The sequence below is a fragment of the Prunus mume genome, linkage group LG1 (assembly GCF_029339155.1).
Source record: "Prunus mume cultivar Tortuosa linkage group LG1, ASM2933915v1, whole genome shotgun sequence".
In the NCBI taxonomy this organism is placed as follows: domain Eukaryota; kingdom Viridiplantae; phylum Streptophyta; class Magnoliopsida; order Rosales; family Rosaceae; genus Prunus; species Prunus mume.
In genome coordinates, this window is record NC_142698.1 from 9927141 (window position 1) to 9988088 (window position 60948).

The 60948-nt window shown below is 38.0% G+C and overlaps 6 protein-coding genes and 2 pseudogenes across 9 annotated transcripts in view; 6 read left to right on the forward strand and 2 right to left on the reverse strand.

Annotated features, from left to right (window-relative positions):
* The window catches only part of LOC148920979 (disease resistance protein RPM1-like), a 3671-nt gene extending 1967 nt beyond the window's left edge, over positions 1–1704 (forward strand). Inside the window, exons 1-3 of one of the 2 annotated variants that reach the window (XM_089054552.1) lie at positions 1–1075; positions 1227–1277; positions 1597–1704. The exon at positions 1–1075 is cut by the window's left edge and continues 1672 nt beyond it. In XM_089054552.1, the coding sequence (XP_088910678.1) occupies positions 1–1075; positions 1227–1254 (1103 nt within the window). In that variant the 3' untranslated portion in view covers positions 1255–1277; positions 1597–1704. The other variant, XM_089054555.1, reaches the window with a different exon arrangement.
* Positions 1705–3032: 1328 nt separating this feature from the next.
* LOC148920980 (disease resistance protein RPM1 pseudogene) lies at positions 3033–7310 on the forward strand (annotated as a pseudogene).
* Positions 7311–17648: 10338 nt separating this feature from the next.
* On the forward strand, positions 17649–18559 carry LOC148920981 (disease resistance protein RPM1 pseudogene; annotated as a pseudogene).
* An 8318-nt stretch (positions 18560–26877) lies between these two features.
* LOC103335852 (disease resistance protein RPM1-like) lies at positions 26878–30771 on the forward strand. The gene is made up of 2 exons (XM_089041831.1): positions 26878–30280; positions 30498–30771. Exons 1-2 carry the CDS (start codon positions 27555–27557, stop codon positions 30514–30516), a joined length of 2745 nt encoding a protein of 914 aa, XP_088897957.1. The 5' UTR covers positions 26878–27554; the 3' UTR covers positions 30517–30771.
* A 501-nt stretch (positions 30772–31272) lies between these two features.
* On the forward strand, positions 31273–35949 carry LOC103334902 (guanosine nucleotide diphosphate dissociation inhibitor At5g09550-like). The gene is made up of 13 exons (XM_008237893.3): positions 31273–31431; positions 32027–32089; positions 32322–32405; positions 32886–32993; positions 33106–33278; positions 33403–33514; positions 33773–33853; positions 33935–33997; positions 34304–34402; positions 34502–34626; positions 34748–34958; positions 35401–35475; positions 35639–35949. The coding sequence occupies exons 1-13, from the start codon at positions 31345–31347 to the stop codon at positions 35687–35689; spliced, it is 1332 nt and encodes a 443-aa protein (XP_008236115.1). The 5' UTR covers positions 31273–31344; the 3' UTR covers positions 35690–35949.
* Positions 35950–36664: 715 nt separating this feature from the next.
* PAS2 (Protein-tyrosine phosphatase-like, PTPLA) lies at positions 36665–39477 on the reverse strand. Its single transcript, XM_008237903.3, has 9 exons — positions 39201–39477; positions 39016–39127; positions 38863–38881; positions 38628–38716; positions 38455–38508; positions 37407–37477; positions 37230–37311; positions 36935–37031; positions 36665–36848 (listed from the first exon to the last, which is right to left on the reverse strand). The coding sequence occupies exons 1-9, from the start codon at positions 39269–39271 to the stop codon at positions 36778–36780; spliced, it is 666 nt and encodes a 221-aa protein (XP_008236125.2). The 5' UTR covers positions 39272–39477; the 3' UTR covers positions 36665–36777.
* Positions 39478–44613: 5136 nt separating this feature from the next.
* Positions 44614–49073, forward strand: LOC103334923 (O-fucosyltransferase family protein). 2 transcript variants are annotated; one of them, XM_008237913.2, is made up of 10 exons: positions 44614–45030; positions 45530–45625; positions 45722–45803; positions 45948–46018; positions 46184–46272; positions 46381–46584; positions 47116–47386; positions 47818–48045; positions 48183–48380; positions 48494–49073. In XM_008237913.2, the coding sequence occupies exons 1-10, from the start codon at positions 44890–44892 to the stop codon at positions 48701–48703; spliced, it is 1590 nt and encodes a 529-aa protein (XP_008236135.1). In that variant the 5' UTR covers positions 44614–44889; the 3' UTR covers positions 48704–49073. The 2 variants fall into 2 exon arrangements, with proteins under 2 accessions (XP_008236135.1, XP_008236140.1); XM_008237918.2 differs by having other exon boundaries at positions 45563–45625.
* A 2148-nt stretch (positions 49074–51221) lies between these two features.
* Positions 51222–60522, reverse strand: MSL2 (MSCS-like 2). 2 transcript variants are annotated; one of them, XM_089051241.1, is made up of 14 exons: positions 60211–60522; positions 59177–59402; positions 59031–59090; positions 58484–58641; positions 57642–57765; positions 57415–57512; positions 56508–56621; positions 56141–56201; positions 55633–55782; positions 55428–55538; positions 55031–55198; positions 54733–54846; positions 54410–54466; positions 51222–52518 (listed from the first exon to the last, which is right to left on the reverse strand). In XM_089051241.1, the coding sequence occupies exons 2-14, from the start codon at positions 59252–59254 to the stop codon at positions 51538–51540; spliced, it is 2274 nt and encodes a 757-aa protein (XP_088907367.1). In that variant the 5' UTR covers positions 59255–59402; positions 60211–60522; the 3' UTR covers positions 51222–51537. The 2 variants fall into 2 exon arrangements, with proteins under 2 accessions (XP_088907367.1, XP_088907369.1); XM_089051243.1 differs by lacking the exon at positions 59031–59090 and having other exon boundaries at positions 60211–60352.
* Between the last annotated feature and the right edge of the window lie 426 nt (positions 60523–60948).

The window sequence follows — 60948 nt, forward strand, 5'->3', positions numbered from 1 at the left end:
GTATGTCACGAGTTCGTTCTTGTCTTGTCTTTGTCACTGGCGCATCCTCATTCTCTTTCTCAAAGACATTTCGTTTTGACCTTACATTGTTGAGGGTTCTAGATTTGGAGGATGCCCCAATTGATAATATGCCAGAACTAACGTACTTATTCAATTTAAAATATCTAAATTTGAGAGGAACTCCAATTAAGGAGCTTCCAGAATCCATAGCACAGCTCTGCAACCTTCAGACCTTGGACATCTTTTTGACAAATATAGAGGCACTTCCAAGAAGGATTTCGAAGTTGCTAAACTTGCGGCATCTACTTATGGGCCGTATCATCTTCAAGGATGGGTCCGGTAAGGTAACTGGGGTAAGAATACCATCAAATATTAGCAAGATGAATAAATTGCAAACTTTGGGGAGTTTTGAATCAGAAGGAAACAATATTAGACTAATTGGAAGAATGACCCAGCTTAGGAGCCTTTGCATTTCAAATGTGAAAGAAAGAGACGAGAAGGACCTATGTGCCTCAATTCAAGAGATGAAGGTCCTTTCCCAGTTGTTTTTATGGGTAGCAGATGGAGAGGAATTTATTCGAGTTGACGCATTGTCTTCACCGCCTCCCTACCTTGAAAGACTTGATTTGACAGGAAAACTGGAAAAGATACCACATTGGTTTTGTTCGCTCCACTCTCTCACAATTATGTTTCTGTATCAGTCTAGACTCGAAGATGATTTACTACCTCAAATTGAAGCATTGCCCGCTCTACAATATCTTTGCCTCGATAATGCCTTTGTTAGGAAAGAGTTATGTTTCAGTAGAGGCTTTGTGCAGCTTAGGCATTTGCAGTTGCGGAATTTGTCATTCTTAAATAAGATAACTATAGAAAAAGAGGTGATGCCAAATCTCCAGTGCTTGGAGTTTGATAGTTGCTTGAGATTAGAGACATTGCCAAAGGGTATTGAGCACCTTACTAAACTACAAAGATACACATTTGAGAATGTTTCAAAAAAATTTACAGAGTCCATACGAGAAGGAGGTGTGGATCATCCAAAGATGCTGCTCCTCGAGGAGAGATGTAGCAGATATACGTAAGTTTTTTTTTTCTTTAATCCTTGAATTGACTTGTGCTCATTCACATCTCTGTTAATGGCCGTAAAGCCATATAAATCATTTTTAAGTTAGATTGTATGCATTGAAGTTTTGTTTGTTAATTACAATGTTGCTTTTGTCTGCTTATAGATTTTGCCGAAACAAGTCCAACTATTGAAGACTTCACCTAGTTTTGGGGTGGTAAGAACTTGTTCTTCTTGTTAATCTCAGATAGACGGATCAGTAACAAACTATCAGTGGTCTAACATTAATATTGGTCCCTCCAACTTAATAACATGCATATTCAAAGACTGATCTTGATCGGCTTTACATAAATTTCACTTGATATTTTTTGTGTGAACTGTTTTAATTTGCATGTAATAATATTCGAGTTCTCATCTGTCGCTTTCATTAATGGGCAGCTGTATGTCGATGATTACTTTCTTAGCACTGGACCATGGGTTCTTTTATGTTCGGTGTGTTTGTACTTTCTTTTATGTTAGTTGCGTTTGTACTTCAGGTTCGCTAAATAATACAGAATGTTTCCATCATCTCTTGAAGAAGAAATTCTGCACCATCCCTTCATGAGAAAACTTCCGCGCAACGAGAATGTCATTGTAGCAATATCTTAAGCCAACTACACACTGTCATATGAGAAAACCAAAATACATTACAATATGTGTTTATTTTAAGCCGATCACACACTGTCATATGAGAATACTGTCACAATGTCATCTTCGATGTAGGCTGCCACCATTGTCCAAGTCGGTGGACTTGGCTCTCTTCTCATAGCCACTAGTTTACAATGTAATAGTATTATTACATATCTAACCGGCCAATGCACGCCTTTTGACTCCATAACAGCTTCCACTAACACCTAAGTGCCCATCATAGCAGCTCCAATCGGCGCCTTTTTACACATTATAAAGTATAATTATCCTTAAGTAAGCGCATATTGTGGACAACCACTCAATTAGATCTGCACTTCCAAGAGCCCAAAGTTTCTGTTCTTTTTCTTTTGAAATAAGTCGAATACCTTCAAGAAAGGGAAGAAAAAAAAAACAATGTTGCGTCATGTGCATGCCCATCTTGCACGTATAGAAATATATACCACTGTCATCGTGTTTTTTATGTTTTATGTTTTTAATACGCACGAAAAAGAAAGTTCGCATTAAAATATTTTAGTGTTTATTGTTAAAATGTGGGCCTTGTATTGTTAGTTTAGTTGAATTAAATTACTATATTTTAGTGAAAAAACATGTGCAGAAAAATTAATTATTATAAAATAAATAAAAAAACACATTAGATGGGAGAGGGACCGGGATGGTATTGTCCTCGCCTCCATCTCCTGTATGAAATTTTGGGGAATCCCCGTCCCTATCCCCATCGAGAGAGTATATCCCAAATTAGGCCCGGATCCCCAATTATATATTTAAAAAATATAAAAACTAACCATATTTCCCTTCACTTTCACCTTAAACTATCATTCAACTTAATTAAATTCAATTGAACTATAAAATTTCACTCAACTACTCAAATTCATTTCAATTCAATTTCACAAAAATAATAAAATCATATAATTTTATTTTAAAAAATTGGGTAAAAATTAAAGAAACTAATACAAGATATTGTTTTCATCCACTATTCATCATCAAGATGAATATCCTCACTCAATGGAAAACGAAAAAAACTTGCGCAAGAAAAGGATATGTGGCTGTACATTATACATACAGCTACCAAATCACAGCGGCCATGCTAGATTAATTTAACATTATTTAATTAGTTATTTATACATTAAAACTTTTTAATTGTTATATTATATTATACTAGCCCCTTGGCACATGCTCATGCATGTGCCAATTGGTTTTATTTTATATTTTATATTTTTTTTTAGAATTAAGAAAAGATAATATAGGTAGTTATGTTCCATAAAAGTAGGACCCATTATCTGATTTTGTTTTAATTTTTAATTTTTTTAATATGAAAAAAGTAAATTTACCATATTATCCTCATATTTTGATTTTTAAATTTTGTGTTACATCCGGTTGATTTCTCCCCAGAATCAATTCTAGATGTGTTGTTTTGATTAAGCTAGCATATACCAAAATAAGGCCATTATGGCGTCAGTTTCAGCAGACCTCTCCATTGGCAAATTTGTAGCAATTCTCGAGAGTGAAGCAGCCTCCATAGCCGGTGTTGGTGGTCAAGTTGATAAGATTAAGCGGGAGCTGGAATTCATGAAGGCCTTGTTAGCGGATGCTGATGAGGGCAACAAAGCACACACACAAGTAGAGGAAGTGTGGATCAGAAGCGTTCGAGACTTGGCCAATGATGTTGAAAACATCATTGATGAATTCATGTATCACGTGTACGAGCAGCAAATTGGCGGTCGATTTGCCCGGTGGATCCACAAAACCATTCAGTTTCCGAAGCACCTTTGGTATAAGCGTAAAATAGCCAACAAGATACAGAAAATCGTGATGGCAATTAGAGGCTTTACAGAGCGAAATCAGAGATATGGTGGTGGTGCAGCTGTAGAAGGAAAAAGTACTTCTTCTGAGGATATTCGCAGATGGGTGCAGAATCAAGCGGAGTCTTCTCTTTATCATGAGGAGGATGAACTCGTCGGGATTGAAGGTGATAAGAACTTGTTGATGGGATAGCTAATGAACAAAGAGCAACGCCAAACTGTTGTGTCTGTGGTCAAGATGGGAGGATCGGGGAAGACAACTCTAGTTGCAAGGACCTTCAAAGATGAAATTCTAAAGAGACATTTCGAATGCTATGCGTGGATTACTGTTTCCCAGTCTTATGTGATTGAAGACTTACTTAGAAGATTGATCAAAGAATTCCACAAAGAAAAGAAGGAAGAAGTCCCTGCAGACATGAATGCCATGAGTTATAACGAATTGCTGGAGATTTTGGTGAACTGCTTGGAGACGAAAAGGTACCTAGTTGTATTGGATGACGTGTGGGATGTCCACCTTTGGGAGAAACTAAGGTTTTCATTTCCAGATAAACAACTTGGAAGTCAAGTCATGCTTACAACTCGAAGAGAAGACATAGCATCCTCTTCTTTTGGAGTTGAAAGCCACGTTCACAAGATTCAACCGCTAGAAATGGGTGATGCGTGGGAGCTCTTCAGCATGAAAGCATTCTCAAGTTATCAGAACAAATCTTGCTCACCTGAACTTCTGCCTTTAGCTCGGGAACTTGTGGAAAAGTGTGAAGGCCTACCACTCGCGATCGTAGCCTTAAGTGGTAAGTCACAGAGTGGAGCACAGTCTACAACAGCTTAAGTTGGCATCTAACAAACAATTCTTTGTTAGAACCTATAAAGATGCGCATCTTGTTGTTTAGTTTTAATGATTTGCCATACCGACTGAAGCAATGCTTTCTATATTGTTCCCTTTTCCCTGAAGATCACGTGCTCGTAAATAGAAGGCTCATTAAATTGTGGATCGCAGAAGGATTTGTTGAACATGTCGAAGGGCTCACACTCACACCAGAAGAAGTTGCAAATAGCCATCTTATGGAACTCATTTTTCGTAACATGCTACAGGAAAGGCCTCGACGATCCCTCCCAGCATGCAAGATGCATGATCTTTTGCGGGAGATTGCTCTGTCTATAGCAAAAAAAGAAAAGTTTTGCACTGTACATGATGGGAGTGAAACAGTAAAAGAAACTGGGGCACTCCGTTTGTCAATTCAAACAACTAAGGGAGAAATTGGATCATGCACAGGTATATCACGGCTTCGTTCGTTTCTCATCTTTGCCACTGGAGTATCCTCATTCTCTTTCTCAAATAAATTACCTTTTGACCTTTACCTTAAATTGTTGAAGGTTCTAGATTTGGAGGATGTCCCACTTGATAATCTGCCAGACAATCTAACGTCCTTATTCAATTTAAAATATTTAAATTTGAATGGAACTCCAATTAAAGAGCTTCCAGAATCCATAGGACGGCTCCGCAACCTTCAGACCTTGAACATCATGGTGACAAAAATAGAGGCACTTCCAAGAGGGATTTCCAAGTTGCTAAACTTGCGCCATTTATATGTGGGGGGGTTCATTTCCAGAAAGGTAATTGGGCTAAGAATACCATCAAGTATTAGTAAGATGAAGAAATTGCAAACTTCGGCATATATTGAATCGAAAGGAAACATTATTAGACTTATTGGCAGTATGACCCAGCTTACGACCCTTGGCATTGCAAATGTGAAAGAAAGAAATTCTGCACCATCCCTTCATGAGAAAACTTCCACACAACGGGAATGTCATTGTGGCAGTATCTTAAGCCAATTACACACTGTCATACGAGAAAACCAAAATACATTACAATATGTGTTTACTTTAAGCCGATCACACATTGTCATGTGAGAATACCGACACAATGTCATCTTCGATGTAGGCTGCCACCATTGTCCAAGTCGGTGGACTTTGCTCTCTTCTCATAGTCACTAGTTTACAATGTAATAGCATTATTACCTTATTACAAGATTTTTATTAGGATTTTTCTAGAATGCCTACAACAATTGTGTCTTAAAACTTGACTTTATCAAAGTTGGTGAACATTTCTTGAGGTTTCTACGTTTTTTTCTAGATTTTTCTAAATTCGTCAAGACAAGTGTACATTAAATTTAACACTCATCCTTAATGCATACTTGGAGCTATATTGCTAGATATTCTGATCTTGTTGATGCCATATTCTTTGCTCCAGCTGATAATTGAGCTGCAGTTTCTTTGTCTTCCAGTCATTGTCGCTGTTGTTGATATGCCAATTTGTGTCGTCTTTTTCTGATGGTGTTGGACATGCATAGTACATGCTCATACTTATCATTTTCTTCTATGCAGTTAGCTTGATAGTTTTTCTTGAATCGGCAATCTTTTTCTATATGCCCAAATCTTTTGCAGTACCAGCATTTTGGTATGCCTCGGTACCAACAATCTTTCTCTTGGTGGCTTGTCTTTTTGCATACTCAACACGGAGGATAGTCTTTCCTCTCCACAATTTCTCTTTTATTTTCCCAATTATTGTTGGGTTCATTTTCTACTTCTCTAGAATTTTCTTCAATTCTTTTTTCATCATCTTTAGACTTCTGATACCGTAAATTTAGTTTCGACTGGAAGGCACTTTCTACTGGACTTTCATTTCACCTACTCAGTTTTTTTTCATATGCTTCCAAAGAGCCCATTAATTCTCACTAACAAACTAGTTATATCTTTTGTCTGTTCAATGACAGTTACTAGTGGATCATACTTACCATTGAGACTGATAAGTATTTTTTCTACAATTCTTGAATCATAAACTTTTTCTCCATAGGCAACCAATTGATTGACTATTTCTTTTACTCTAGCATAGTGCTCTTGTGTGGTCTCAGAATCTTTCATTTTAATGTTTTCAAAATCTCTTCTTAAAGTTTTTTGTTTAGTTGCACGCATCTTGACTTTTCCTTGAAACTCCTCCTTCAAAGTATCCCATACTTCCTTTGATGTTGTGGCTCCCATGGTCCTTGAAAAAAGTGTCATCCAAAGCTTGTTGCAGCTCAAATAGAGTCTTTGCATCCTTATGCTGATCTTTCTTTAGCTGCCTCAGCTGCTGCACAGTTGGATTTTCTGGATTATTGAAGTCACTATCAACTATGTCCCATAAATCTTGAGACATAAAATAGGTCTTCATTTTCATACTCTAGAAGTCATAGTTTTCTCTGGTAAAGATTGGAAATCGGATAGAAGTTTGGCTAGCGATAGACATGATGGAGGGCCCTTACACCCAAGGTGACCGAACTTAGCTCTGATACCACTTGTTGGTTTATGAGAAGAACAATAAAGTGATTTTTTACAAATTTATAAATAAACTCAATCCTAGACATGAATTTATAAAAAAAAAAACCCAACACTGTTTAAAACATTGAAACACACCCAAAATCAACCCAAAAATCAACAATTGTATATTTTTTGGGTGTGTTTATAAATGGGTTTTGAGTGTGTTTAATAAATGAGTTTTAGGTATGTTTCTAAAGTGTTTTTCATGTTGAGTTTTTTTATAATTTCAGCCTCTATTTTGGGTGTATTAGTGAAACTCCCTTTTATTTATTCAACAATAAATTACTACAAGGCTTTATAGAGGACTAGTGACAGGAATCGCCCCGAATTCCTCGAAACCCGAGATGAATCCTGTGGAAATTCCCGACATCACCCCAATATCGGGCCCACGTCTGCAACTATATCCTCCTTTTCCAAAAAAAGGATTAAAGGCACGAGACTTTAGAAATTTGGCAGTCTCCCATGTAATTTGAACATTTCCCAAAATTTCAACCTGCATAAAACACATATAATATCCCAACAGGCAGCATGCACAATATAACAACATGCAGTTCACATAAACGGCTTTCGGCCTTCAAATAATTAAATTAATGCATTAAACAATGCATAATATAAACTAAAACTTATTTATGAACGCCTACTGTAATCAACATAGAATAACTTCCCAAACAACCAACATACGAGGTTTTAACCTCTTAACACAATCACATCCACAAATTAACAACATTCACTCAGGTCAACGAAATAATAAAGATTTATTCAATCAAGCCTCGTTTCCATCCAAGTTTCAGGACCAACGACAAGGTCCGCACCACACTCAAATAAAACACATAATAGCCCGCGGCTGCACTTAGGCACTACCCTAGGCTGCCTAAGTACCCTTACTAAGGGATCAAGCCACACGTAGTTCTTTCACAAATGTCTTGCTTTCCCAATATAATATCCTAATCATTTATTCATCTCCCTATTAATCACATAATATCCCCATATGCCAGAAAATCCAACGCCACGTATAGGGTCTGTCAACACGCTGGAAAATCCGACGCCACGTGCAACCTCACAATCACATCACAAAATCTCCCCATACGCCAGAAGATTCAACGCCACGTATAGGGTCTATCAACACACCAGAAAATCCTACGCCACGTGCGACCTCAACATAATATCACAAAATCCCCCCATAAGCCGGAAAATCCAACGCCACGTATGGGGTCTGTCCTCACGTTGAAAAATCCTACGCCACGTGGGACCTCACAATCACATCACATAATCTCCCCATACGCGGAAAATCTAGCGCCACGTATGGGGTCTGTCAACACGCCGGAAAATCCTATGCAACGTGCGACCTCAACATAATATCACATCACATAATCTCCCAATACGCCGGAAAATTCAACACCATGTATGGGGTCTATCAACATGCTGAAAATCGTAACCCACGTGAGACCTCACAATCACATCACATAGTGGTACTTACACAGTGCCATCAAAAAGCATTATAATATATACATATATATATATATATTAATTTCCAATATAGCATAACCCTCAACCACAATATAGCATCCGATAATCCCCCAATTTAAAACAATAAATTAATATCCTAATCCACATAATCAACATAACTCAACAACACTCAAGACTTATCACTAGGGTCATTCTAATCCTCCTAGGAAGGTAAAACTACCTCGGAAGACTCACGGTCAACCTAGGGTCAAACTACCCAAACTTGGTCAAATGGGCCCACGGGGCCCACTTCTGTTTTACTATCCGAAAGTTCCTATGGGTTCCACAAGCTTTAGGATACACGTCCTGCAAGTTTGGTCCGGATCGGACGGTCGGATCGCTCACGATCACACGATCGAGACGGTTCTTTGTAAACCTTGCTCTAGGACGCCGTTTTACGATCCGTCGAATTCTACACGATCCTAAGAATGTCTAGATTAACATATAATAAATTCAAGACCATCCAATGGTTCAAACCTATCAAACCTAGATAACGCACAATAGGCAGAATCCGTTCGGGGTTCAAATGGTATCCAAATCGAAATCCGAGCACACCTATGCACTTGTGAGGACCAGGAGGTTACATAGGGATACAATGCCCTTTTTCTCCAGTGCCCATGCGCCGGCAGTGCGTGAGTGTCCAAAGTGATAACGCTTCGCTATAAAATATCAAAATCACGGCTCAAGACTCCTACACTAGGTACAATATCCTATTTGGAACCACTTTTATTATTAGACCTACCCCAAAAAGTGACCGGAAGTGGTTGGAATCGCGATCTCAAAATCGGCCGAAATCCAATTCGAAAATCAAGCTGCCTACACTCAAAATTGATGCAATCCTAACCAACCATTAGCTAGATCATGAAAAATAGGTAGAAATCCATACCTTACACGTCAAATTTGGTGGAGAAATGAGAGAGAACAAGTGGTTTGAAAATTCAGGAAAAACCACCGGATTTTCTGCAATTTCAGCTTCGCGGCTCTGGCGGTCGGGCTTGGCTAGGGTTGGAAGCGGAAGACCAGCCGGTCATTTTGGGACCAGCGCCACCTCGAATGGTGGCTGGAGGAAGCGATGGCAACAGAAAAACCGCTGCTGCTGTTTTGACAATGAGGAGGCATGATCGAGAGAGAGAGAGAGAGAGAGAGAGAGATGAGGGTTTTTTTATTTTTATCAAACCTTTTTTGTAATATTTACGATTGTGTCACTGGTGATGTTTTGCTCGTAACTTCTTCGTTACAGCTCCGATTCAAGCCCACTACGTGTCTACGTACTCATCTCGCCGTGCTCTACGCAACGGTACAGTCGAAGTTCCCAAATTCCTTCCCGATCAAAAAGTCAACTTTAAACCTAATAAAATATTCTATGGCAAAATATATTTTATCATGTTTAATTAAAAATTAAACATTTATTTAGGACCGAGTCATTACAACTAGGCTTATTGGCCTTCTACAACTAGAAAATGTTTACTAGGCTTATTGGCCTTCTTCCTATTTTCTGGCTTATTGGCCTCTTCTCTCTTAGCTCACTTATACAAGAGGGCTCCACATCTATTTATAGATATAGGGTGCCACCATTGTCCAAGTAGGTGGACTTGGCTTTCTTCTCATAGCCACTAGTTTACAATATAATAGTATTATTACCTTATTACAAAGATTTTATTATGACTTTTCTAAAATGCCTACAATAATTATGTCTTAAAGCTTGACTTCGTCAAAGTTGGTGACAGGACCCACCCCGAATTCCTCGAAACCCGAGACAAATCCGGTGGAATTCCGACATCACCCGATGTCGAGTCCACTTTTGAAACTATATCCTCTTTTTTCAAAAAGGAATAAATGCATGAGACTTTCTGCCGAAATTTCGGCAAAGTCTCCCCTATAAATTGAACATTTTCCAAAAGTTCCAACCTGCATAAAACACATTTAATATTACCAACCGGCAGAATGCACAAGGTAATTTCATGCAATTCACAAAATCGGCCTCCATCCTTCAAATAATCTGAAACCAAACTACCAACATGCTAGGTTTTAACCTCCTAACACAATCACAAATAGTTCTAAACTCTCCTCCGTTTCAAACAAGTTTCAGGACCAACGCCAATGTCAAAACCAAACTCAATAAAACAACATGAGTAAAGTTTAGCTCGCGGCTGCATCTAGGTACTACTTTAAGCTGCCTATGTACTCTTACTAAGGGATCAAGCAACACATAGTTCTTTCAACAATCATCCCAGTCCCAGTCATACAATCAATTTCAAACATCTTTCTTTAATTCATCTCTCTAATAATTACATAATCTCCCCATACGCCGGAACATCCAACGCCACGTATGGGGTGCAACACGGCGGGAAATCCTACGCCACGTGCGACCTAACCATCATATAGTACATAATCTCCCCATATGTCGAAACATCCAACGCCACGTATAGGGTCTGTCAACACACCAGAAAATTCAACGCCACGTGTGACCTATCATCTCATAGTACATAATCTCCCCATACGCCGGAACATCCAACGCCACGTATGAGGTCCATCCTCATGCAGGAAAATCCTACGCCATGTGGGACCTAACAATCACATAATCTCCCATACACCAGAACATCCAACACCACGTATGAGGTATGTCCACACGCCGGAAAATCCTACGCCACGTGTGACCTATCATCTCATATCACATACTCTCTACATAAGCCGGAAAATCAAACGCCACGTATGGGGTTTGTCTCAATGCAAGAAAATCCTACGCCACGTGAGACCTAACAATCCCAAGATGGTACTTACACAGTGAAACCAAACATCTTATATCTTTAATATATATATATATTAATTTCCCCCAATAAATAATAATATTTATTTTAGATTTCCCCTAGTTTAAAACAATAAACTAATATCCTAAACCCACATAATCAACATAACTCAACAACGCTCAAGACCTATCACTAGGGTCATTATAATCCTCCTATGAAGGTAAAACTACCTCGAAAGACTCAATGTCAACCAAGGGTCATACTACCCAAACTTGGTCAAACAGCCCCACAGGGCCCACGACCTCCGTTCTCCGATCCGAAAGTTCCTATAGGTTCTACAAGGTTTAGGATACACGTCCTACAAGTTTGGTCCAGATCGGACGGTCGGATCCCTCACGATCGGACGGTTACTGTAAAACATAAACTTTAAGTTATTAAATCATAACATCCGAGGCTCCGATCCACGATCCTAGGAATGTCTAGATCAACATATATTAAATTCGAGTCAATCCAACAGTCCGAACATATCAAACCCGGATAATGCCCAATATGCGATATCCGTTCTACGACCAAATGATATCCAAATTTATATCCGAGCATACCGTAGTGCTCGGGACGACATGATGAGTATTTTAGGGGCCTAAGACCAGCCAAACAGTGGTCCACGCGCCGCCACACTCATGGCAGCGCTTGGGCGTCCAAAGCTATTCAGGCAATCAGAAAATCTCCAAACCGCCGGGCAAAACTTATACCTACATGATCGGCACCTAGAGTGGAGCAACTTTTGTTCTTGGACTTACCCCAAAAAGTTAATGGAAGTGGTCGGAATCGGAGTCCGAAATCGGCCAAAACTTCCATCGCTTATTTAACCACCAAAACGCAGAAATTGATTCTAAATAACCCAACCACCAGCTGGATCACATTGAGAGGATGGAAAAGCATACCTGGATCGCAAGATTTGGTCGCCGGAAGCGTCCGAACGAGCTTCGAAAAATCTCTCAAAATCGCTCGATTTCTGCAATTTCCGGCAAGCACCGGTGGTTCCAGTGGTGAGGTTGGTCGAATGGCAAGAGGGAGGTGTCCCGGTTCTTTTGGGACCGATACCACCCAAAACGGTTGCCGAATGCGATGGTGGTGGCCCAAAAAGCCACCGGATGAATAGTAACAGCCATGAGGGGCTGTTGAGCGCACCAGAGAGAGAGAGAGAGTGAGTTTTCTGTTTTTTGTAAAAAGTCCCATTTCGAAATAATTACGATTGTGCCACTGAGTTTCTTTTGATCGTAACTTCTTTGTTACAAATCCGATCTGAGCCCACTACGTGTCTACGGACTCATCTCAGTACGACCTACGTAACCATACCACTCGTTGTCCCAAAATCCTTCCGGATAGGAAAATGATCAAATTATCCCTACCCCAAGGGTAAATTCGTAATTTCAATTAAATAATTTAAATGGGTAATTAAATTTGGGGTCGGGGTGTTACAGTTGGTGGACATTTCTTGAGGTCTAGATTTTTCTAAATTCTTCAAGACAAGTGTGCATTAAATTTAACAAGTGGCATTGCCTCAGGGTTTTGAATACCTTACTAAACTTGAAGTATACGGATTTGAGCATAATTGAGCATAATTGCCCTACTTTGTTTGACTTATTGTTGCTCAACCTTCTCTCTTTCATTCCATGTATTAAAATCTTCTCTCATACCAATCATTTATCAGTAAACGCTTAACTAAATTTTGTGTTACTAAAATGTTTTTCAGAATATGCATATGATTGTGTGAAGGGGTTAAAAGGTATTTGGGTTAGTATTTAGGACAAGAGTTTAGAGTTAGAATTGGAGGGTTTTAAAATAGAAACAAAGATATTTGATTAGAATGGAGGAGAAATTATAGAATGGTATTGTACTACCACGTCAACTAATAATACTTCCCTTCGAAATATGTCATGTGTTATTTTTAAAAAACAAATAATAATTTTTTTTAGAGCTGGATTTAAAATTCCTTTTTTATTTAGAATAATATTTTTTTTATTTAAAAAATTAAAGAACTCAAAGACGCCGCTGGAAACCACCTCCCACAACCCAATCCCCATCTTTGTACTGCCACCTAACCCAATCGCCCCCCCTTTAGGGACTGAACATGTTTCTATCGTATGCGGGTAATTCTTTTTGGGTTTGTTGATCATCATTGGTACAGAAACCACAAAGGGGATAATCAGTTTTTGTGAAGATCCTCCAGTCAATTTCTTTCCTTCTTCTCTCTGATATCCTCCAATCAATGTCTCAACATCACTGCTCAATCTTTCTATATGGGTTAAAGTTTCTAGTGATTTTTTATGCGGGTTCTTGTTTCAGATTAACCAAAACCCTTGGGTGGTTGGTTGGGTAGCAGTACAAGGTAGAGGATTGGGTTGTCGTCGTGAGAGCTGCTTTCCAACGTTTTGGTATGTATAGAATGTTGCCTAGTTCCCGTGTTGTCCCAGCAACTTGGGATATCTGCACCATTCTTAGCCACGTATGTTTGTGGCTTGCAATCTTCATTTGTGTCTGTCATTTGTATTCTACCAAGTTAATTATTTTGCTACTTGGGACATCACCACCATTCTCCTGATCAGTACTGCCCTTATTTGGGCAAAGTAAGTGATAACAAAAACAGGTTCTATTTATGGAACGACCAAGTAGATGAACCCACACCATATATGGATAAATGAAGGTTAAGATAGTGGGTTGTGGGGTGTGAGGTTGATGATTTTTTATTTTTATTTTTGCTAGGTGTGTATTTAGGGATAGTTTAGGAAGAAAGTGAGATTTTCTTAGAAATTGTGAATATTTGAATTAGAAGTTGGGGTGAACTTAGAATACGGGGTGAACAAAGAAAAGTGTGGAGTTTAAATAGAAAAACTCTTACAATATATTGCTTTTGTCATTTTATATATTTTGCAGAAACAAGTCAAATTTGGGGTAGGATTGACCTGTTAACCACATGCGTAGCCCACAACTGATCTCAGTCGGCTTCTTGTTTGCCTTTTAAAAAAAATCAAATAATACCCAAGTTGATGTTCATAAGTTGCAGTTGATATATATTTTTTGTGTGTTTAATTTGCATGTAATGATATTTGAGTTTGCATCTGTCGCTTCAGTAATTGGCAGCTGCTCTGTATGTTAATTGTTAATTGTTAATTGTGGTTGTACTTTCAAATTGGCTAAATAATATAGAATTATTAACTTCTTTCCATCATCAGAAAAGGAATGTCACTCACTGTAGCGGTACCGTATTCCAAACTAATTAATAAACTGGTAACTGGTTTAGTTTGTGGGCTCCGAGGATATTGATCTTATAATATTCAAGAGTTAGGCAAGTGAAGCATTCATAATTTGATATGAAATACAGATCCTATCCAACTAATGATTTGGTTTATGTTGATGCTAAAAAATGGTTAAGTACTTTTGGGCATAACTTAGTGATGTTTTGACCTTCGACACTTTCTGGACTCTGGTAGAGCTAATGATCTGCAAGATAGAAAATGCTCGGTAAGCCCTTAAGCACTGACGTGGTATCGGCCGAAAGTTCTCCGATGCTTAAGTAAGAATAAATACATAATATACAGTACTTTGGACAAAGTAATGGCTGAATTACCGAAAGTCTCAGTTACCCCCTTTTTGGGACTTGTGCCCATTTTTATAAGTCTTGGGAGGTGTGCATTTTGAGTGAAACTTTGATGTGGGACTGTGGATAGTGCCTATGGTGGCTCCATGTGTCCCAGCAAGAAATGATGGGTAAGAGGTTTTGTGTTGCGTTTGGCAGTAAAGGGTGCCAAACACTCCCTTACTGATTGCGTCTTATTTTCCACGTGTGACCTTCTTATTGATCAATCATATTCGACAGCATATGTGAGTCCAGACAAAATCTTCTGTCCTTGCTGCAATGATGGTCACGTGCTTCAGCTTCAACCTACTTGATGAAGTAGTCTACGGCTACCACTACGTATTTGACCTGCCCATTTCCTTGTGACATTGGGCCAATGAGATAAAGTCCCCACTAGGTAAAAGGCCATAGGCTTACAATCGGTGTTAATGGCTCGACAGGTACAGGGGTGTGTTGCTGAATCTTTGGCATTTGTCGCATATTTTTACCTGAGTAATTGCATTACGATGCATGGTTGGCCAGAAATAGCCCTACCAATGCCTTGTGAGCCAGTGAACGGGAACCATAGTGATCACCGCAGACACCCCTGTGGATCTCGAAGGATGTAGTCTCCCTGATCGGGAGTGATACACTTAATATATGGGGTAGTGTAATCGCGTTTGTAGAGGATGTCATTGATGATTGTGTACCTTGTCAATCGGTATTGTATCTTCCGTTCTTGTGCTTTGTCGCTTGGCAGGATGTCATTTGTCAGGTAAGAGAAGATGGGGGACATCCATGTGTCAGCGTATCGTATGGCACACATCACGAAATCTGTCGTGCTCGGTTGAGTCAGGATTTTCGCAGGAATTTACCACCCAATTTTATCATCTTGGTATTTGCCGAATCTTGTAGGCAGAGAATTTTTGAAGTTGCTGATGAGCTACCGATAAGTAGGCTAACATGGACGAATCTTTGGCAGCAAAGTCGGTCGTCACTTGGTTCACAATGAGTTAGGAGTCACTGTGTATGCTGATCTGTTTAGCTCCCTTATTGTTGGCTAGCCCAAGGCCAGCTAATAGGGCCTCATATTCGACCTCATTATTGGAAGTTCCGAAGTTCAAACGGAGGGCATATTCAATATTGACCCCATCAGGTGTGGTTAAGATAAGACTGGCACCGCATCCTTGTTGATTGGCCAACCCGTCGACATGTTAGACCCAGATTGGGATTGCAGGATTGAAGCATCTCTCATTCGGTAGGACTTGTCTAGTTGACACTTTGTGGCATCGGAGCCTATTGGTGCTACCGAAGCTATCAATTCATATATGAAATTTGCAACGGCCTGACCTTTCTCCCCCGGCCTAGGTTTGAACTAGACATCAAACTCCCTTAATTCAATTGCCCATTTGACCAATCGACCAAATGTTTTAGGCTTCTAAAACACATGTCGTAGTAGTCGATTAGTCAAGATGATGATGGTATGAGCTTGAAAATAGGGACGAAGATTTCGTGCTGAAATGATAAGAGTTAAGGCCAGCTATTCGAGGGGAGGGTATCGAAGCTCAATGCTCTAGAATGCTCGGTTGATGTAAAAGATCGGTAGTTCCGTATCAATATTGAGCTTACGACAGTGCGCAATACGGAAAGATAAAGAAAGAGGACTTTCCTGGGAAGGGGTTTGGATAGCAACGGTGCCTTGCTCATATAGTCCTTTGGTTCTTGGAATACCAGGTCACATTCGGCCGTCCAAGTTATGTGCTTCTTGTTTCCTTTCAAAGCTTTGAAGAATGATGCACACTTGTCGGTAGCTTGCAACATGCCCTGTGAGGCTCTGAATGTCCTTTTTGTGTCTTCGGCCTTTCCATATCTATCAGAACTTTAATTTTTTCAAGGTTTGCTTCAATTCCTCGTTAGATGATCATAAAACCAAGGAATTTCCTGGAAGATACACCGAAGGCGCATTTTGTTGGGTTTAGTCTCATTCGGTGTTCCTTCAAAATGCCAAAAATCAAGGATAAGTTGTGGAGGTGTTGATCGGCAGTCTGACTTTTTACCCACATGTCATCAACATAGACTTCCATGGTATTGCCGATGTGCTTGGCGAAGATTCAGATTAACGATCGTTGGTAAGTTACCCCTGTATTCTTCAGGCTGAACTGCATAACGCTGTAGCAGTATATGCCTTTGTCCGTTAGGCATCCATAAAGCTGAGTAGCTCATGATTGGCCATGGCGTCAATGAGCTGATCGATTTGTGGCAACGGGAAACTGTTCATCGGGCAAGCCTTGTTGAGATCTGTATAGTCTTGGCACATTCGCCATTCACCTTTTGCCTTCTGAACCATTACAGAGTTTGCCAACCATACCGAATAGGTAGCCTCTCGGATAAAGCCGATGGCACGAAGCTTGTCAACTTCGTTCTTCAAGGCTTCATACCATTTGGCGTCATACGATCGTCACTTCTAGCGTATGGGCTTATAAGCGAGGGCACAAGAAGGCGGCACAAGAATTGGATAAACTTAGATAGGAGGGCTGTCATTAGCATATACAATGCCGATCTTCACACATCTGTCAGGATGGTTCTCGTGTAAGACCATCGTCTCCAGATTCTTAACTAGTTGGGCATGTGGCATAAGTGTCTTGTCCTTAGGATCATTTGGCGGCTCGGTGCTGTTCAGCACTCTTACCACAAAAAGTGCTATCGTGGGGGTGTTTGGGAGCCACTGACTTGAGTGCAGTTGCATAGCAGGTTCGTGCATTGAGCTGATCTCCCTTAATTACCCACGTACCGTAGTAGGTCGGAAATTTCATAAGCAACATATGGGAGAGAGATGCACCTTGATTCCTGTGAGTGCCATCTGGCCGATAATAATGTCATATGATGTTGGGCAATCGACAAGATTGATCAAAGAATTCCACAAAGCAAGGAAGGAAGAGGACCCTACAAACATGAATTCCATAAGTCGTCATGAATTGCTAGAGATTTTGGTGAACTACTTGGAGACTAAAATGTACCTAGTTGTATTGGATGATGTGTGGGATATCCATCTCTGGAAGAATATAAGGTTTTCATTTCCAGATACACAACTTGGAAGTCAAATCTTGATTACAACTAGAACAGAAGACATAGCATCCTCTTCTTTTCGAGTTGAAGGCCATGTTCACAAGATTCGATCGTTGGAAAGGAGTGATGCTTGGGTGCTCTTTAGCATGAAAGCATTCTCAAGTTACCCTAACAAATCTTGTTCACCAGAAATTCTGCCATTAGCTCAAGAACTTGTGGAAAAGTGTGGAGGCCTACCTCTAGCAATCGTAGCCTTGAGTGGTCTTATGTCTTCTAAAAAGTCACTTACAGAATGGAGTACAGTCTACAACAGCTTAAATTGGCATTTAGCAAACAATCCTTTGCTAGAACCTATGAAAAGCATCTTGTTGTTTAGTTTTAATGATTTGCCATACCGACTGAAGCAATGCTTTCTATATTGTTCCCTTTTCCCCGAAGATACAGTGATCTTAAATATAAGTGGATCGCTGAAGGATTTGTTGAACATGTCAAAGGGGTAACACCAGAAGAAGTTGCAAACAACTATGTTATGGAACTCATTTTTGGTAACGTGCTACAGGAAAGGTATCAAGAATACCACCGCACATATAAGATGCATGATGTTATGCTGGAGATTGCTTTGTCGATAGCATAAAAAGAAAGGTTTTGTTCCGTACATGAAGGGAACGGTGTAGGGCTGTCAGGGCCGCCCCAACCATCAAAAGCAAGAACCCACTAAGGTTTGCGATTCAAAACGTTTTCCTCTTTTGATTTGTATTTCCAATTTACAATTTGGGGTTTAGAACGAGGTGATGGCCAAGATAAAAAGAACAAGTTCGATAACAAAACAAAAGATAAAAAGAACGAGTTGATTAGGGCAGAACACTTAGAAGAGTTGGAGCGAACTCTCGCAAACTCTCTCCTTTTTATTTATTTAAAATAAGCGTCAACTATAAGGGGGTTTCCTTGATGGTTATTAAGAAGTGTCAGGTATGGAGGCCTTTAATTGACGTTTTTTTTTATATCAAATGTCACGAAACACTGGTATATAATTGACGTTTATTAAAAAGTGTCAAGGTTTAGTAGAATAGTTGATGGTTTTTGAACAAGCGTCAACTATGAAGTGTCAACTAGGCCCTATTTTCTTGTAGTAATCCTACGTGTCATTGCGTTATTGGCCGGGATAGAACAAAGTGTTATCCCCGTTGCATAAGAGTTTCTCTTGTAGGAGAGGGCCAGGAATTTATTAGAATAGACCTATTGTCTTCACCGCCCCCCTACCTTGATAGACTTGAGTTGACCGGCAAACTGGAAAAGGTACCACTTTGGTTTTGTTCACTACAGTGTCTAACACAGGGGCGGAGCTAGAATTGTAAAGTTAGGGGGGCCGAAATAGAAAATATAAGTATATAAAACACTTAAATATTCAATACTTACATGTTTAGAGCTAAATATTTCTAATTAAGTCATATCTAATTTGTTTTAGATGACATTTTAACTTCAATTCTAAGTTGTTTATTACAAATTCTATATATTATATATAATATAATAGAAGAGTGGTAAAAATATGGGGGGGCCAGGGCCACTCCAGGTCTAGGAGTGGCTCCGCCTTACATATTTACATCTGGGTGGATCTAGACTTGGGGAAGATTCACTGCCTCATATTGAAGCATTGCCCTCTCTACGTTCACTTTGCGTTGATAATTCCTATGTTATAGGAAAGAGTTATGTTTCAGTAGAGGCTTTGTGAAGCTTAGGTATTTGGAGGTGTTGAATTTCTCATTCTTAAATAAGATAACTATAAAGAAAGGGGTGATGTATCTCTACTTCTTAAACATCAATAAGTGCTTAATGTTAGAGACATTGCTAGAGGGTATTGAGCACCTTACTAAACTACAAAGATACAAATTGGAGAATGTTTCAAAGCAATTTACAGAGTCCATACTAGAAGGAGGTGTGGATTATCCAAGAATGCTGCTTGCCAACGAGAGATATAACAAATATAAGCAAGTCTTTCTTATCCTTGCAATGACTTTACTAAACTTAATGATTTGGATTGTACTTGTATTCCATAAATTTTTCTCATTCACATCTCTGTTAATGGCTGTAAAGCATCATTCACATCTCATTCAATAATTGCTTTTGTCCTTCTATACTTCTTGCAGAAAAAAGTTCAACGTTTGAAGATTTACCCAGTTTGGGGTTGGAAGAAGCTGTGCTTATTGTCTCCCAACTTAATCGCTGACTGATCTTTTAGTTACAAATCAAATAATAAACAAAAGTTGATGTTCATTAATTTCACTGGATATTTTTTGAGTGTTTTAATTTGCATGAAATAATATTGGAGTTCATCTGTCGCATCAGCCATTCGCAGCTGTATGTGGACGATTACTTTCTAAGATTTGAACCATGGGTTGTTTTATGATAGGTGCGCTTGCACTTTCTTTTATTTTAACTGTGTTTGTATTTTCAGGTTGGTTATGTTGGAATTATGAAGCTTTGATTCCACTTGTTGGATTGTTAAGTGTGAAAGGTTTTAAGAAATATAGTATAGGACAATATAGTTGAAAGAAAGGAAATTTATTAGACTTATTGATTTTTTTTTTAAGGGAATTTTATTAAAATTGAGGAGACTAATACATGACTTGGTGTACATAGAACTACATGCCAATTTTGACCTTCTAGTGGTTTGCCTAAGATGCCATTGTAGGGAGAGATTGTCTCGTTGATCATGAAATTCTGTGTGCTAATTACCGGTGGAGAATAGACATGTAAGTCCATTGTGCCCATGGTAATCGAAGTTGATCCATTGAAGTCGGTCAATGATCTGGCGGACTTGTCTCCATGCCCATATGATAGACAACCAAAAGTTGTAGTATGTTTGGTTGCATTGCCTTTGTCTACATGGATATGGTCAATCATTGCTTGTGCAATTTGAATGTTGATGATAAGGGCAGCATTGTGTGACAGATCAAGCCCGAGTATGTCCTTCTTCTAAAAGCCGATTACAAGATCATCTTCTTCTGTTGGGCAGCTGGTTTTAAGTATCTCTTATGTTATTAATTTGGAGTTAACAATTTGTTTTGCAGTTCAGTTTTGTTTTGAACAGTGGATAATGAGCTCAAGAATAATTTTTTACCACAAAAAAAAAAAAAAAAATGCTCAAGAGTAATTTAGTGACTTGTCAAAACCAAAAAGCAAAAAGTGAAATAATTCTTCGCAAACATGAGCTTGAGCGTTCACAATTCGACTGGATGACTTTCCAACTTGCCTGAGCTAAGCATCGATTCTAAGACTCCCAACAACAATCGACTTGTCTTTTATTTATAAGTGCTGCTATTTCCACCCCTTAAAAAAAATATTAAAACCCATTAAAAAAATAAAAGAAAGAAAGGAGCTTGATGAGGAGGACGATAAGAGAGGCTCTGGATTCTTCAACGAGAAGAGAAGTTCCTTTATGAAGTTGAAAGCATTGCTCAATATGTAACTGAGAGCTTGTGAATATGGTATTTTATATAGGATGTTGAGGGATTAAGTGGGTAATTGATGAATTTCGGGCTCTGGGCAGCTATTGCCGAGCTCCATGGATATATTGGTGTACTACTTTTGGATTTTTTTAGGACCATAGCGAGAACAATTTCCAACGATTTATGGGTTAGTTGTGTTGTAGCTATTAAGTAATTTATTTCTTTGGTAAAATATATAGTTTCATCTCTCAGCTCTTTTGATTCCTATTCAATTGGGTATATTTGTATCAGGCGGAATTTGGCTTTTTTTTTTTTTTTTTTTTTTTGGGCCAGAATCAAGTTTCATTAATAGAAAGACAATGCCATTTACATGATGGTGGAACTCATAAAAATGAGTCGAAACAAATGCAACAGTAAAAGCGCACTAGAAATAAAACTCAAACAGGCATAAAGTTTACAACTGACATAAAAAGTCAGAGTCCAAAACTAACATAAAGCCAAAGTCAACCAAAAGCAGAAACACCACCAAAAGCCATAGTACCGCTGTCGCTGCCTCCATAAAGACCGATATATTGCCCCTAGGACTAATGATGAGTGAAAGAACTGCAAACACACCAAAACACACAAAACAAATACAAAAATTACAAATCTGAAAATCCCCGCAATACATAAACCAACCATCAAAGGCTCAATTACTCCTTCAAAAACGAAGAACAAACCTGGGAAACACTTCCCAAAGGAAAAGAAACTAGGCATTGTGTAATAACCCAAACCCAAAATTAATATTTAATTATTAATTTATTTGAGAAAAAGACTAAAATACCCATAGAATATTTTATTAGTTTAAAAGTTAACTTTTTGACCGGAAAGGAATTTGAGGATTTTAGTTATACCGTTGCGTAGAGCGCGACGAAACGAGTTCGTAGACATGTAGTGGACTCAAATCGGAATTGTAACGAAGGAGTTACGATCAAAAGAAGTTCAGTGGCATAACCGTAAATATTTCGAAGTTCAGATTTTATAAACCCAGTTTTCTTCTCCTCCTCGGGTGCGACCAGCCGACTTTAGGAGCTGTTTTCTCTCAGCTCCGACCTTCGATTCAGGCAAGACCAGTGCCAAATGAACCACCAAACTCCTCTCTTCCAACCCCAGCCCTTCACCGCCTCTATTCGCTGCCATAGTCGCTGGAAACAGCCACGAAACAGGCGGTGCTGGACAGTTTTTGGACAAAACTTCCAAGCTTTCGTTCTCCGTCGTCCGGCCACCAAATCGGACGAGTGAGGTATGGATTTCTAGCTATTTTTCATGTTCTAGCTGCTGGTTGGGTAGGATTTCAGAAATTTCCAGCGTAGATAGCTCGATTTACGAGCTAGGTTTCAGCAGGTTTTCGGGTCACTGTTTCGGCCACTTTCGGTCAGTTTTTGCGGTAGGTCCAAGAACAAAAGTGGTTCCAAATAAGGTGTTTTACCTAGGATAGGAGTCTTGAGCCGAGATATTGAGATTTTCCGGTGAAGCGTTATCGCTTTAGGCACCACGCGCTGCCGGCGCGTGGGCGGCGTGTGAGCAGTAGGGTGGAGCCTACAGTCAGTCCTAGAATGATCTCCTAGTCCTCACGAGCGCGTAAGATTTCGCGGATCTTAATTCGGATATCGTTTGAACCCCGAATGGGTCTCGCCTACTGTGCGATTTCCGGGTTCAATACGTTTGAACCGTTAGATCATAGTTAATTCCAAGTATGTTAATCTAGACTTTCCCAGGATCGTATAGTAGTTGATGGATCGTAAAACGGAGTCCCGGATACTCGAATGGTAAGCCCTAGAGCAGTTTCATGTGATTCGATTATAGGTCGAGAGAAGAAAGAATTACGTGTGGCTTGATCCCTTAGTAAGTGCGTAGGCAGCCTCGATTATCAGGCGCAGCCACAAGTTAGGGCTCGGGGTTTATATTCTGTTTTGAGGCATTTTGGTCGATTATGACCCATAGTTACAGTGTCGATTTTAAGCGAGTTCGACCGGATCTCAAAGTGAAATTCGGGTCGGATTGTTTCAATTAGTATCAGAGCGATAGGTTAACTTCACTGTAGACACAGTACTACATGTGCATCCTTATTTTGAGAATTGTTGGACAGTTGCTTGGTTATTTTATTTCATTGGCGTGGATGAGTAAACAGACACCTAGAAAGATTTGAAAAATTTGTTGAGGTTTTCATATAAAAATCATGTTATACATGTTATACATGTTATTGTATATACACACCTATGTCGAGAACTGAGGTTTAGCAAGATGAGTATTTAATTATCTGTTTCTTTATCACCTATTTATATTTGTTCATATAATTCATTGTGTTGTCAGAGTATAAAGTAGTTGATGCATATATTCAGGAGTTGAAAAGGAAGAAATTTAATTTTTGGTTTTCATCAGATTTTGGTATATATAAATATATGTATATATGAATATATTTTAAGTTCAGTTGAAAACCAATTTATTGAAAGTTATGTAAATAGCAGATTATGGTTTTCAAACCCACCGTGAGGGTACCCCCAAGTTGCCTTGAGACAGTTATTTTGCCCCACGAGTTCGGGGACGCCTGAACCGTGTGGTACCGATGTCTGATCGTTATTTTGCCCCACGAGTTCGGGGACGCTGACCGTGTAGTGCCGATTGCGGCTTGGATTGAGAGGTGTCTCGAGACTCGCGATTGCGGATCAGTGACTACGGTCCCAATCCTGCCGATTTGCGGCTCGGGTTGACTTTGTGTCACCGAGACCTGCCAGGGGAATTGTGAATATCGAGGAATGTGACGATCAAATATGGGGGTACACCTAGGTGGAGAGGATTTCAGTTTGAGATACTTTTAAACTAAATTAAGGATTTTATACAGTTATCATTATTTTCTTTTAGCATCACAAGTACTATATGGAAATATGTATATATATATATATATACACATGGTTACTTACGAATTTTTAATGAGTCCAATACAAGAGCTTGTCTATTTTGTTTTAATTAAGTTTGCTTTAATTTACCTTATTTTATTTTATTTAAGTTGCTGATATTCATCGTTTTATTATTAAATATGGTATTAAGCAGCTCAAGTATTTCTAGCATATTTTGCCCCACGAGTCTTAGAATTATCCAGACCGTGGGAGCGAGGATTTCAGGTCATGACGTGTCACCTTTGGTGTCACGAGGAATTGATGGTTATAGTTTTACGAGCATGATTACTTGATATAAATGTTTTTAGTTCTTCGTTTAAATTATGTTGTCGAGTGGGATATCCTTTATGGATACAGGAAAAGGAAATTCTAGCTAAATAGCAGATTAATGGCAACAGAGTTTTAAATTTATTAGATCTGTTCAGAGTTTGTTTATTTCATTTTATTTTAATCCAGTCTGCTTTTAGTTATTTTATTTCAGTTTATTTAAATTGTCGACCTGAAATTCTTATTATTGAACATGATAGTAAACAGTTCCAGTATTTCCAACATATTTTGCCCCACGAGTTTTACAATTATTGACCGTGTAGGGAGCGAGAATTGCGGATCATGTTGACCAAATGTCTCCTGAGTCCAGCTAGGATTACAGAACATGATGAGTTTTACATTCAGTGTTTTTCAGCATAATTACTATTTGATAAGTCGTGCATAAGTAAGAATGCATGAGTCAGGATGTTTGAGATTGTCAGAGTATCATTGCTAATCTAAAAGTTGACATGAATTTCATTAGTAGATCGAATTATTTGAATTGTTGTGGCCTGATGCCAAAATATTATGATGTTTGATTACTTGGATATGATTTAATGCATGCTGGCAGATGAGTTATATAAATATACATACTTGTTTTACAGATAAAATGTTTTTGGGAAATGTTGGTTCTACGGGGAGATCTTGCGAATTTTCGGTAGAAGTCACACTTGAATTTCAGATAATTTCAGTTAAAAAGGGCAAATTAGTCTTTTATGACCAGCATTAGCCAGTGTTAGACACTCAGAGGAAGAAGGGATTTTTAGTTAAATATCAGAGTAATAGCAGCAAAGTTCTAGATTTAACAAAATTCAGTTATTACTAGAGATTTCAGAGAGTTTTTATATACTTTCTTAAGCCACTCAGGTATTCAAATATAAATGTGTGGCCCTCGGATTTTATTGATTGCCTTATAGATACAGTTATTGGGATGCAAGTGGTGAGTGCAGATACTAGAAGAGCAGGACTTGAGAACCCAAATAGCATCGTATGTCCAGTACCCTCACCCCTCCAGGTGAAGGGTAAGTAAAATTTCGAGGACGAAATTTTTGTAAGGGGGATAGATTGTAATAACCCAAACCCAAAATTAATATTTAATTATTAATTTATTTGAAAAAAAAGACTAAAATACTCCTAGAATATTTTATTAGTTTAAAAGTTAACTTTTTGATCGGAAAGGAATTTGGGGATTTTAGTTACACCGTTACGTAGAGCGCGACGAAACGAGTTCGTAGACATGTAGTGGACTCAAATCGGAATTGTAACGAAGGAGTTACGATCAAAAGAAGTTCAGTGGTATAACCGTAAATATTTCGAAGTTCAGATTTTATAAACCCAGTTTTCTTCTCCTCCTCGGGTGCGACCAGCGGACTTTGGAAGCTGTTTTCTCTCAGCTCTGACCTTCGATTCAGGCAAGACCAGTGCCAAACGAACCACCAAACTCCCCTCTTCCAACCCCAGCCCTTCGCCGCCTCGATTCGCTGCCATAGTCGCCGGAAACAGCCACGAAACAGGCGGTGCTGGACAGTTTTTGGACAAAACTTCCAAGCTTTCGTTCTCCGTCGTCCAGCCACCAAATCGGACGAGTGAGGTATGGATTTCTAGCTATTTTTCATGTTCTAGCTGCTGGTTGGGTAGGATTTCAGAAATTTCCAGTGTAGATAGCTCGATTTACGAGCTAGGTTTCAACAGGTTTTCGGGTCACTATTTCGGCCACTTTCGGTCAGTTTTTGGGGTAGGTCCAAGAACAAAAGTGGTTCCAAATAGGGTGTTTTACCTAGGATAGTAGTCTTGAGCCGAGATGTTGAGATTTTCAGGCGAAGCGTTATCGCTTTAGGCACCACGCGCTGCCGGCGTGTGGGCGGCGCGTGAGCAGTATGGTGGAGACTACAGTCAGTCCTAGAATGATCTCCTAGTCCTCACAAGCGCGTAGGATTTCGCGGATCTTAATTCGGATATCGTTTGAACCCCGAACGGGTCTCACCTCTGTGCGATTTCGGGTTCAATACGTTTGAACCGTTAGATCATAGTTAATTCCAAGTATGTTAATCTAGACTTTCCCGGATCGTATAGTAGTTGATGATCGTAAACGCGAGTCCCGGATACTCGAATGGTCAGCCCTAGAGCGCTTTCACATAAGCGATTCGATTCAGTCGAGAGCGGAGGAAAGAACTACGTGTGGCGATCCTCGGTAAGGGTAGGTAAGCACCCTACGATTATCGCGCAGCCACAAGTTAGGGCTCGGGTTTATATTCTTATCGTTATCAGCGCACCACAAGTTAGAGGCTCGGGGTTTATATTCTTGTTTTGAGGCATTTTGGTCGATTCGACCCATAGTTACAGTGTCGATTTTAAATAGGATTCGACCCGGATCTCAAAGTGGAATTTGGGTCGGATCGTTTCACATTGTAATATTTTTGGGTTTATCTTGATTTATGGAGGCTGAACATGGAGGCAAGACTCATAATTATTATGGGCTGTTTTTTTACCAAATTATGCCACGTTTTCATTTAGTACCAAGTTATAATTAAAGGGTATTTTAGGAATAAAGGTGGATGAAAAGATATGATTGTATTTTTTTCAAATTTACATGGTGAGTGGGAAAATAAGGTGAGTGAAAAATTAAACAAAGAATAAAAATAACAGCACTCTTATTTGTATATATTTTTCGAAAAACCACCGAGTTGTCTCATTGCGAATGTAAATTGTAATTGACTTATTGAGAGAACCCGAATGTAAATTGTAATTGACTTAGCGACGTGTGTTTGTGGCTTGCACTATAATCTTCATTTGTGTTTGTCGCTATTCTACCATGTTAATATCCGGAATATTTTGCTACTTGGGACATCTCCACCACCGTTCTTAGCCATATGTGCTCCACCACCATTCTTAGCCACATGTGTAGATTATTATAGTATTTGACTTTTCATTTCCTTGGAATTATGTAGATTATTATAGGCAAATGAACGTACTCTTTAACAGAGTGATTGCTCCCTAGATATGTTCTTTTGATCATTATGCTAGCATGTACCAAAATAAGGCCATTATGGCGTCTACTGCAACAGACCTCTTCGTTGGTAAATTTGTAGCCATTCTAGAGAGTGAAGCAGCCTCCATAGCGGGTGTTCGTGATCAAGTTGATGAGATTAAGCAGGAGCTGGTATTCATGAAATCCTTCTTAGCGGATGCTGACGAGGGCAACAAAGCAGATACACAAGTAGAGGAAGCGTGGATCGGAAGCGTTCGAGACTTGGCCAATGACGGTGAAAACATCATTGATGAATTCATGTATCACATATACGTGCAGCGTAGAGGCAGTCAATTTGCAAGGTGGCTCCGCAAAACCATTCACTTCTCCAAGAACCTTTGGTATAAGCGTCAAATAGCCAAAAAGTTACAAAAAATTGCTGTAACGATTAGAGCTATTCAGGAGAGAAATCAGAGATATGGTGGCGCTGCAGCTGTAGAAGGAAAAAGTACTTCTGAGGATATTCGCAGATGGGTACAGAACCAAGCGGAGTCTTCCCTTTACCAAAAAGAGGATGAACTCGTCGGGATTGAAGGCGATAAGAACATGTTAATGGGATGGCTGATGAACAAAGAGCAACACCAAATTGTTGTGTCTGTGGTTGGCATGGGTGGATCAGGGAAGACAACTCTAGTTGCAAGGACTTTCACCAACCATGTTGTGAAGAGCCATTTCGAGTGTTATGCGTGGATTACTGTTTCCCAATCTTATGTGATTGAAGACTTACTTATAAGATTGATGAAAGAATTCCACAAAGCAAGGAAGGAAGAGGTCCCTGCAAACATGAATTCCATGAGCCGTCATGAATTGCTAGAGATTTTGGTGAACTACTTGGAGACTAAAAGGTACCTAGTTGTATTGGATGACGTGTGGGATATCCATCTCTGGGAGAAAATAAGGTTTTCATTTCCAGATACACAACTTGGAAGTCGAATCATGATTACAACTAGAAGAGAAGACATAGCATCCTCTTCTTTTCGAGTTGAAAGCCATGTTCACAAGATTCGACCGCTGGAAAGGAGTGATGCTTGGGTGCTCTTTAGCATGAAAGCATTCTCAAGTTACCCTAACAAATCTTGTTCACCTGCACTTCTGCCATTAGCTCAGGGACTTGTGGAAAAGTGTGGAGGACTACCTCTTGCAATCGTAGCCTTGAGTGGTCTTATGTCTTCTAAGAAGTCACTTACAGAGTGGAGTACAGTCTACAACAGCTTAAATTGGCATTTAACAAACAATCCTTTGCTAGAACCTATGAAGAGCATCTTGTTGTTTAGTTATAATGATTTGTCATACCGACTGAAACAATGCTTTCTATATTGTTCCCTTTTCCCCGAAGATACAGTGATCTTAAATATGAGGCTCACTAGATTGTGGATCGCTGAAGGATTTGTTGAACACGTCAAAGGGGTAACACCAGAAGAAGTTGCAAACAGCTATGTTATGGAACTCATTTTTCGTAACATGCTACAGGAAAGGTATCAAGAACACAACCATGCATGTAAGATGCATGATGTTATGCGGGAGATTGCTTTGTCAATAGCAGAAAAAGAAAAGTTTTGTTCCATACATAAAGGGAGTGAAACAGTGGAAGAAACTGGGGCCCTGCGTTTGTCAATTCAAACTACTAATGGAGAAATTGGATATTCATGCACAGGTTTGTCACGGCTTCGTTCTTTTCTTGTGTTTGCAACTGGCACATCCTCGTTCTCTTTCTCAAAGACATTGCTTTTTAACCATACATTGTTGAGGGTTCTAGATTTGGAGGATGTCCCAATAGATAATCTGCCAGACGAAGTAACGTACTTATTCAATTTAAAATATTTAAATTTGAGAGGTACTCCAATTAAGGAGCTTCCAGAATCCATTGGACAGCTCCGCAACCTTCAGACCTTGAACATCATGGACACAAACATAGAGGCACTTCCAAGAGGGATTTCCAAGTTGCTGAACTTGCGACATCTAGTTATGAGCCATTACCAAAATCTTTCCCTGGTAATTGGGGTAAAAATACCATCAAGTATTAGTAAGATGAAGAAAATGCAGTATTTGGGATGTATTAAATCCGAAGGAAATATCATTAGACTTATTGGAAATATGACCCAGCTTAAGGCCCTTGGCATTACAAATGTGAAAGAAAGAGACGAGGAGGACCTATGTGCCTCAATTCAAGAGATGAAGGTTCTTTCCAAGTTGGGTTTATGGGTAGCAGATGGAGAGGACTTTCTTCGAGTTAACGCATTGTCTTCACCTCCTCCCTTCCTTGACACACTTACCTTGAGCGGCAAATTGGAAAAGGTACCACATTGGGTTTGTTCACTCCACTCTCTCATATATTTGCGTCTGGGTGGGTCTAGACTTGAAGAAGAGATACCACCTCATATCGAAGCATTGCCTTCTCTGCGTTTGCTTTGCCTTGATAATTCCTATGTTGGGAAAGAGTTATGTTTCAGCAGTGGCTTTGTGAAGCTTACGTATATGGCGTTGACTAATTTCTCATCATTAAATAAGATAACTATTGAGGAAGGGGTGATGCCAAATCTTGACTTCTTAATTATCAATACGTGCTTGAGCTTAGAGAGACTGCCACAGGGTATTGAGCACCTTACTAAACTACAAGGATACACATTCGAGAGTGTTTCAGAGCAATTTACAGAGTCCATACGACAAGGAGGTGTGGATCATGCAAGGATGCTACTAGTTGACGAGAGATGCAAGAAATATGCGTAAGTATATATCTTTTATCCTCGCATTCACGTTCCTAAACTTGATGGTTTGGACTGCACTTGTGTTCAATAGATTGTTCTCATGCACATCTCTGTTAATGTCTGTAAAGCCATATAAAGCATTCCAAGTTAGATTCCTAAGCCACACATGTATTTATGCACTGAAGTTTTGTTTGTTTATTACAATATTGCTTTTGTCTTCTTATATATTTTGCAGAAAGAAGTCCTACTATTGAAGATTTTATCCAGTTTTGGGGTGGGAAGAACTTGTTCTAGTTGTCAATTTTAGATGGACGTACCAACAACCCATTTTAATTACCTGCATAGCCAAGGACCGATCCCGATCGGATTTCCATAAATTTGCACTTGATATTTTTGGTGTGTTTTAAAGAAACGTGTAATAATGTTCAAGTTTTCATCTGTCACTTTAGCAAACGGCAGCTGTATGAGTATTCAGTTTGGCTAAATAATACAGAATCTTAATTGCTTTCCGTCCAACTCTGCACATGAGTAATCTTAGCAACTATACTAAAAAGGAGGAAAAAAGTGGCAAGCATTTGTTGGTGACAGGACAGGAGCCATAAGCTGAATTATGGCAATTTTTCTTTACATCTTCTACCATAGCAATTATATTAAAAAGGAGGGAATGGCTCCTCCCCTTCCCTAACTTTACACCGACCACCTCCCCTCTTCTCCGGTGATGGACTCCTCCTGCCCCCACCCCGTCTTTCTCCCCCAATTGTCACAAGGATGCACGCAAAGTTTTTATCTTATATAAAACATGTTTAACCAAGAAAATAAAAAGATATTCATTATAAGTAGCCGCTTCCACGTGGAACCATACGTGGGGGGCTAATAACGGTTTTAACCGAAACTGCAGGAACGCCTGGCTTTGCTAAGATAGTCAGACAGAGACCTCTTCCTTCTCTAGCTTAAATGTAGCCTCACTTCTTCATCACAATCTTCTTCTTCCCATTAACCAACCTCCCATTTCTCACACAGATTACAAACACAAAACAAATACTCTGTTTTCCCTCTGATCTCTCTGTCTCTCAGGGCCAGCCATGGATGAAGAATACGACGTCATAGTGCTCGGAACGGGCCTCAAAGAATGCATTCTCAGCGGCCTCCTCTCAGTTGATGGTCTCAAGGTTCATTATCCAATAATCTCTCTTTCCATTTGAAAGCTTATGAAACTTCTTTCTTTGCGAATCACACAAAACGACTAATTAACTCTGACATTAATCACCTACCTATTTATGTACTTGCATTTTTGGTTATTGTTAATTAGTTTTGATGTATAATTCCGCAGTGTACAAATTTCAAATATATGTTTATAATGTACTCTAGCTGTTTGAATTTTGTCAAATTGTACGTTTGAGATGCATTAGGTAAGGGTCTTGTAGCTCAAGTGGTTAAGAGCAATTACTCATACACCCGAGGTCTTGTGTTTGAATCCTCCTCCCCCTATATCACTTTATAAATAACAAAAATGGAAAGAAAAAAAAGATGCATTTACATAAACTAAACACAAATGGCTCACTTTTTGGCATCACTTTGGTTGATCAGTATTTACCATGGATGGCGGATCTCACTCTGATCAGGTTTCATTTGTTGCCATTTGCAACAGATAACACCTAGATTAATCATTGGTGTTGTTGTTGTTGTTGTTATAGTTAGATCATTAATTGATAAGAATGTTTTGGGCCGCTAGCTCCTTCCTAATATGTTATTTACTGGAAATAGGTACTGCATATGGATAGGAATGACTATTATGGAGGAGAGTCCACCTCTCTTAATCTCAACCAGGTTAGTGTTTTTCTTTTTTTCCTTTTTCTTCAAAACTGTTTTCGGGTGGATTATATGCTTTTATCTTTGTAATAGTTATTTAACGGCAATGTTATTGCTAACAATCTAACCTACTGCTATAGTTTGACATGGTGATAAACAGTATGACATACTTTTGTTATAAGATATTCCCATACATGCTTTCTCTTTAAGTACCGGCTTCGGTTTGTTTTCTTTTTTTCTTTTCTTGTAGCTGTGGAAGCGATTCAGGGGGGAGGATAAGCCTCCAGAAACTTTGGGCTCAAGTAGAGACTACAATGTTGATATGATTCCCAAGGTATGAAGAATGATGCATAAATTTCTTACTACTGTGCTTCAACTTCTCTTTTCGCTTTCCTTTCATTGGCCCCCAATCGTCATATGTAAGGTTGATGTACCATTTTCCGTGTTTTCTTAAGATTGTAATATGTTCATGGGCTCTCATGTTAATTGTTTTGCCTGTAAATGATGTGATCTAGCTAAGTTCAGTAACTCATGGGTTGGCAAAGTCAAAAACAAGCTCTAGGAAACCCTATTTGGAGTAACAATCTCGTCTTTATCATATTTAATATTTTTTCAAGAATAAATCCTGTTCCTGAATTGCACTTTGTTTATTTTAATCCCTTTCCAAAGGTGTAAAGATACAACCTTGATCAGGAATGTCATTAGTCTGGAATTTGTTTATTAACTGAAGTCTGCTTGAATATTGTTAGTACCCAAAAAAAAAGTCTGCTTGGATGTTGAATATTGATGACAGTCTTTGTGCATAATTTGACAGTTCATGATGGCCAATGGTGCTTTGGTTCGCGTCCTGATTCACACCGATGTTACTAAATATCTGAATTTCAAGGCTGTAGATGGTAGTTTTGTGTATAACAAAGGGAAGGTGCGATTCCTAACATAATAGACTTCTGCATCTATATGAATATATCGTATATTGAACTGTTGATTTTGTTTCACCCTGAATCAGTTAATAGACTTCTGCATTATGTTTCCAGATCCACAAAGTACCAGCTAATGATGTGGAAGCACTTAAATCTCCACTCATGGGATTGTTTGAGAAGCGTCGTGCTCGAAAGTTTTTCATTTATGTGCAAGACTATGATGAGAATGATCCAAAATCTCATGAAGGCCTGGACCTCAACAAAGTTACAGCACGAGAGCTTATTTCGTACTCCCTCCACATCTTCTCCTTACCCTTTTTATTTGTTGACTTTCACTTGTCTCTTAAACATTAATTGAGCTATACGTTCAATTTCTGCATGATGACATTAGGGTTTTTGTTTCTGACATAGGAAGTACGGGCTAGATGACAACACGGTTGATTTCATTGGGCATGCGCTAGCGCTCCACCAAGATGATTCTTACTTGGGCGAGCCTGCTATGGATTTTGTGAAGAGGATGAAGGTAATGGCTTGCTCCATTCCATCTCTCTTCTTATGAAACTTAAAAATGGAGCAAGAAAAATTATGTAAAGATAACATTTTAAAGAAGAAGTTTGAGATGCTAAGACAACAAGTGATAGAATCATAGAAATAAGATTGGTAATAGGTGAAGAAACTGTAAACATTCTGGTGTAAGGTGCTTTTCTATTTTCGTTTCCAACTGTATGCAATAGTGAACTTGACAGTGTTTTATAATGCACTCTACTTTCCTTTTGAAAAGTTATATGCAGAGTCTTTAGCACGCTTTCAAGGAGGTTCTCCTTATATTTATCCCCTGTACGGTCTGGGAGAGCTGCCCCAGGTATGTTTTCAACCATTATTTGTAGTTTCTCATGGATATGCAACTTAGTTCCTCTGAATATATGTGCTATGAAATCGGCAGGCATTTGCTCGGTTGAGTGCTGTTTATGGTGGCACCTACATGCTCAGCAAGCCAGAATGCAAGGTGTGTGTGTTTGGGTGTTTTATTTATGCAAATCCAAAATTATCCAAATGCTCTGTCATAAACCTTTTAAATCCCATCTTTTATATCTTGTAATGGTATAAAGGGTTTTTGTTCTCTGAACATAACATGACTAGCTCAAATAGGCTGAGAGATAGAACCAATTGACCCTTCTGGAAGTCTATGGATAGAGTTATTTTATCCATGGAGACAACGTACTGCTCTGAATGATTTTCTCAAATTTCAAGTACATGTGGTAACCAACAAATTGAATGTGGTATCTACAATGGGGATGTTGCAAAATGGCAGGTAGAGTTCGAAAACGGAAAGGCCTTTGGTGTGACTTCCGAAGGAGAAACTGCAAAATGCAAAAAAGTTGTATGTGATCCTTCGTATTTGCCTGACAAGGTAAAACTAATAAATCTTTGAATATCAGCAGTGTCATTCGACACAATAATTTGTGGTTTGACAACTGATTTGAGTTGCAATCTCCGTCGCTTGCAACAGGTGAAGAAGATAGGGAAAGTTGCCCGTGCTATATGTATTATGAGTCATCCAATCCCAAGCACCCATGATTCTCACTCAGTCCAGGTTATTCTACCCCAGAAGCAACTTGGACGTAAATCAGATATGTAAGTTGTTACCCCTCATGCCAAGAACATAACTACTACATATATAATCCAACATGTAATGACAAATATATAATCTAGATATTCAATGATTACCAAAGAAAGTTCTGTGCCTCTGTTCTAGGTACCTGTTTTGCTGCTCCTATTCCCACAATGTAGCTCCAAAAGGGAAATACATTGCTTTTGTGTTGACAGAAGCAGAGACTGATAATCCTCAGGTGGAGTTGAAAGCTGGCACAGATCTCCTTGGGCCTATAGACGAAATCTTCTTCGACACTTACGACAGATACGAACCTACCAACCAGAATGATGGGGACAACTGTTTCATCTCTGCGGTGAGAATAAATGAAATCCTACATCTTTGTTTCGATTATTTGTAGTCTCATAAATTTATACTTCAATTTGCACTCATGACAACTGTTAGAGCTCAAAAGTGGAGAAGAGAAATTATAGGATATTTAGTGCTAGAATAACCAACATTTTTTGTTCAGCTGCAATTAAAGCTGAGACTTGCTATCTGGTATGAAGACTGGCAACAGGTTCTTCTTGATGGAGATCCAAGTCATTTATTTATTGGTGTAATGAATTCACATACTGTTTTCAATGATTTCCCTCATTTTCAATTGCTCTAAGCAAAGGAGGGCCATAAGTTGATATTCAGATAATGATTTGTAAAGCCTATTCCAAATACTTTTCCATGTGACTTTCTAGCCTGTGTTTCTTCCCATTGAGACTTTGAAGTCTTTGTTCATTTCTTGGAGTTGGAATGCTTTGCAGAGTTATGATGCTACCACACACTTCGAGACTACGGTCCAAGATGTGATCGCCATGTACAGCAAGATAACTGGAAAGGTAAGTTTTCAAGTTCACTCCAGTTAGCCAACTTATACAATTGAACATGCTTAGATCCTTCATTAATTTTGACCAAAATCAAAAGAAATAGTTTTTGTTTCCAGTTTTTCCTTTATTGCATAACCCTTTGGAAAGCCCTAACAAGTAGGGGAATATCTTTCAGACTCTTGACTTGAGTGTGGACCTGAGTGCTGCCAGCGCTGCTGAAGAATGAAATTGTGGAAGAGGAACAGTTGCTGAAACATTCTGTACTTTCTTTTCCTCTATTTTTAAAGTTGAAGATTATTCAAGTGTTCTGGTGTTGTATTTCTTAAACATTTTAGCAACTTTTTTGCTGAAAAATTTGTTCCACTGCAACGCAAACGGTGTAGATTTTGAACATTCAAAGGATATAGAATTCTTGTTTTTCTGACTCGAATAAGTGGATTATACGGCATGGCTATGGGAATTTTGAGTATGAATCTGATGATAACAATTAATCACTATCCTTTTGTAATTTTTTTATTTTATGGATGAATCTGATGATTTGGATTATTATTTGTTTATAGCAAGCATCTTCCATATGTTTTTGCCCCCCTCTTCTTTTATGAGCATGACCTTTTATGAGCATGCATTGGGGTCATGCTCAAAACACTTTCCTTTTTGTTTTTGTGCCACAATCTTCAAGTAAATTTTGTGTACATCACAATACTCACTTGCAAATGTTGACTGGTCTTGGGGCATGTTATTGGATAGGGAAAGAAGTCCCAAATGTTTGATTGAGCACCTTCTGCAAAGTTTTCTCTAATTTGTTCTGTTCGTACCTGTACAAGTTATTTTGACAATATTTTCTTTGCTTTTTTTTTTGGTCTATAATTCTATCTTGGACTGTTCTCTGTTGGCAATAAAGCTTAGAGTGCAAACTATGTTTTATTATAACCAGATTCTTAGGTAGCATCAATAAAATCCATTCAACTGGTTTCAGGATTGTGATTAATACTAATCCACTCTCAACATCTGGTATTAATCGTGTTGTTTTTTAACCAAAACCACATCATATGAACTACAAACTTAATCCTAAAAGGATTCATATACCATATCAATAAATAGAAAAAATAAAATCAGCATCCCATACATCGTGTTAAAATCAAATAATTTTTGTTTGGCAATAACCCGGTTGATCAATTATTCTTGTTAGCATGTTAGAAAATTTGTCAAAAACATAAATCAATAGCCTTTTCAAGAATAAAATTTCATCTTACACACAACCATATGACTGATATTATCATGACCATGAGAAATACATTAAACCTTTGTCGCCATCTACGCCACTTTGGTTTTTGAAAGAGCTTTCTTCCTCTGACTGAGCATATACCGGTACATGTGAGGGCTGCCTGCAACAGATAAAGCAATTGGAAAATGAATAAAGAGAGGCAGAATAGGTATGTGTGGTAAAATATGCCAATGAAAGAATGCATGCCTGGGACATAGATTCCTAGAGCGATAATGGCAGCATAGAAGTAATCGAAAGAGAAGTTCCACTTGTTTGGCATCCTTATAGAATACTTTTCAGACTTCTGCAATTACACAGATACTTTCAAACACTTCGCTACAAGTAGAAGATACGGCAAGTTCCACAGAGAAGATGAGTAATACACGGCTACAACACGAAACCCCTCAAACCCACGAAAGCCACCCCTTTTGCAACGCCCTCGCCCCAAAAAAGAGGGACTGAAAAAAAAATTATTGGTTTTATGCATCATTTAATTTGATACCTGAATGTATTGTAAGGCAATATAAATTAGACCAACTTCACTTGTGATGCCAGTTGGATACAACAAGATAAATGTGCTATACCTGCATGGGATTGAAAGAACAAAAAAAAAATGAATGAATCACAGAACTCAAACTAATTACATTCCCGTCCAGTGGGCACAAAACTGACGTACAACCTGAGCCACAAGAGCCATGAAGGTGCAAAACCAAGTGCCTCCTTCATGCCAAAGAAACAGTATCGAATAATCTGCAATTACAAAGAAAACGAATCTGAATTTGTTTCCCACCTACTACATCTTATCCACTGGAGAAAAGCAACATGAGTGCAATCAACATCAGTATGCAGCATGCATTAATGCAACCAACATCAGGATTCAGCATGTATTAATGCAATAGACGCCTGGATGCAGCATGTATTACACTAAGTCAGGAATTCTGGAAGTTTCAACAGAGAAGCAATTGTCTGGGAATTTATTTTATGATTGTTCTGTATAGATACAACTCGATAAAAAGGCCAGCTATAACATACAAATTTTGGATTTAAAATTTGCAGTTAAGAAGCGGAAAACATACATGCATAGTTGTTCTTAGTACGTGTTTCAAAGCAGAAGTTCAAGCCAACTGCTTTAGAAAACAAAATTTTTTTAAAAATTCATGCTTAAAGCAACAAATTATGATCACAGAGAGCATTTCATTAAGCTAAAAGCCTGGGTATTAATGGGTCATTTTATAGACAATCCAAAATGATAAACCTTATAATTCAAGGATAAAAATGTCCCATGGGTGAGAACCACACTGGCTAGAGACATTCTGTTCTCAAATAAACCAAGTGAATACATCCTCAATTATGAGATATGAACAATGAAACTGTTTTAAAATTTATCAATGCTGGCACCCCTTGCCCTTTACTATGAGATAAAAAGTGTCATTTGATCTATATCTTCAATTAAAGTGGTCATGCCATTTTGTGGGAAGCAAGACAAATTATGTTTAGTGCACCAACTAAACCTCTTGATTCTATATTTCGATATTGATTTAGAATAATACTGGATGACTCAGATTGCATAAGGGATAAAACCCCAAAAATAAAAACACTACTTGCAGGTCACTAGGCAGTTGGACACAACAATTTTTCTCTAGCAATACAATAATAATACTTTTTACATAGCTGTAAAAACAAAAGTGAGTAAAAAAGGCAAGAATTGGCAACCAGGAAACACTTGCCTCAGTGATAGACCAGCTGATGACCAAGGAGCTCACAAGTATATGACTCTGAGTCTGCCGCAATAGGCTTCATATTGTTAGTAAAATCTTAAACCCCAAACGAAGAGAAGAAAAAAAATCTTTGAAGTACAGAATGTTTAACAGTGATCACAACTTGGAATTTGCATTGGTACCTCAGGAAAACTCCAGAGGATTCCCCAAGTAAGATACAATCTTGAACCAATTTGCGGCAGCGTCGCTGATATCGGAGATCTGACCAAACCTTTACAATACATAGAAAGAACAATTAACAATGTTAACTAAAACCCACAAAAGAAATCAGCTAAATTTCAGTTAAAGACCATCTTGTTTACAATTATGTAAAAGAAAAAAAAAACTTGAGGAAAGAAAAAATTTAAAGACACTGACCTACTAGACCATGAAGAATCTGTTGCTCCATACATTTCCAAAATCCAATTTAGAGAACAATAGAAAAAGAAGAAATGTGAAAAATGCATCCCCCAATTTAAAATACAACGAAGAAAATAATAATAATAATTGGAGGGAGTAGAAGTAGTGAACCTCCAAAACGGCGGCGGATTGAGCAAGAAGAAGTGGGCGTTCAACGGCTTTGTAAACATGCTGGTGGCCTGATTCGTTGAGAGTCTTGAGAGCAAGATACAGTACCTGCAACCTGAAACCATGAAATATAGAATTCAATACGTTATAGTGGTCACTAGAGAGAGAGAGATTGTAGGAGTGGGTACCATCCGAAGAAGACGGTCCAGTTATAGAGAGAGAGGTACAAGCGCCTGAGAGCGGATAATGCTCCCGCCATTGATGAAGCTATGGCAGATCTAGCAGCCTACAACACTAAAGAGGGAGAGAGAGAGATAGATAGATGGGAAGGATAATAAATGGAGTGAAAGGCATGTAGGTGAGTTATTAGCTCAACGCCCCAACTACTTCTACTTGCTTGCACTGGCGTCTGAAATTTTTGTTTACTCTGTTTGGGATGTATTTCCCCAACATCCAACCCCCAACGGAGTCCAATTTTAATCACAAAAACACCAAAACGTATTTAATGGGTAGTTGATCGAATTCCTTACTTCCCCATTCCAAGTAAAACATGTAATTACTTTTTTGACTCTAAACTTACAAAATTGAATATTTTGGCTTGTGAATTGACCAAAATACCTCATGTGCATATGAGATGAGGGTGACGATTTTAGCACTCTTCTTTTAGTGTGTGTACTTCAAATTGAATATCAATAATTTTGTCTCTAATCACATATGACTTGCATAAAAATTAGGGAGTTTCACTAAAACATCCAAAATGGGGGCTTAAATTATAAAAAAACCCAAGCATTATTTAAACATATAAACACACCCAAAACCCATCATTACACACACTGAAAATCCATTTATAAACACACCCAAAAAGTTGACTTTTGGGCTGATTTTGGGTGTATTTCTATGTTTAAATAGTGTTTAGGTTTTTCTATAAATACATGTCTAGGATTGGGTTTATTTATAAATTTGTATAAAAATTAAGTATTAAAATCGCTAGGCTAAAGATTAAAGAGGAATACTAGCAACTTTCTCTCTAACCTTCTCCTTTGGACCTTCTCCATTTTTTGCTTGACATATGTCATTCTCCTTACACTTAAAATAATGTCATTAATATATTATACAAACTAACTTTTGCTTTCCAAGTTTACCCTTATTAAATGTATTCAATTTATCCAAACAAATTTCACAACTTTCTTACCATCTTATTAAATTTTTTTTAACGTCAATTCTTTTTTTTAAAGAAAATTTTCGCTTAAAAAAAAAAAAAAAGAGGAAATGTCCTTTTTTTATAAAAAAATAAAAATCTAAACTTGACGTTAAAAGAAAATGGACATTTTTTCCTCCTTTTTTAAAAAGCAGACATTTTCTTAAATAAAAAAAAATTTAATATGTTAAGAAAGTTGTGAATTTTTTTTGGATAAATTGAATACAATTAATAAGGGTAAACTTGGAAAGCAAAAGTTAGCTTGTATAATATATTAATGATATTGTTTTAAGTGTAAGAAGAATGACACATGTCAAGCTAAAAATGGAGAAGGTCCAAAAGAGAAAGTTAGAGAGAAGGTTGCTAGCATTGCCCAAGATTAAATTAAAGCATAGGGAGGGTGATATTTTTGTCAAGCAAAATATCACATGCTCAAGCACGAGAAATTATACAATGGTAAGGATGTACCACGTCAGCATGTGATACTTCCATTCAATTATTGCCATGTGTCTATTTTAAAACTGAAATTAAATATTTGTTTACAGCTGGACTTATATTATGAAATAAAATTTGAAAAACAGAAAAAAAAAATTATTCCCCACGCCTCCTAAAACTCCACTGCGTTCCAGATGCCATCCCTCTCTCTCTTCCTCTTCCTCTTCCTCCCGGTCTCTTTTGTCAAGCAAAATATCACATGCTCAAGCACGAGAAATTATACAATGGTAAGGATGTACCACGTCAGCATGTGATACTTCCATTCAATTATTGCCATGTGTCTATTTTAAAACTGAAATTAAATATTTGTTTATAGCTGGACTTATATTATGAAATAAAATTTGAAAAACAGAAAAAGAAAAAAAAATTATTCCCACCGCCGCCCCTCCCCTAAAACTCCACTGCATTCCAAATGCCATCCCTCTCTCTCTTCCTCTTCCTCTTCCTCCCGGTCTCTTTTCCTCTTCACCATTGCCACCGGCATCCAAACCCTCATCTTCCTTAATTCCCCTTTATCTGAAATTAATCATGACAACCTTTGCCATCATCATACTATTTCCAAACCTAGATCCAATAATGTAACTCCTTGGTAACAATTATTTCAGTCAATACAATACAACAATTCTCTCAAAGGGTCTCTCTGTCTTGCATTCACTCTAACATTTCCCAACCATTAATAGAAACACCAACGCTTCCACTATTCCATTTCATCATAATCATCATCATAATCATCAATACTAGTTTTCTCTACCTCTCTTTAAACTCCCTTACCTACAATTACTATAAGGGTTGAAAAGGAAAAAGGAAGAGGAAGGGAGATGGGTGGCAGTCATGGCAGGTAGTGTGGAGATGGGTGGCGGTCATGGCATGTTTTTGGGATTAGAGGTGTTGGGTTCGAGAGGGGTTGCTATTGGGAATTCTCTTTTTCTTTTTCATTTTTCTTAAGTTTTTCAACTTTCTAATTTTATTTCATAAGATAAAAATTAAGAAATAAATACAGCTGTAAAAAATGTTTAATTTCTATTTTAAAATGGACACATGGCAATATTTGAATAGGAGTACCACATGCTGACGTGGTACATCCGTACTATTCTATAATTTCTCCTCAAGCACAAGTGGGCAATCCATTGGCATTTAATAATACATAAGTATTGGAATGATTCTAATTTATGATTTTCCGAGCATTTACTTATAGCAACAAATAAAAAGTTATGTGGGTTCCAAGTTAAAATTCGCAATCAAATATCCTTAAATTAAGGAATGAGATCAACTATGGCGAGTTGATCCAATTCCCATTTTCTAATTCCCTTATTTAAGTTTTCTGAATCTTTTTTTTTAGTACAAGCAATAGTTTAAATGAGAAGGGAGGGAGATTTCATACACACACACACACAAAATTATGATGTCGTGGGATTTGAATATGAGACATTTGGTCTGTAAGTCAAGACCCTTATTTAAGTTCTCTGATTCATGACGTCCCTATTTTTGGTAAGTAAACATGCCCCGAAAGAGTAACATTTTACAAGAGACTTGAGAGAACGAACGGTAAATTATAAGATCAATACGAAATGAAAATGAATCCAATATACCCAAACGCTTGGGGCCCACACAAACAAAATCCATATTGCGGTCAATTACTCAACAACATATCAACAACCATCCTCGAAAATGAGAATATTTGGGTATTTTCACAAGTCTAAAGAATCAGCTTTATAAGAGCAAGCCCAATGAGGGCTTTAAATGGGGTAATAATTTTATAGTGAAGGCCTTATATATGGCCTTTAGGTGAGGCCCTATCTCTTAATCGTTAGATCAAATTAGTTAGGCGTTGTATCAAATTGGTTAGCCTAATCCAACGGTTAAGAGATAGGACCTTACCTAAAGGCCATATATAAGGCCCACACTATACAATGACTCCTAAATGGGACTACACCACCCTTGGGCTTCAAAAGATAGCACTTGGGGTCACAAAGTCATCCCCAATGAAAGCAAGTTAGATCTTTAAAAGCCCAAGCCTATGCGAAGGGTTGCATCCACCTCTATATATATAGGGCTCTGGTTGAAGCCACTGAAACCAAGCGGGGCCTGCTACGTGGAAAGCTGAAGCCCATTTTAGGTGCTACCATTCACTCGCTTGTGCAGCTCCACAAGGTTACTCACCTAGATCTACTTTCCTTGGCTGACCTTGTGTTTTTTTCCTTTCCTTAGCAGCCTCCTTTTTGCTTATATCTCTTTTTGTTTTTATAGGCTGCCAATTGAAGTTGTTACTTTTTGTATTTTGTAATTTTTTTTGTTGTTGTTTCCTTGTGATTGCTTTCAATTTATACTATTTTTCAAAATCTCATCCAAATTTTACTTCTTTTTTATTGAAATGTTCATATAAAAAAAAAACAAAAACAAAAACAAAAACTAACATAACATAAATATCCATAAACACAAAATAAGTTTACAAAAAAAAAAAATTAGTACGTAAATTACAAAATGAAAACATTTAGAACCTTAAATATAGAGCCTCCATTGTGGAAAAAGATTCCTTTTAAAACTCGAAAAATTCCACCGGAATTCTAAATAAGGCTCCATCCACAATTTTAGAGCCTATTTAAGAGTATCATTGGGCTTGCCCTAAGTTCAAGAAAAAGTTGGGCCAAACAATAAACCCAAGTAAAATTGAGTGTTCAGTGAAGATTGTTAATGTTGTTCAAGGAATAATAGGGCCAATTTAGCCTAAGCCCAAGCCCAGGCTACTGGTAGAGCCCACACACGTGCTAACAGAAAGAAGAAGAAGGGAAAAAAAAAAAAAAAGCTGATGTCGGTCAGAAAAGCAAGTCCTATATATATACAGCTCTTGACTAGATGTGCAATTTAAGGCAAACTCTTGTAACCTAAAACCATGAAGGGGGTACTTTCCTTTCCTCATGACTTCTCTAATGGTATTTTCAAAAGGTTCTTACCAAAAAAGACTTTTTGAAAGGGTTCTACCCAAAAAAAGAAAATTAAAAAAAATTAAAGACTCTTTAAAAAGGGCCCCAAAAACTCACCTTCATTAACTTTCCCAAATCTTATTATGAGCCACCTACAACCACCCCTAATCCTCCACTCCACCTAGCGCAATTTCTTTTAGAAACATCCCTTGGCTACACGCAACGCAACTCAACCACATCCACATGATAAAAGACAAGGTTTTGGGGTCAGGGAGGCTATCATAAAAATCAAACTTGTTCCTCCATTAGCATACAAGCAACCACCATATCCTAGCTTGATCAGTTTTGCCAGCATTTATCAATGGGAGGAGATTTGCAAAGAGATTAGAAAATTTTGGACATTTAGAGAAAAACCCAATTCCACAAAAAGAAAAGAAAAGTAAATCAAGTTCCAATGTTAGACTTTTGGGCACATTGGATGCGGAAATTAGCAATTGATCTGCATCCATCCATCCAGACATGATAATAATATTAGACCGTTGGGGGATGAATATAAAATTGTAGATGAAGAAACCTTTCTTGTGCAGGGAGACCTTAAATGATGGGTCAAATAAACACAACACAAAAGTCATGAGAGAGAGAGAGAGAGAGAGAGAGAGAGAGCCCATGACCTCGTTTCATATCTCCCAAATTCCATGTGAGTACTCGTGGTAAAAATTCTCAATAGTCCACTGTAGTGTCGGTGGGTAGCACCAGAAGCCAATCCAATAAAGTTCATAGGGTCATAGAGATACCCACCACCAACCCAACGGTCCAAAAACATGCAAAACCCTGTAGGCTCCGAATAACTCACTCCGAGCCTCGGAGTTCTGTTAAAAATAATAAATAAATAAATAAACCAGCAAAGAAGGCAAACTAAATCACACTGTTTTTGGTTTTTTCGACGCCAAAATCCTTAAATTCACTTTTATCCCAGAAAAGTGACACGTTCCCATAATCAATTCACGGCAAAGTGTCCAGGTGTCCAACTCAAAGTACCTTTACTCTCTCTCCTCTCTCTCTGCTTTCTCTCTATTATATTGATGATAATGGCTTACTCTCTAGGCCTACATTTATAGTTGCTTATTCCTTTTTCTCCTCTTCCTCTTCCTCTTCCTCTTCTTCTACTTCTTCTGGGTCTTTGTAGTTTTCACTGCAGAGCAAAACCCAGTTTTTTGTTTCAGATCGGAGGTGGAGTGGAGTGAGTGATCAGAGTTTTGGAAAATGGGGCTGAAGCTTCACTACCATAATCACTATCATTCTCCTAGAGGAGGAGCACTTGGTGCTCTTCTGCTGCTGCTGCTTCCCATTTTCTTGCCCAGTTTGTTCAGCCCATTGGGCCATGCTTCACCTTCCATGTTGTCGGTACGTTTCATGCTTTTTAATTAATTAGCTATTTTCCTGGGATTATAGGTATTTTTTACCTGCTTGTATTGATTGGTAAAGAGATTTTCCGGTTTCTTATTTTAAGGGACAAATTTGTGATATTTTTCTAGTGGATTTTCTGGCCTGTTGTAGTGGTTTTGGTTGGATGATAGATATTCAATGCAATATAGTTATGTTTTGTTGTAAATGTGAAATGGGAACTATCCCCCAGTCCCAAATGTCAATAGGCCATCAGCAGTGTGAGTTACTTTGATGTAAAATCTCTGTGTAATGACGAGTAGCAAGTTACTGTATGTGCTGGCGTCATGAACATATTGCTTGTACATTTCTAGTATCAAAATTGAATGTCGAGACCCATCAAATGTTAGGCGACTTTTGTGCAAGTACTTATGTGTGCCATTTCAGTTATATATAACTTGTAAGTGCATTTCCACCTGTTGCAAAAATCAGCATCAATTAAATACAGCTTTGCTTTTAGGGGCTTAATGTGATGATGAAGTCGAATTTTCAGGAATGGAATGTTCCAAAATCTAGACACCAGCGTCTTCTCAAGAGTGCTTTACAACGCCAAACTGTGAGTATTAAGCAGCACAATTGTTTCTTAAATAGTTTGACTGATTTGTAGTCGAAGTCTTGACTGAAAAAAATAAAAATTATTTCCATTGTATAGTCAGAAGGGGAACTCTCAGATCTATGGACTCCATTGGCCAACCAATCATTGAAACCTTGTGCAGAATCATCAATTGCCCCTTGTGAGTGTTTATGGAAAACAGTGATACTTTGATTATACCTGTATTCCACCTAAAGTAATATTACCGTATGTTGCAGAACTAATGTGTTTTAACAATGTTTATAAAGTGTTACTTTTCCGCAATTGATTTTTTTATCTCATGCAGCATTACCAGACAAATCTGAGGGATTTATCCAAGTATTTCTTGATGGAGGGCTGAACCAGCAGAGGATGGGGGTAGGTTTAAAAGTTTCTAATGTGTCCAATGTAAATCTGAAGTAGGAAAAAAAAAAAGTTAACTGGAATAGCTGTTATTTCTATGATTAAAATTTGCAGTCTCGTCTTGTCTGTTTCAAAGTTGTAGAATTTCTTGGTTAGGTCTTAAAATTGTTCCCTTTGTAGATATGTGATGCAGTTGCTGTTGCTAAAATACTGAATGCAACTCTTGTGATCCCATACCTTGAAGTGAATCCCGTATGGCGAGATTCGAGGTATATGTAGAAGCAAAAGTTGATTTATCTTTGCTTTGGTTATATTTGTTCTTTATCTCTTGAATTCTGAGTGGAATTCTTATGTTGGTTCTTTTCCTTCCTCTGCAGCTCCTTCATGGATATATTTGATGTTGATCATTTCATTAATGTATTAAAGGATGATATTTCCATAGTTAAAGAGCTACCTTCTGATTTCTCCTGGAGCACAAGGGAGTACTATGCAACGGCCATCCGAGCTACCAGAGTTAAGACAGCACCTGTGCATGCTTCAGCCAACTGGTATCTAGAGAACGTATTGCCTGTAGTTCAGAGGTCAGTATAACCTGAACTTGTTGACTTAAGTTAGAGTTTTGTTGTTGTTTGAATTTTTGGACGTCTAGGTGAGACATATAAGGTGTCTTGCATCAATGGAAACATAGTTTTTTTTTTCTTGGTAATGCCCCAAAAGCAGCATATTGATTTCGAGGATAAGGAAAGTTTAAAGGCCTTGTTCATGTGATATTTCAACTGCCTCATTATGTACTCCAGTACCAGAATTTGAAACTGTTGGCAAAAAATGATGCCCTTTCCATTCATTGTTGGAGTGGCAGGATTTGAGAAGGTGGATATGCAATAACTTGTCTATCTACATTGACAGGTGTAGCTGAACTCTTTATGTTCAGTGCATTACTGTGAAATTACTAAGATTCTACTTCATTAAAGTCATTATAAGCTCCTTGTGTCATATTTTTGGTTTCTGAGTGTGGTTTTTGTCCCCCTTAATTTTGAGTAGGTATCGAAGTTAATAAAAAATTATGTCTTCATACCTAAGATTTTGTATTTACTGAATTGTATGTGGTTCAGTTATGGAATAGCAGCAATTGCCCCTTTCTCTCACCGCCTGACATTTGATAACTTGCCTATGGACATCCAACGGCTACGCTGTAAGGTCAACTTTCAAGCATTAGTTTTTGTCCCTCATATTAGAGCACTTGGAGATGCTCTAATCAGCCGCCTTAGAAATCCTTCTGGCAAAAGTGGAGCAGTTGGCACCAATTACCTGCAGGAGATGCCTGATGTGAAAAATAAACAAGGGGCAGGGAAATTTGTTGTGCTACACCTACGGTTTGATAAGGTATGCTCCTCTCCTATAACTGATGCACAAACATTTGAGGCATCTGTTATTTTATTTTTTATTTTTCCAAAAGATCTGTTTGTCTCTAGCCTGCAAGCTACAGAGAATTTTGGCATAATTGGTATAAGGAACTGCTTGATGTATACTAGCAATGTCTGACTTGAAGTGTTTATGTTATGGGGCACGTAAACAATCGACAGATCGTAACACATTATATTTCATTCTAACCAACTTATACTTTATTTTTAACTATTCAGAAATATGAAAATGATGTGTTTGCAGTATGCCAATACTACGTATACGTCTAGTAACCATGTTTCGTATGTGTCCCACACCCTCTGCTTTAATATTTTTTTCTGACTCTCTGTAGTTGTGGATTTCAAGTTGGAATCGTACTTATATGTTCTTTCATTAATCTCGTCTTTCTACAGGATATGGCAGCCCATTCAGCCTGTGATTTTGGTGGTGGAAAAGCTGAAAAACTGGCTCTGGCCAAATACCGACAAGTAATCTGGCAGGGAAGGGTCCTTAACTCCCAGTTCACGGACGAAGAGTTGAGGAGTCAGGGCCGTTGTCCATTAACTCCAGAAGAGATTGGATTGCTGCTTGCAGCTTTGGGGTTTGACAACAGTACTCGTCTATATCTTGCTTCCCACAAGGTTCATAGCTTTCTTCTATCCAACTCCTGTTAGCTAAGGCTCATCCCAGTGAATTGGAACATTTCAATTTGGAACTTCAAATTTAATGTTTCTGGTTCACGGAGTTCTATTTCTTAAAATTGTTTTGTTTTATCCAGGTATATGGTGGGGAAGCTAGGATTTCAACCTTGCGAAGATTGTTTCCACTAATGGAAGACAAAAAGAGCCTTGCTTCTTCAGAAGAACGGGCCCAAATAAAAGGAAAGGCTTCTTTGTTAGCAGCAGTTGATTACTACGTTAGCATGCACAGCGACATCTTCATTTCTGCTTCCCCAGGAAATATGCACAATGCACTGGTAAGCCTTCTAAAAACAACTTTTTATGAACTCTACAAGATCATATTCTAATTACAATGGTTAGCTTGGTACTTTTAGGGTCATAGATTTTGACAAATCTTCGGTGTCAACAGGTAGGGCATCGAACTTATGAGAACTTGAAGACGATTAGGCCGAGTATGTCACTGTTGGGTCAACTCTTCCTAAACAAAAGCATTAGCTGGTCAGACTTCCAGCAGTCAGTAGTAGAAGGGCACCAAAACAGACATGGGCAAATCAGGTTGAGAAAGCCAAAGCAGTCCATATACACCTATCCTGCTCCCGACTGCATGTGCCAGGCATGAGGTTAATGCGATGGTGAAGAAGATCTAGACTACCATCTAGATTTCATTATTTGGTACCACTACACCCTTTGTGACTTGTATTATTGGTAAATAAAAAACGATCCCATTTCTGTTAGTCATAAAACCATACAGGTAATATTTTCAATAGGGTGCAGTAGGTGTAATAGGTGCTTCTGGGGATGTATTGGTGGAAAAATACTCTTTATGTAGAAGTGGGGTTGGGGTTTGTACTTGTATTTGTCAAGGGGCTTGGATGTGATTGACTTTTAGGGACAATACTTTTAGACAGAAACAGATGTGTTTGTTCCAATTCGAATTACATGTATACCGTCATTCCATGCCCCTGCTTTATACATCTTCTTTGCTACTATTTTTATGTTATTTTAGTACAAGCGATACTGGGGGAGGAGGGAATTGAACTTAGGACCTCGGTTGCAAGGGTAAATGCTCTTAATCATTTGAGGTACAAGTCCCTTACTTGCTGCTATCCATTTTCAGTCATGCACACTCCCAATAGTCTAGGTGGTTTTGAGCAAATTTCCCTTTGAAGTTTATTTCTTTATAGTCTCTCACAACATTTAAAAATAGGCTTAATTGCTACTTTGCACCCTGAAACATTAGTCAAATTCTACTTTACCTCTTTAAAGATAAAGTGACCCATTTTGCCCTCGTGACTAGGGTTTGATGTTCCACACTAGCCCTTACTTTCAATTCCATCCAAAAGTTCATTAAGTTTGATGACGTGACATAGGTGTTTTAGTAATTTTGTGCACCTAGGTCATTTGCTCCAATTTGCGTGGGTGATGTAGCAAAATGGAGCCCATCTCCACCATGGATAAAAAATTATTTAATTTAAAAAATTAAAATGCAAACACAAAATTGAAAAAAAAAAAAAAAAAAGGGTTTTAAAAAACCCTACCCATCCCTTCTCCTCCAGTCGCTCCCCCAAAACCCAAACCCACCCTCGCACATAACCTAGAAACCTAACGCCCCTACCACCCGCAACTCACCCCATAACCTCATTCCTCCCCACACCCCCTCCTTCCTCTTCCCCTCTTTCCCACCACAACCCACCAAGACCCATCGCCCCCCAACCCCACTCCTCTTATGATTTTTTCTACCCCAGCCCCTATACCCACACTCCAAATCGTTGGAGTGTTAGACACGCCGACACAAGGATACAAGTCAGACACGCCTCCAACACGCATTGGAATAGATTGAACATGGTCAAGACATAGTCGAGACACGGATTGGACACGGTCAAGACAAGGCAGGGGCCAATTTGAAATTTTGAAAATAAAAACAGGGGTCAAAACTTAATTTTTGAAACTGTGGTGGCCAGTAGGGTTGAGTGTAAAAAATAACTTTTCTAAATCTAAAGCTCACCTATTTAGCCACAAATCTCATTTATGGACACAGTAGCCATGAGATCCCATCCCATTTCTTCTTATCTCCCTTTCTAAGCATGTTGTTTTCTAATAGCAACAACAATAGATGCTTGAAGAAGATTAAGAGTTTAGATTATTTATGTTTTATTTTGTAGTCTATTAATTATTATGTATGGATGATGAACACAAGTCCTTTGTTTTGTTTTATGGAATTATATGACACTAAAGTATTGAGTATGAATTACTATTTTTAAATATATAAAAGTATATATTGTTATAATTTTATTAGGATTTATTATTATTTTAATTGTCATGTCCGTGCCGTGCCGTGCCCGTGTCCTAGTTTTTTGATATTTTTCGTGTCGCATTTCTATGTTTCCGTACCCCGTGTCCTTGCAACATGACCCATAACTCATTCCCCTCCTCCTTGACCCGTGCCCCTCTCGCACAGAGAGAGAGAGAGAGATTTTTCAAAATTTTAAAGTTTTAAAATTTTAAATTTTAAGTTTGTATTTTAATTTTTTAAAGCAAATAATGTTTATTATTTTTTAATCCATGTTGGTGGTGGGCTCCACTTTGCCACATCACCTACTCAAATTGGTGAGTAAAAGAACTAGGTGCATAAAATTACTAAAACATCCATGCCACATCATCAAACTTAACAGAATTTTGGATAGAGTTGACAAAAGGGGGCAATGTGGAACACCAAACCTTGGTCAAGGGGGCAAAGTGGGTCACTTTGACTTTAAAAGGGTAAAGTGAGATTACCAATGTTTCAGGAGCACTGTAGTAATTAAGCTTTAAAAATATTCAAAAGCTGTTTACACAATTATATTGAACAAATATTGACACCAGACAAGTGTATTATGAATCTAAAGCCCCTCATGATCCCTTTATTGAACAAATAAGGACACTAGACATTCATTAAGCCATTTGTATTAAATGTTCACTGAAGGACCTTAATGTATAAATTCGAGTAATGCTGGATTTCTAATACAATTAAGTTTTGTTCGGGACTTCATAAACCTACTCAAATAATTGCCCACCAATGCAGTCCTTTTTTTATATTTTATTACAGTATGTTTGATAAGCTTACCGAATTTAAAGCAAAATGAAATGAGAGCCTGATATGAGAGAAACAAAGAACCCCAATTTCAACTTGGACATGTATGAACATCTTTGTAATCGTGAAAGAAATCCAAACAGATCAGCCTCAAATGGCCGTGATGGAAGCTTAGATTTTTCTTTGATGTATTGTTGGCCCAATGAAAAGGGCCGACAAATGCTACACAGTACCATTGGCAATGACAACGACGAAAAATACAGTGAGCATGTACACTGTACAGTGTGAGCAGCTTTGAAAAAATACAGCTTCATGGAGTGCCTTTCTAAAAGAGTCAGGAATTGCATAGGGCATAAGCCACGACTCCCTTGATCTTCCTAAACTCAATCACTACCAGATTTTGAACCCGGTGCAGCTGGAACCTGATTATTTCTCTTACCCTTATCTGCAATTGGAGATGCATTTCCTTTGCGGCTAGATGCCAAATCATTTGCCGCTACATGAGGCGAAGGGGAAGCCATCCCCTCCTCAATAGGAAGGGTTCTCTTTGAGCCCTCTAAAGCAACACCAAGCACTATATTTTCTTCTATAGCAGGCCTTGATGGTGGTGGCTCTGGAACTGGCATCCTTTCATCTTCCTGTTTCACTGGAGAAGCAGCTGACCCACTTGTTTTGTCAGCACCACCTTCGGATGAGGAAAATGTAGGTTTATTAGTAGTGCTCGGAATAACATTCCCTAAACTTGCAGTCTTAAGTTGCTTTCTATCAGAGATATTTTGCGTCGAATTATCAGATACTGTGCCCACTGCTTTGGAGTCAGAATCAGACTTTTCAGTGTCTCTAGAATTCATCTTGGAGATAGAATTAGATGTTGACATCCCTGTTTCTTTGTCACCAACTTGGGGATAAGAAGTAGATGATTTTGCACCCTTGGAACCCTCCTTCGTGTTTAAATTTGGCATTTCTCCACTCCTGGCATCTGCCTTGGTGTCAGATAATGGTGTTTCTCTGGTCTTGGAGTCAGATACTGGTGTTGCTCCAACTTTAGAATCTGCCTTGGTGTCAGAAGTTGGTGTTTCTCTGACCTTGGAGTCAGGTGCTGGCCGCATTGTGGCTTTCCCATCTCGCTCTCCACTTGTTTGCGTACGGCTTCTTTTTTTATCTTCTCCATTGATTTTGTATGAGGGTTCAATCAGTAGGAGTGGGCGTCTGGATGTTACTCCAGAATGGTTATATATTGTATCTGCAAATGGTACATTGTCCAAGTCGGTGTCACTATACATTTTCTGAACTGTACGAATTGGTGTGGCAAGTCGGGCCTTATGATGGCTAATGACTCTGAGAAGATCCAACAGTATAGCTTCCTGTTCATTCAAACATTCATTATACGTAAAATGAGCAATGGTCTCACGGAGAAAGAAATCATAATGTAAAAATGCATTGTAATAGTTAAGACTTAGGAGTTATGGGTCATAGTACAATTATTATATAAAGTGGGAAACAAACTGAATGATGTACTCCGGTCAGACTTATATTGCCAGACAATGAATCTGGAACACACATTCAGGCAAGTACCAATCTGATTTCAGAATCAGAGTACGCCAGGAATACATATTCATTCTGCCATTTTGTTAATGGCAATTTGTGTGCCGTCATTGGTAATGGCACAAAGAATCCCACCTCATCTTATTCATTTTTCTGTTAATTTTCTTGTATCTGTAAATGACAGACAAAGCCGTTAACTGTTGTGTCATCTTTCATGCTTTGTGTTATTCAGGATCTCAGAGGAAATACGATACTTATCGGGGTTTCAAGTGTTAGGTCTTTGCACACCAATGGCATTATCACCTTAGACATCCATGAACGAACTTCAAACCTATCTGAATACAATTTTCGGATGAAGCAGATATTTCTAGATCCCAAATGGGAGTAAGTTTCCAATAAAGGAAATATATTGATCTATTAAATGAGACAGGAGTGTTTGGGAGCTAAGCCGATTGATACTCCTATGGATCCTAAAGTCAAATTTGATAATGAAGCAGGGGAACTCCTAAATGACCCAGATGTTATTAGTTTCAGATGCTGACTGGGCAGGTGTCTACGTGGGTAAATCTATCTCCCGTTGTTGTAGTGGGTTAGGAAGTAAAAAAGAAAAGTGTGGTTGTGACATCATCTACAGGCCAATTACAGGCAACTCACATGACATGTGAGATTTTGTAGGTAAATCCCTTTTTCTATACAAGAAATGGGTGCATGTGACAGCACTCTATGAGAGTGTTTCGTGATAATCAAAGTCTAATTTGATATTTCAAGAGAGGATGAGACATACTGACAAGGATTGTTATTTTGTGAGAGATAGGACTGTGAAGAAATGGACAGCAAGTAATTCAATATTTCAACTCTACATGTAAATTGCAAGTAATTTGACATTTCATGAGGTTATGAAACATATTGACATGGAATCCATGGATTGCTACTAAGAGAGAGAAAGGACCATGAAGAAACATATTACTACATCTTATGTCAGGTCTAAGGATGAGTCGGGAGATATCTTTAGCAATGATTTTTATTGTCTTAACATGATTTAGGGAAAGGAAATCTTTCTAACATTTGTAAAAGGTTTGGCATGACAATTATTTATCCTCCAGCTTGAGAGGGAGTGTTGTAGGTTATGGATCATAGTGTAATCATAATATAAATGGGGTTTATGAAATTAACTCAAAGATGTCTTTATATAAATATATCTAGGGAGCCGACATTAAGAGGGCGACGACTCTCCTCTTTCATTCACATTATATTCTCTTTTGCTTGCTTACTTCATCATGTAGCGTAACATAAAAAGCTTCTAATACATCCATCAAATCCCCATATTTGGACTAGGATTGCATTACCGTTAACACAATAATTGTCTCAAACCTCTAAAGCGTCTGGCCCAAAGAAAGAAATACAAAATAAAATCTAGATTCTCTGAAGTGGTTATCCCATAACAGCAAGCATTTCAATCATGCTACGCAAACCACCTAAGCATCCCTAGTCTTATTAACTAAATGTGTCTCAAGAACGAAATTGTGGACATGCAAGGTATGGGGTGAAACATGCATTATTTCAATGCAAGAAAACAGTTTCTACTTAATTGGTTAAGATATTTTATCATCTTTCTTCCACATTAGCATATTGTAATTAAACTTAATTATGGGAAACTGAAGCCAGCTAATTAGAAGGTAGAACAGCTCAACTGAATCAAAATGCTCTTACCTTGACGCATAGATACTCTTCATGATGTGATGTCTTCACAAAACAGGAAACCAAGATCTGCAATATGCACAAAATAAGAAACTTATGTACACATATGTATGTAGTTGAAAGTTAAAACACATATAATTGTGAGGACAATAATATTTAAAAATATAATTTTATTGTTGAGCCTATGGACACACGCTCATTGCTTCACCTGTTGAACACTTATGCATACATATATAAAATTTTCAAATAAAACAGAATCAATAAATAACTAGCACCTATGAACGGATGTGGATGTAGTAAATAATTGTAAGAACATAAAATTGTTTAACACTAACCAAAAGAGCTTGATTCTCAGGAGTAACATTATCCAGAAATACTCTTCTATGCAACCTCTGCTGCTCAACTTGAGGATTCTTCGACAAGACTTTGCGCATGTCAGCAACAATATTCTGCACAAAGATTAGGGAAACCAACAAGTAACACACTCAGCATGCATGCAATTACATCAATGTTCTGACAACCAGACCAGCCATCAAACCAGAAGAGGAGAGGACCAAAAGTCAGAGATTGAACTGAGATCATCTGACTCCTTATATCTTATGTATTGAAGAAATAGTTAATCTTACTCCTTACATTTATCTTATGGACATCCAAGTGACTTATAGCAAGGTGAGTTTTGATACGCCAATGAGTTTTTTGACTCAGATTTCTCACGACATTCACTGTGAACTGGTGGTTTGGAATGTGAACTGCTTCACGGTCTTCACCTCTAATAATTGTTGGTGACCACCAACCCACATGCTACACACAACAAAAGAGTCCCAGATTACTACGGTAATCTATAATTTCAGCAAACAAATGTTAATAAAATTGGTCATGTAACTGCATGGTTTCGTGTCTGCATTATTACCAGTTTACAAATATGCATAATATCTGTACCCAAAAAAAAAAAAGCATAAATATCTTTCTCTAGTCTCCCTCCAACTGTCAGTTTATCCTAGTGCATGAATGTTCAATCTCAAATACAAACCTCAACAGTGCCAGATACTTCATATCCTTCGATTTTTGTTTGAATCCATTCATTCACAACAAAAGGCCGAGTCGCGTGAATCATTGCACTTGAAAGGAAATTTGTGAAGATCTAGATTTAAAAAGAAGAGGTCAAACAATGAAATAAACTTGGATATTTAGAGGAAAATAAGAACATCTCATGAAAGAGAGTTTCAGGGTTTCACCTCACGACCAGCCAGCGTCAATAATACTGTCCCAAGACCTCCTGCAGTAAGCCACTTTTGGGTAGAGAAACCTAGCAACTCCATGAATAATGAAACAGCAGCAACCCATACTGCAGAGTAAACAGCCTTTCCAGCAAATTGAAAACCCATCTGCACAAAATGAAAGAGCTCATTCTTTATGGAAATAACTACAATGCATTTCATAGGGGGAGAGAGAGAGAGAGAGAGAGAATGGCAGGTGGGATCCCTTGATAACCACTAGCATAATTTGACTATTCAGCAAAATAAGACCCAGATGTCATTGCAATTAATCAAGCATATTTGTTCATACTTACTTTTGTGCCTCTTCAATAAGGCATACCCAAAAAAAAATGAAAAGCCAATGAGTGCAGGAATATAGCACATAAGCTAGAGCTAGAAGTAAATAAGAAAAAAAAAAGGAAAATCCTAGAAATTTGAATCCCCGAATCAGATAATAAGTTGAACAATTATGGCACGTAACACATACATTTCTGGTATCACCAGAGTCACTAGTCTCCATGAAATACTTCTGTGCTTGTTGAATCACACTGCATGAAAATATTGCAATTAGTTATCAAGAAAGCAACTGTCCACCAGGGTTACAAATTGGAGACTTCAGCTGCATTAAAGAGCACAAATCAATACAGCAACTATATATCATGGAAAGCTTATGGTTGATTGGTCCAATGAAACATCAAGAAATTAAAAAGACCAAGTATTGGTGATCAGAAACACAGTACTTAAAATGTTCAGAAAAAATCTTCAAGTGGTCCAACAGTTATACTCTGCTATATTATTGTTTGCTGACAACCTAATCAAGCATTTTCAAGACTAAAAATAGAAAACAGGCTGACCTTGATAAACAATAGGCAAATGCCAGAACAGTTGACAATGATCTTATAAAATCCAAAAGACGTTGCTTTACAATCTGGCTGGCTTCTGTAGGTAGAACAACTGGATCCAATGCCCTGCAAGAAAACCAGTATGATCAGTACATTACCTAACTGGAATAGGCTTCACGTCAAAAATTAAAAAAAATTATTATTTCTCCAATGTTCTGTTGTGAGGGAACTTCAGGGCCCATTTGGAACTTTTTTCATGTTTGGTTTCAGTTTTTAATTTTTGTTAGAAATAGAGGGAAAATATATGGGGTTGGCAGTAGGAGAGAGGAGGGAGAAACGAAGGAGAACATATGAAACAAAAAATTGAAAAAGAAACTACTTAAAATTATATCAAATTTATAGTTTTCATTTTATGAACCATTTCAAATATAATTCTTCCACCTCCCTCCCGCCACCCTTCTTAATTCCTCCTTTCTCACATATATATCTCTCTCTAACCAAAAACCAAAACCGAATTCAAAAAGACCCTTAGTCACCTGTGTTTTATCTTTATGGGGTACATGCACTAATGCCTTAAAACAGTTCTGGAATACATACAGTGCTGGAAGGAGAAGTTTGGTTGATGAGGAAGTAGAGTGGTTTCAAGGCTGTTCCACCTTTATCATAATGATCACATAAATGAAGGAAAATAAAATAGTCAAAATTTTAATGGTGTTGAGTTCTCTTTAATAACCCAAAGGTTCTAAACCCATTGTTTGACTGAATTTATCCGTTTTAGACAGTATTCCTCCTAATCTTCTTCAGAGCTTTTAGATTTTCTCATTTTTCTAACTGTAAATTTTGTTTTGGTGGAGGGACTTCCCATGAAGAAGATAAGACATAAAATTATATAATCCAGAAAAATACAACATAGAGAAACCTGCATATGAGTATTGCTCCCATCCATAGCAGCATAGGTTGAATATACGAGGTTGTAACATAATGAGTATTACTCTTTTTCCAACTACCATCACTTTTCTGCAGAATAGAATGAAAAATTGGATAACATTATCAGCATCAGGTGTTTGTCCAATTCATAAACACAGGCAAAATGAACTGCACTGTATTATTTAAAGCAAAAAAGAACACACAAAAAGATAAACATACATGAAGTATCAGATTTCTGCTCAGGCGCATAAGTGGTGCAAGACCCCATATGGCAAAGGTAATAATGCCAACTGATGGAATCAATTTGAAGACAAGAGGACAACCTTGCAAAGCATTATATGACCTGCATAATAAAAGGAATGACTGTTTATAAAATTTAGCAAAGAAGATTCCACAAATCACAAATGTAGAGCACTAAAGATTACAGCATTTGACATCATGCACAACTGATAGAGACATGAAAGCCTGCATTTAAAATGCACCAGCTGAACAACAGAGAACACGAGAAACTATTAAGCAAGCAAAAACACCAAGATATCCGAACTTGATATCCCTCTACTTATCAGACTTTAGTATTCATATCTAAGTAGTTTTATTGCAATCAACCATCACTACTAGAAATTGAAATACTATTTTGAGCAGTCTGTTTGTTGCTTATAAGTAGGTAGAGTCAAAACATATTAATGGCATGATACATCAAAACACCATTCTAGAAACTTATCCGGGTCATACAAATACCTATGATCAGGGGGAAAAAGTATGCAAATTGATTTCCAAAATAAAATGATGCCATGCTCATATATTGGTAAATGGTAATAGGGTTGCTTATGTTTAAACTCAAGCAGAAGTTATCAAACAATGTTTTCAAGACAAAATCAAAAGAATAACATAAGTAGAATGAAAGATTGAAAGGAAACTATAGAGTAAGGCCACAAAAGCTATCGTAATGCACAAACCATAGTCATGCATAAGTTACCAAAGAATTTTAATTTTAAAAAACCATAACTATAAGGCACGCATATGACATGTTTATACACACTTAAGCAAGAAACAAAAATTACCCTGTCAACACCATTGCAGCTGTCTTCAAGCCGTGTTGGTCAAATGGTTGGCCTGATGTTAGCGAAGAATGGCACTTAAATGCATGATAGCTGTGAGACACAGTATGTAAGGACCCGTATCCATTGTCTGATAAACGGATACCCCAAGAATCCTGCTTCTGAAATTGTAACACAGGAGATAAACTCAAAATCTTTGCTGACAGTCTCTAAACTTCCAAAAGATGAGAGCATCACTAAAAGAGTATTCCTATACATACGTGTTATCTTGCCACACAGTCTAGTAAGAGAATGTTTCCCTATATATACCATCTACAGTACTCCAGACAAGTAACTCAGCCATCATTTCCCCATACAAAAAATTTACATATCCATCTGCTAAATGGGCGAGAAAACAAGTAATAGAATGAAGTACATCAGAATGGTCAATTTTTTTTTATATATGTTAGGAAAACTAATAGAATGTAATGATAGCATGTGATCACTCTTCCTCTGTCCCAATTGGTCCTATCCATTTCTAGGGTCTAAAGTAATAAGGCATGAATCATACCGCAAATCGTGATGTAAGGGCAGTGCTTAATGAATGTAACTTGTCCCTTCCTATTCCACTCTGTGAAGAATGAAATTACTTTAGGATAAAAAACAATCTCTGGATAATAGTGTAATAGAAATTAAAAAAATAAAGTTTTATAGTACCTTATATTGTTCTCGGTACCTCTGATTCTTGCAAAGTCCCAGTTGATGGGACAATTGCAATGAACCAGCAAGAACCATTATTGGGTTGAAATTACCACGTCAGATCATAACACAGCTCAAAAACAGTCTTCGAAAGTCAATTGATATTTGATTAAGTGATCAAGTAGTCTTTCACAACATTGCAACCCCAGAACCAGCTTAAGCTAATCAAATATTCTAACAAGGTCTGAAACAGGAAAAACATATCATCACATTCAAAGCTAAACACAAGAACACTTCTAAATAAAATAAAATCTAGTGAGTGCTCAAATATTAGTAATTTCTTGATGCACGAACTAGCACATAATAGACAAAATATTAAAATGGAAACATGGTAGTTTACCAAAATTCATGACTGGCCCATCAACTTTAGTAAAATGTTCACTGAACAGTGTAGGGAAATCCATCCATACACATTCTATTTTACTCTGTAATCTTGTGCTAACATATTTGGTTTATTTACAAGCCTTCATGTTACAATCGAAAACCTCGCCGTGGCTAATATTTGGTGGGTTTGCCCTTCTCAGTGCACCACCCTCTAACTTAAATCTCATCAACACCTGCTAGTGGATGCATTAATTTCTCTACCCACGGGAATGCTAAACTTCTAATAATCAAATCAAACAATCAAATGAATTCATACGATATATTTCAGTTCAAAAGTAACTCTCACTGTAAAATTTCCACTGACCCAAACCCCAAAATTTCCCCTCCATATAAGGAGTTTGGCAAAAGTTCTTGAATTAAACGGTTATATAATTCTAATAAACAGAAAAACATACAAAAAGGAAAGGAAAATCTGCAGGTGAGGTTAATTCAAAATTCAAAATTAATAAGAGAAACCCTTCCTCCTCACTGACATGATATACAGAAAGAGTTTCAATACGCAAAATCACATTTCAACTCAATAAATTGAGACTCCGCCATGAAGATTCCCATGGCGTAAAGAATTAGCAAGAAATTTCTGGCTTGAAAATTGGAGTTAAAGAGATTACCTCGTAGACTGAAAAAAGGACGAAGGGTAAACTCCCAGGCTTCGGAGGCTTTCAATGGAATTTCGAGGCTGGTTTTCCTTTTCTTCAATGGGGAGCCCGAAGGCGACGAGATGACGACAGATGGAAGAATTAAAAATTAAAAATTATGCAACGCCCTTGCAACTTTGCAGAATCAGTATTCGTTCTCTTTTTAGAAAAATGGTGATTCTATTTGGACCCCCTCAGTATTCATTATATTTATTCTCCAACGCTCTCGCGGACTTGCGCCTTGAACTTTTGGGTTTGTTCCATTTTAGTGATTTTCATAGGAAATATGCGGCTTCAGCACTTGGCTCCTATAAATACAATTTTTAGTCACTATTTTGAAAACTTCGCATGAATAGAAGGTGTAAAAACAATTTTATTGACCAATTATCACTTGAGGAGCTCAATCTGCCTGAAATTGAGAAATAAAAGTCATGTTATTTCTATGCATCGTTATCACATCACAAGTTGAAATCCTATAAATCAGTATTTTTAAATCTCAATTCACTCCTATTCAATAATGGAAACATTTTTTCTTACCACTTTAACCCAAGGTGCATAATTACCACTTTTTTTAACACTTGACACGTATTCATAAGCATAATCATAGTTCTACACATACAAAACAAATAGTTAACTATGGTTATGCTCATGATACGTGTCAAGTATTGAGATGAACGATGAATATACGCCTTAAGTTAAAGTAGTGAGCAA

Excerpts from the sequence above, each read along its gene's own strand:
- LOC103335852 (XM_089041831.1), top strand. The coding sequence starts at position 27,555 with ATGTACCAAAATAAGGCCATTATGGCGTCTACTGCAACAGACCTCTTC.
- LOC103334902 (XM_008237893.3), top strand. The coding sequence starts at position 31,345 with ATGGATGAAGAATACGACGTCATAGTGCTCGGAACGGGCCTCAAAGAA. Across the intron at positions 32,994-33,105 it reads TTGTGTATAACAAAGGGAAG|ATCCACAAAGTACCAGCTAA; the intron begins GTGCGATTCCTA and ends TTATGTTTCCAG. Across the intron at positions 34,959-35,400 it reads ACAACTGTTTCATCTCTGCG|AGTTATGATGCTACCACACA; the intron begins GTGAGAATAAAT and ends AATGCTTTGCAG.
- PAS2 (XM_008237903.3), bottom strand. The coding sequence starts at position 39,271 with ATGGCGGGAGCATTATCCGCTCTCAGGCGCTTGTACCTCTCTCTCTAT. Across the intron at positions 37,478-38,454 it reads TCAGCTGGTCTATCACTGAG|ATTATTCGATACTGTTTCTT; the intron begins GCAAGTGTTTCC and ends TTGTAATTGCAG. Across the intron at positions 36,849-36,934 it reads TCTAGGAATCTATGTCCCAG|GCAGCCCTCACATGTACCGG; the intron begins GCATGCATTCTT and ends TATCTGTTGCAG.
- LOC103334923 (XM_008237913.2), top strand. The coding sequence starts at position 44,890 with ATGGGGCTGAAGCTTCACTACCATAATCACTATCATTCTCCTAGAGGA. Across the intron at positions 45,626-45,721 it reads GTGCTTTACAACGCCAAACT|TCAGAAGGGGAACTCTCAGA; the intron begins GTGAGTATTAAG and ends TCCATTGTATAG. Across the intron at positions 48,381-48,493 it reads GAAATATGCACAATGCACTG|GTAGGGCATCGAACTTATGA; the intron begins GTAAGCCTTCTA and ends CGGTGTCAACAG.
- MSL2 (XM_089051241.1), bottom strand. The coding sequence starts at position 59,254 with ATGGTTCTTGCTGGTTCATTGCAATTGTCCCATCAACTGGGACTTTGC. Across the intron at positions 56,202-56,507 it reads TTTGCCTATTGTTTATCAAG|TGTGATTCAACAAGCACAGA; the intron begins GTCAGCCTGTTT and ends ATTTTCATGCAG. Across the intron at positions 55,539-55,632 it reads TGACGCTGGCTGGTCGTGAG|ATCTTCACAAATTTCCTTTC; the intron begins GTGAAACCCTGA and ends TTTTAAATCTAG.